This window comes from Ascaphus truei, chromosome 20 (genome assembly GCF_040206685.1).
Source record: "Ascaphus truei isolate aAscTru1 chromosome 20, aAscTru1.hap1, whole genome shotgun sequence".
Classification (NCBI taxonomy): Eukaryota; Metazoa; Chordata; class Amphibia; order Anura; family Ascaphidae; genus Ascaphus; species Ascaphus truei.
Window position 1 is genome coordinate 3,207,784 of NC_134502.1, and position 63,385 is coordinate 3,271,168.

At 47.1% G+C, this 63,385-nt stretch overlaps 1 protein-coding gene across 1 annotated transcript; it reads left to right on the top strand.

Annotated features, from left to right (window-relative positions):
- Positions 1-39,975: 39,975 nt before the first annotated feature.
- Positions 39,976-50,234, top strand: LOC142471350 (uncharacterized). Its single transcript, XM_075578168.1, has 4 exons — positions 39,976-40,074; positions 43,527-45,404; positions 46,696-46,787; positions 49,777-50,234. The coding sequence occupies exons 1-4, from the start codon at positions 40,005-40,007 to the stop codon at positions 49,828-49,830; spliced, it is 2,094 nt and encodes a 697-aa protein (XP_075434283.1). The 5' UTR covers positions 39,976-40,004; the 3' UTR covers positions 49,831-50,234.
- The last annotated feature ends 13,151 nt before the right edge of the window (positions 50,235-63,385 follow it).

Below are 63,385 nucleotides of genomic sequence, written 5' to 3' on the forward strand. Positions count from 1 at the left end.
GGCATAAACGTGGTGAAGTGCGTGGCATTCGGAAAAAATCCCGAAAAAATTCGGAGATGTTGGAGAATAAAAGGGGCCGCGGCTGTATGAGCCTGTCCCCTCCCCCCGCAGGGTGACACAGACGAAGGGAGCTATGAGTCTGTCCCTCCCCCCGCAGGGTGACACAGACGAAGGGAGCTATGAGTCTGTCCCTCCACCCGCAGGGTGACACAGTGACACAGACAGAAGGGAGCTATGAGTCTGTCCCTCCCCCCGCAGGGTGACACAGTGACACAGACAGAAGGGAGCTATGAGTCTGTCCCTCCTTCCGCAGGGTGACAGTGACACAGACAGAAGGGAGCTATGAGCCTGTCCCTCCTCCCGCAGGGTGACACAGTGACACAGACAGAAGGGAGCTATGAGTCTGTCCCTCCCCCGCAGGGTGACACAGTGACACAGACAGAAGGGAGCTATGAGTCTGTACCTCCCCCGCAGGGTGACACATTGACACAGACAGAAGGGAGCTATGAGTCTGTCCCTCCCCCCGCAGGGTGACACAGTGACACAGACAGAGGGGAGCTATGAGTCTGCCCCCCTCCCCCGCAGGGTGACACTGTGACACAGACAGAAGGGAGCTATGAGTCTGTACCTCCCCCGCAGGGTGACACATTGACACAGACAGAAGGGAGCTATGAGTCTGTCCCTCCCCCCGCAGGGTGACACAGTGACACAGACAGAGGGGAGCTATGAGTCTGCCCCCCTCCCCCCGCAGGGTGACACTGTGACACAGACAGAAGGGAGCTATGAGTCTGTCCCTCCCCCCGCAGGGTGACACGAGACAGAAGGGAGCTATGAGTCTGTCCCCTCCCCCCGCAGGGTGACACAGTGACACAGACAGAAGGGAGCTATGAGTCTGTCCCTCCCCCCGCAGGGTGACACAGTGACACAGACAGAAGGGAGCTATGAGTCTGTCCCTCCCCGCAGTGACACAGACAGAAGGGAGCTATGAGTCTGTCCCTCCCCCCCGCAGGGTGACATTGACACAGACAGAAGGGAGCTATGAGTCTGTCCCCTTCCCCCGCAGGGTGACACAGTGACACAGACAGAAGGGGGGTATGAGTCTGTCCCTCCCCCCGCAGGGTGACACAGACGAAGGGAGCTATGAGTCTGTCCCTCCCCCCGCAAGGGTGACACAGTGACACAGACAGAAGGGAGCTATGAGTCTGTCCCCTCCCCCCGCAGGGTGACACAGACAGAAGGGAGCTATGAGTCTGTCCCTCCTCCCGCAGGGTGACACAGTGACACAGACAGAAGGGAGCTATGAGTCTGTCCCTCCCCCCCGCAGGGTGACACAGTGACACAGACAGAAGGGAGCTATGTGTCTGTCCCTCCCCCGCAGGGTGACATCAGTGACACAGACAGAAGGGAGCAATGAGCCTGTCCCGCCCCCCGCAGGGTGACACAGACAGAAGGGAGCTATGAGTCTGTCCCCTCCTCCCCGCAGGGTGACACAGTGACACAGACAGAAGGGAGCTATGAGTCTGCCCCCCCCCCCCCGCAGGGTGACACAGTGACACAGACAGAAGGAAGCTATGAGTCTGCCCCTCCCCCCGCAGGGTGACACAGTGACACAGACAGAAGGGAGCTATGAGTCTGTCCCTCCCCCCCTCAGGGTGACACATTGACACAGACAGAAGGGAGCTATGAGCTGTCCCTCCCCCCGCAGGGTGACACATTGACACAGACAGAAGGAAGCTATGAGTCTGCCCCCTCACCCCGCAGAGTGACACAGGTGACACAGGACAGAAGGGAGCTATGAGTCTGTCCCTCCCCCCTGCAGGGTGACACATTGACACAGACAGAAGGGAGCTATGAGCCTGTCCCTCCCCCCGCAGGGTGACACACTGACACAGACAGAAGGGAGCTATGAGGTCTGTCCTACCCCTGCAGGGTGACACAGTGACACAGACAGAAGGGAAGCTATGAGTCTGCCCCTCCCCCGCAGGGTGACACAGTGACACAGACAGAGGGAGCTATGAGTCTGCCCCTCCCCCCGCAGGGTGACACAGTGACACAGACAGAAGGGAGCTATGAGTCTGTCACCTCCCCCTGCAGGGTGACACATTGACACAGACAGAAGGGAGCTATGAGTCTGTCCCTCCCCCCGCAGGGTGACACATTGACACAGACAGAAGGGAGCTATGAGTCTGTCCCTCCCCCCGCAGGGTGACACAGTGACACAGACAGAAGGGAGCTATGAGACTGTCCCTTCCCCCGCAGGGTGACACAGTAACACAGACAGAAGGGAGCTATGAGTCTGTCCCTCCCCCCGCAGGGTGACACAGTGACACAGACAGAATGGGAGCTATGAGTCTGTCCCTCCCCCCGCAGGGTGACACAGTGACACAGACAGAAGGGAGCTATGAGCCTGTACCTCCCCCCGCAGGGTGACACAGACAGAAGGGAGCTATGTGTCTGTACCTCCCCCCGCAGGGTGACACAGACAGAAAGGAGCTATGAGTCTGTCCCTTCCCGCAGGGTGACACAGTGACACAGACAGAAGGGAGCTATGAGTCTGTACCTCTCCCCGCAGGGTGACGCAGTGACACAGACAGAAGGGAGCTATGAGTCTGTCCCCTCCCCCCGCAGGGTGACACAGTGACACAGACAGAAGGGAGCTATGAGTCGGTCCCTCCCCCCGCAGGGTGACACAGTGACACAGACAGAAGGGAGCTATGAGTCTGTACCTCCCCCCGCAGGGTGACACAGTGACACCAGACAGAAGGGAGCTATGAGTCTGTCCCTCCCCCCGCAGGGTGACACAGTGACACAGACAGAAGGGAGCTATGAGTCTGTACCTCCCCCCGCAGGGTGACACAGTGACACAGACAGAAGGGAGCTATGAGTCTGTCCCTCCCCCCGCAGGGTGACACAGTGACACAGACAGAAGGGAGCTATGAGTCTGTCCCTCCCCCCGCAGGGTGACACAGTGACACAGACAGAAGGGAGCTATGAGTCTGTCCCTCCCCCGCAGGGTGACACAGAGACACAGACAGAAGGGAACTATGAGTCTGTCCCTCCCCCCGCAGGGTGACACAGTGGACACAGACAGAAGGGAGCTATGAGTCTGTCCCTCCCCCCGCAGGGGTGACACAGTGACCCAGACAGAAGGGAGCTATGAGTCTTGTCCCTCCCCCCGCAGGGTGATACAGTGACACAGACAGAAGGGAGCTATGAGTCTGTCCTTCCCCCCGCAGGGTGACACAGTGACACAGACAGAAGGGAGCTATGAGTCTGTCCCTCCCCCCGCAGGGTGACACAGTGACACAGACAAGAAGGGAACTATGAGTCTGTCCCTCCACCCGCAGGGTGACACAGTGACACAGACAGAAGGGAGCTATGAGTCTGTCCCTCCCCCCGCAGGGTGACACAGTGACACAGACAGAAGGGAGCTATGAGTCTGTCCCTCCCCCCGCAGGGTGACACAGTGACACAGACAGAAGGGAGCTATGAGTCTGTCCCCTCCCCCCGCAGGGTGACACAGTGACACAGACAGAAGGGAGCTATGAGTCTGTCCCTCCCCCCGCAGGGTGGACACAGTGACACAGACAGAAGGGAACTATGAGTCTGTCCCTCCACCCGCAGGGTGACACAGTGACACAGACAGAAGGGAGCTATGAGTCTGTCCCTCCCCCCGCAGGGTGACACAGTGACACAGACAGAAGAGAGCTATGAGTCTGTCCCTCCCCCGCAGGGTGACACAGAGACACAGACAGAAGGGAACTATGAGTCTGTCCCTCCCCCCCGCAGGGTGACACAGTGACACAGACAGAAGGGAGCTATGAGTCTGTCCCTCCCCCCGCAGGGTGACACAGTGACCCAGACAGAAGGGAGCTATGAGTCTGTCCCTCCCCCCGCAGGGTGATAGAGTGACACAGACAGAAGGGAACTATGAGTCTGTCCCTCCCCCCGCAGGGTGACACAGTGACACAGACAGAAGGGAGCTATGAGTCTGTCCCTCCCCCCGCAGGGTGGACACAGTGACCCAGACAGAAGGGAGCTATGAGTCTGTCCCTCCCCCCGCAGGGTGACACAGTGGACACAGACAGAAGGGAGCTATGAGTCTGTCCCTCCCCCCGCAGGGTGACACAGTGACACAGACAGAAGGGAGCTATGAGTCTGCCCCTCCCCCCCGCCCAGGGTGACACAGTGACACAGACAGAAGGGAGCTATGAGTCTGTCCCTCCCCCCGCAGGGTGACACAGTGACACAGACAGAAGGGAGCTATGAGACTGTCCCTCCCCCCGCAGGGTGACACAGTGACACAGACAGAAGGGAGCTATGAGACTGTCCCTCCCCCGCAGGGTGACACAGTGACACAGACAGAAGGGAGCTATGAGTCTGTCCCCTCCCCCCGCAGGGTGATACAGTGACACAGACAGAAGGGAGCTATGTGTCTGTCCCTCCCCCCGCAGGGTGATACAGTGACACAGACAGAAGGGAGCTATGAGTCTGTCCTCCCCCCGCAGGGTGATACAGTGACACAGACAGAAGGGAGCTATGTGTCTGTCCCTCCCCCCGCAGGGGTGACACAGTGACACAGACAGAAGGGAGCTATGAGACTGTCCCTCCCCCCGCAGGGGTGACACAGTGACACAGACAGAAGGGAGCTATGAGTCTGTCCCTCCCCCGCAGGGTGACACAGTGACACAGACAGACAGGGGAGCTATGAGTCTGTCCCTCCCCCGCAGGGTGACACAGTGACACAGACAGAAGGGAGCTATGAGTCTGTCCCTCCCCCCGCAGGGTGACACAGTGACACAGACAGAAGGGAGCTATGAGTCTGTACCTCCCCCCGCAGGGTGACACAGTGACACAGACAGAAGGGAGCTATGAGTCTGTCCCTCCCCCCGCAGGGTGACACAGTGACACAGACAGAAGGGAGCTATGAGTCTGTACCTCCCCCCGCAGGGTGACACAGTGACACAGACAGAAGGGAGCTATGAGTCTGTCCCTCCCCCCGCAGGGTGACACAGTGACACAGACAGAAGGGAGCTATGAGTCTGTCCCTCCCCCCGCAGGGTGACACAGTGACACAGACAGAAGGGAGCTATGAGTCTGTCCCTCCCCCGCAGGGTGACACAGAGACACAGACAGAAGGGAACTATGAGTCTGTCCCTCCCCCCGCAGGGTGACACAGTGACACAGACAGAAGGGAGCTATGAGTCTGTCCCTCCCCCCGCAGGGTGACACAGTGACCCAGACAGAAGGGAGCTATGAGTCTGTCCCTCCCCCCGCAGGGTGATACAGTGACACAGACAGAAGGGAGCTATGAGTCTGTCCTTCCCCCCGCAGGGTGACACAGTGACACAGACAGAAGGGAGCTATGAGTCTGTCCCTCCCCCCGCAGGGTGACACAGTGACACAGACAGAAGGGAACTATGAGTCTGTCCCTCCACCCGCAGGGTGACACAGTGACACAGACAGAAGGGAGCTATGAGTCTGTCCCTCCCCCCGCAGGGTGACACAGTGACACAGACAGAAGGGAGCTATGAGTCTGTCCCTCCCCCCGCAGGGTGACACAGTGACACAGACAGAAGGGAGCTATGAGTCTGTCCCTCCCCCCGCAGGGTGACACAGTGACACAGACAGAAGGGAGCTATGAGTCTGTCCCTCCCCCCGCAGGGTGACACAGTGACACAGACAGAAGGGAGCTATGAGTCTGTCCCTCCCCCGCAGGGTGACACAGTGACACAGACAGAAGGGAACTATGAGTCTGTCCCTCCACCCGCAGGGTGACACAGTGACACAGACAGAAGGGAGCTATGAGTCTGTCCCTCCCCCCGCAGGGTGACACAGTGACACAGACAGAAGAGAGCTATGAGTCTGTCCCTCCCCCGCAGGGTGACACAGAGACACAGACAGAAGGGAACTATGAGTCTGTCCCTCCCCCCGCAGGGTGACACAGTGACACAGACAGAAGGGAGCTATGAGTCTGTCCCTCCCCCCGCAGGGTGACACAGTGACCCAGACAGAAGGGAGCTATGAGTCTGTCCCTCCCCCCGCAGGGTGATACAGTGACACAGACAGAAGGGAACTATGAGTCTGTCCCTCCCCCCGCAGGGTGACACAGTGACACAGACAGAAGGGAGCTATGAGTCTGTCCCTCCCCCCGCAGGGTGACACAGTGACACAGACAGAAGGGAGCTATGAGTCTGTCCCTCCCCCCGCAGGGTGACACAGTGACACAGACAGAAGGGAGCTATGAGTCTGCCCCTCCCCCGCAGGGTGACACAGTGACACAGACAGAAGGGAGCTATGAGTCTGTCCCTCCCCCCGCAGGGTGATACAGTGACACAGACAGAAGGGAGCTATGTGTCTGTCCCTCCCCCCGCAGGGTGACACAGTGACACAGACAGAAGGGAGCTATGAGTCTGTCCCTCCCCCCGCAGAGCGACACAGTGACACAGACAGAAGGGAGCTATGAGTCTGTCCCTCCCCCGCAGGGTGACACAGTGACACAGACAGAAGGGAGCTATGAGTCTGTCCCTCCCCCCGCAGGGTGATACAGTGACACAGACAGAAGGGAGCTATGAGTCTGTCCCTCCCCCCGCAGGGTGACAGAGTAACACAGACAGAAGGGAGCTATGAGCCTGTCCCTCCCCCGCAGGGTGACACAGTGACACAGACAGAAGGGAGCTATGAGTGTGTCCCTCCCCCCGCAGGGTGACACAGTGACACAGACAGAAGGGAGCTATGAGTCTGTCCCTCCCCCCGCAGGGTGACACAGTGACACAGACAGAAGGGAGCTATGAGTCTGTCCCTCCCCCGCAGGGTGACACAGTGACACAGACAGAAGGGAACTATGAGTCTGTCCCTCCCCCGCAGGGTGACACAGTGACACAGACAGAAGGGAGCTATGAGATTGTCCCTCCCCCCGCAGGGTGACACAGTGACACAGACAGAAGGGAACTATGAGTCTGTCCCTCCCCCGCAGGGTGACACAGTGACACAGACAGAAGGGACCTATGAGTCTGTCACTTCTGTTACGGGAGGGACAAGCACCTAAAGGAACATGTCATGAGCTCCCTCTGGTGGTAATATCATATAACTACAACTGTCATTGAAAATGTTTCTAAATGGGCATGAGCGTATTTAGAAAGGGTTACCCCTGTCCTGTTTTAAGAACACATCAGAGGGATTTGAGGAGATGTGTTTATTGGGGAGGTCATCTTATAACAGGGGTTCACCCCATAAGAAGGGGCATGTTGGGGCTGTGAGGAGATGTTCTTATAAGGGGTGTGTGTTCTTTTTACATGGGGGTTCTCACAAATGTAGGGACATGTCGATTCTGTGAGGAGATGTTTTTATAAGGGGGTTGTTTTTATAACAGGGATTCCCCCATAGGAATAGACAGACGTCAGGACTGTAAGATGTTTTTATAAAAAGGGTGTTCTTGTAACAGGTTTTGTCCTCATACAAAGTGGTATATATGAGCTGTGTGTACAGCAAGGCCCCGCTTCTCAGCGCCCCACTTTTCAGCGATCCGCTGATACGGCGGCACCGAGAAGGGGGCCGCCATGTCTGCTCAGTGGTCGCGCTTGCGCAGAACGTAGGCTGCGTGCGCACGAGGGGGAAATTGCCGGGTTGTGCATGCGCACCAGGGGGAAATTGCCGGGTTGTGCATGTGCACCAGGGGGAAATTGTCGGGTTGTGCATGCGCACCAGGGAGAAATTGTCGGTTGTGCATGCGCACCAGGGAGAAATTGTCGGGTTGTGCATGCGCACCAGGGAGAAATTGTCGGGTTGTGCATGCGCACCAGGGAGAAATTGTCGGGTTGCGCATGCGCACCAGGGGGAAATTGTCGGATTGCGCATGCGCACCAGGGGGAAATTGTCGGATTGCGCATGCGCACAGCTGAAAATCGCCGGTTCTGCTTTCCGGCGATTTTCACTATACGGCGGGCCCTTAGAACGGAACCCGCCGTATGCCCGGGGCCCTGCTGTAGATGTTCTTATAAGAGGGTGTGCATATTAAAGGGTTTCTGCTATATAAAAAGGCATGACAGAGCAGTGAGGCGGTGTTCTTATAATGGAAGTGTTCTCATAACGGGTTCATCCACAGTGGCTTTGAGTAAATGTTCTTATAAGGGGAGGTGTTATAACAGAGGTTCTCCCATAGGAAGGGACACATCAGGGCTGTGAGGAGATGTTCTTATAAGGGTTAGTGCTCTTATAACAGGGGTTCTCCCATAGTAAGGGGCACGTCAGGGCTGTGAGAAGATGTTCTTATAAGGGGGGGTTCTAATAACAAGGGTTCCTACATACCTTCCGGACCATTAGAGAACTCACATTGCCAGAACCAATTACTCAACAGTATTGAGTATTACCGATACCAACACTGACAAATTATAGGTGGGAGGTGCAAGTTTTGGGGATTTCTCATCACACCAATAATACGGGGTGTGCACTAACGTACCAGACTCATCACCCTATAGGAAGCGGCATGCTGGGAATGCAGGAAAACATAGGGCCGTGATTATAGGATTCCTCTCAAGTTGGGAAAACGTGCCAGAGAAGAACGTCAAGAATGTCCTACGAGGTGCTGAAAGACTTTGGCACCTGCTCATACCGTACCATGCTTATGGTATTGCCACACCAAACAATCATTTATCTTGGCTACTTGGGATCAGAGAGGAAAGGAAAATCTACTCATGCCGTGCGTATGTTAATGCCCCACTAAACAATTAATATTTCTTGGAAATTGCTCAGGTATGACAGGAAAACCTGTTTCGCGTCTGAGCCGAGGAGAGGCGTGTCAGCTATTTTCAGCCTGAGAAGGTCTTTATAAGTTCATTTTCTCAACTGCTTGACAGAAGTCCGGAGAAGTCCAGTTCAAAATGGCTGCCCACCATGTAGCGTTCCTTATACTCTGTCTTCAAATCACAGGTAGGTTTGTTAGAAGGGGGAGGACTCAGGGGTTTCAGATCATTTGGGTAGATTCTGATATGAGGGAAACTTGGATTCTTTATAATAACTCTTAACCCATTAATTATGGGTGGGTGTTCCGCATTTATTTTAAGGTGGTCTTGTTCAAGTCTATGGGGTTATTGATGTTTGTAAGAGGATGATCCTATTAAAGTCTATGGGGCCACATGATGTATGTAAGAGGGTGACCCTATTAAAGTGTATGGGAAGTTGTGTGTGTAAGAGGGTGGTCCTATTACAGCCTATAGGGTAACTGATGTTCCTATTACTGTATATAGGGGATGTAAGTCAGTAACCCCATTGGCAGACTATGGTTTCAGTTAAAGTGTGTAAGAGGGTAATCTTTTTTAAAGTATATAGAGTAACCGATATGTGTAAGTTTGATCCTATTAATGTCAATGGGAGATACCAATCTTTGTAATAGGGTGATCCTATTAAAGTCTATGGGGGAAGCTAATATGTGTAATAGGGTGATCCTATTAAAGTCTATGGGGGAGGCTGATGTGTGTAATAGGGTGATCCTATTAAAGTCTATGGGGGAGGCTGATGTGTGTAAAAGTTTGATCCAATTAATGGCAATGGGAGATATCAATGTCTGTAATAGGGTGATCCTATTAAAGTCTATGGGGGGCAGACGATATATGTAAGAGGGTGATCCTATTAAAGTTTATGGGGGAAGCTGATATGTGCAATAGGGTGATTCTATTAAAGTCTATGGGGGAAGCTGATGTGTGTAAGAGGGTGATCCTATTACAGTCTAAGGGCGCAGCTGATGTGTGTAAGAGGGTGGTCCTATTACAATATATGGGGTGATTAATGTATGTAAGACGGTGATCCTATTCAAGTCTATAGGACAGTGATGTACATACAGTATGTAATAGAGTAACCCTGTTTAAAGTATATGGGGCTAGTTACTGTGTGTTACCGGGGGATCCTATTAATGTTAATGGGGGATCTCAATGTGTGTTATAGGCTAAACGTATTCAAGTCTATGGGGGTAACTAATGTGTGTAAGAGTGTGATCCTATTACAATATATGTGATAACTGCTGTGTGTAAGAGGGTGACCCTATTAAAGTCTATGGGAGCATCTGAGGTGTGTAAGAGGGTGATCCTATTAAAGTGTATGAGGACAGCTGATGTGTGTAAGAGGGTGATCCTATTAAAGCCTATGGGAGCAGCTGATGTGTGTAAGAGGGTGATCCTATTAAAGTCTATGGGAGCAGCTGAGGTGTGTAAGAGGGTGCTCCTATTACAGTACATGGGGTAATTGCTGTGTGTAAGAGGGTGATCCTATTAAAGTCTATTGGAACAGCTGATGTGTGTAAGAGGGTAATCCTATTAAAGTCTATGGGAGCAGCTGAGGTGTGTAAGAGGGTGATCCTATTACAGTACATGGGGTAATTGCTGTGTGTAAGAGGGTGATCCTATTAAAGTCTATGGGAGCAGCTGATGTGTGTAAGAGGGTTGTCCTATTACAGTATATGGGGTAACTGCTGTGTGTAAGAGGCTGATCATATTACAGTATATGGGGTAACTGCTGTGTGTAAGAGGGTGATTCAATTAAAAGTCTATGGGGCAATCTGATGTGTGTAAGAGGATAATCCTATTACAGTATATGGAGCAGGGGATCATATTAACACGTGTGGGGGAAGATGATGTGTGTAAGAGGGTAATCCTATTAAAGTCTATGGGAGCAGCTGATGTGTGTAAGAGGGTGATCCTATTACAGTATATGGGGTAACTGCTGTGTGTAAGAGGCTGATCATATTACAGTATATGGGGTAACTGCTGTGTGTAAGAGGGTGATTCTATTAAAAGTCTATGGGGAAATCTGATGTGTGTAAGAGGATAATCCTATTACAGTATATGGAGCAGGGGATCATATTAATACGTGTGGGGGAAGATGATGTGTGTAAGAGGGTAATCCTTTTAAAGTCTATGGGAGCAGCTGATGTGTGTAAGAGGGTGATCCTATTACAGTATATGGGGTAACTGCTGTGTGTAAGAGGGAAATCCTATTACAGTATATGGAGCAGGTGATCGTATTAATACGTGTGGGGGAAGATAATGTCTGTAGGAGGGTGATCCTATTAACGTATATGAGGGCGGCTGATGCGTGTACTGTAAAAGGGTAATCCTATTACAGTGTATGGGGCAGCTAATAAAGAGGAAGAGATGTGTCTAAATTGTGAGGAGATAGTGTCACAAGGGGATGTTCTAACATCCGGGGTTAATACTAAGGTTGATAAGGGGAACAATCACTAATCTCATTTATCTTTGTTCTTTTGTAGGATGCTTCTGTCAAGATCCAACACCCGGTAAGTAAAGACAACGAGAGAGAGACAGACAGACAGAGACACAGAGAGAGAGAGAGAGACTGAGAGAGAGATAGAGAGAGCTGTGGGGGAAAGTGTGAGTGCCTGAGAAAGACATTTGTGGGGGAAAGTGTGATAGGGAGAGAAGTAGTGGGAGAGGGAGAAAGAGATGCAGAGGGTGAGTAAGAAAGAAAATGAGAGAGAAGGAAGAGGAGAGGAAGAGGGGGATAGAAAAAGAGCAGAGAGAGAATAAGAGAGAGCAGATAAGAAAGAGAGGCAGTGAAAGAATAAGAGGGAGAGAAAGGAGGAAAGAAAAGAGAAAGGGAGAGAGGGGTAGAGTGAGAGTGCTTACGAGAGAGAAATAGAGAACCTGTTGCAGTTCATTAGTTGTCCCATAAGACATTATTTTACATTCCCACTTTATTCTTTTCCTTCTCATCGCCTGTACCAGGGTGGGGGATCGCTCTTCTGGTTCTCTTCTCCTTGGTCCTTGCAATTTTATTGATCGGCTGCTGTTGCATGGTAAGATGACATGTTAACCTTGGTCCCGAGGGATTACCATTTAATCTTTGTGGCTGAGGAACATACAGTATATATCAAAACTTACCTAGATCTCAAGTAGATGGTCTACATACAAGATCTCATGAAGATGGTCAACATACAAGATCTCATGTAGATGGTCTACATAGAAGATCTCATGTAGATGGTCTACATACAAGATCTCATGTAGATGGTCTTCATACAGTACAAGATCTCCTGTAGATGGTCTTCATACAGTACAAGATCTCATGTAGATGGTCTACATACTGTACCGACAGAGTTTATTTTAACATTTGCCCGTAATAGCCCGGGCTTTTTTCAGCTGGCGCTCGAAAAGCGCCAAAACGGAGCCGCGAGCGAGCCGCATCTTCCCCTCCCCGCATGTAAAATTAAAATACTTCCCCTCCCCTTCCCCGAATCCCTGCCTGCTCCCCCTGGCAGCTACTGCTTTGTGCAGCTTTGCGCAGCTTCCCCCTTACCCCTGCTTCCTCTGCAGGCCTTCAGGGATGCCGGGGAGCCCTGGCACGTGTGACCGGCGCCAGAGTGACGCGCGGCACGCGCCAGGGAAAACCCCAAACGAGCCGCCATCGAAACGAAAGTTTCCCCACACCGCGGTGGCGGCCACTTTAGAATAAAGCGTGCCGCCACTGTACAAGATTTCATGTAGATGGTCTACATACAAGATCTCATGTAGCTGGTCTACATACAAGATCTCATGTAGATGGCCTATATACAAGATCTCATGTAGATGGTCTACATACAAGATCTCATGTAGATGGTCTACATACAAGATCTCATGTAGATGGTCTACATACAAGATCTCATGTAGATGGTCTACATACAAGATCTCATGTAGCTGGTCTACATACAAGATCTCATGTAGATGGCCTACATAAAGATCTCATGTAGATGGTCTACATACAATATCTCATTTAGCTGGTCTACATACAAGATCTCATGTAGATGGCCTACATACAAGATCTCATGTAGATGGTCTACATACAAGATCTCATGTGATGGTCTACATACAAGATCTCATGTAGCTGGTCTACATACAACATCTCATGTAGATGGCCTACATACAAGATCTCATGTAGCTGGTCTACATACAAGATCTCATGTAGATGGCCTACATACAAGATCTCATGTAGATGGCCTACATACAAGATCTCATGTAGATGGACTTCAAATAATATCTCATGTGGATGGTCTTCCACTGGATTGTTCTATCCTCGTGGCCAAAAGTAAATTCACAGTTATCAATCTTTGTCCAGATCATCCTGGTTTTCCACGTTTCAAGATAACCCCAGGACTATTCATCTCTAGAAATATTAAAGTTCAACCTGGAATGAAACCTATATAAGACAAATGCAGAATTAGAGAGAATCAGAAATCGTTAAGAAACATGACCTGCATTGAAATGTCACGTGGATATAGAAAACCATAAAGTTATACAACCTGCCATGGATTCCAACCTTATTACATACAGAAATACCTAAATAGAGTAACAAATTGTTGCCTAGAAATCTCATTTGCGACACAGAAATCCAGAATTAGAACTAGACAACCTCATCTGGATCAAACCCTCCGGATGATGTTGGAAATCCAGAATCAGAGTTTTAACAGGATCTGGATTGATCTGTAAATTGTACACATACATGTGTAGGAGAAATGATGTTAGAACTCATGATGTGGCTTAAACCCTCACAAGGAGATCGGTTGGCATTTGGTTCTCGGCTATTATTATTCTTTCTGTTAACTGCACATCTCCTCCTTTTCTTACCAGGTTGCCTGTAAAGTGAAGGGAGGATCTCAGCAGCAAGATTTTGGCACATACCTGCAACATTTTGGGGGTCGGAGTCAAGAGTGACCCCAGGATGAGGACCTCTAATTCAAATCTCCATATACCTCAAGTTAACTCCCTCCCGCCCCCCCCCCCCTCCCTTCCTAGGAAGAGAAAGGGAGGGAGATCTTAAAAACTAATACTGACGCATGTTGACGTGGTCTTCATGCAGCTACAAAAGCGAAGCGCCCTGAGCCATGATACGAGTGGAATCCAAATCACAGGGGTATTGAAACTCTGTCTGGAGCTTCCGTTGTCTGTCTGTGTTTCCAATAAAGTTTTTTTGTTTTTATCTTACATCACATCCTGTTCTTGAGTGAGTGAACGCAGGTTCGAATCCACTAAAGAACATTTCTTTATGGGAAATGAGGAGAAATTGCCTTGCTGAGAGACACGCATGTTGTGACAGTGATACATATACAGCACAGATACGCACATTTTGTGACACACACTGATAAACGTACAAACACCAATTTACTAACACAAATCTCGGTACTCCCCGTTATACCGCGCTGTGGAAAAAGTTGACGCTTTACAAAAAAACAACGATAAAAATAATATTAAAGCAGAAAGCCACGGGGATAGGAGTTGATTAACTTAAAAGTGCTAAAATACGTGTGCATACAATGTGAAATGAATATGAGGTGACAACACCCTGGGTGCAGGGCTGTAATTAGTAATCAAGTGAGTGGCTCAGTGAGTAAAGACACTGACTGGCACTGAGTGTGAAGCAGGGGAACCTGGGAGAAGCAGCGGCTCAGTGAGTAAAGACACTGACTGGCACTGAGTGTGAAGCAGGGGAACCTGGGAGAAGGAGCGGCTCAGTGAGTAAAGACACTGACTGGCACTGAGTGTGAAGCAGGGGAACCTGGGAGAAGGAGCGGCTCAGTGAGTAAAGACACTGACTGGCACTGAGTGTGAAGCAGGGGAACCTGGGAGAAGGAGCGGCTCAGTGAGTAAAGACACTGACTGGCACTGAGTGTGAAGCAGGGGAACCTGGGAGAAGGAGCAGCTCAGTGAGTAAAGACACTGACTGACACTGAGTGCGGAGCAGGGGAACCTGGGAGAAGGAGTGGCTCAGTGAGTAAAGACACTGACTGGCACTGAGTGTGAAGCAGGGGAACCTGGGAGAAGGAGCAGCTCAGTGAGTAAAGACACTGACTGGCACTGAGTGTGAAGCAAGGGAACCTGGGAGAAGGAGCGGCTCAGTGAGTAAAGACACTGACTGGCACTGAGTGTGAAGCAGGGGAACCTGGGAGAAGGAGCGGCTCAGTAAGTAAAGACACTGACTGGCACTGAGTGTGAAGCCGGGGAACCTGGGAGAAGGAGCGGCTCAGTGAGTAAAGGCACTGACTGGCACTGAGTGTGAAGCAGGGGAACCTGGGAGAAGGAGCGGCTCAGTGAGTAAAGACACTGACTGGCACTGAGTGTGAAGCAGGGGAACCTGGGAGAAGGAGTGGCTCAGTGAGTAAAGACACTGACTGGCACTGAGTGTGAAGCAGGGGAACCTGGGAGAAGCAGCGGCTCAGTGAGTAAAGACACTGACTGGCACTGAGTGTGAAGCAGGGGAACCTGGGAGAAGGAGCGGCTCAGTGAGTAAAGACACTGACTGGCACTGAGTGTGAAGCAGGGGAACCTGGGAGAAGGAGCGGTTCAGTGAGTAAAGACACTGACTGGCACTGAGTGTGAAGCAGGGGAACCTGGGAGAAGGAGCAGCTCAGTGAGAAAAGACACTGACTATCACTGAGTGTGAAGCCGGGGAACCTGGGAGAAGGAGCGGCTCAGTGAGTAAAGGCACTGACTGGCACTGAGTGTGAAGCAGGGGAACCTGGGAGAAGGAGCGGCTCAGTGAGTAAAGACACTGACTGGCACTGAGTGTGAAGCAGGGGAACCTGGGAGAAGGAGTGACACAGTGAGTAAAGACACTGACTGGCACTGAGTGTGAAGCAGGGGAACCTGGGAGAAGCAGCGGCTCAGTGAGTAAAGACACTGACTGGCACTGAGTGTGAAGCAGGGGAACCTGGGAGAAGGAGCGGTTCAGTGAGTAAAGACACTGACTGGCACTGAGTGTGAAGCAGGGGAACCTGGGAGAAGGAGCGGCTCAGTGAGTAAAGACACTGACTGGCACGGAGATTGAAGCAGGGGAACCTGGGAGAAGGAGCGGCTCAGTGAGTAAAGACACTGACTGGCACTGAGTGTGAAGCAGGGGAGCCTGGGAGAAGGATCGGCTCAGTGAGTAAAGACACTGGCTGGCACTGAGTGTGAAGAAGGGGAGCCTGGGGGAAGGAGCGGCTCAGTGAGTAAAGTCACTGACTGGCACTGAGTGTGAAAAAGGGGAACCTGGGAGAAGGAGCGGCTCAGTGAGTAAAGACACTGACTGGCACTGAGATTGAAGCAGGGGAACCTGGGAGAAGGAGCGGCTCAGTGAGTAAAGGAACTGACTGGCACTGAGTGTGAAGCAGGGGAACCTGGGAGAAGGAGCGTCTCAGTGAGTAAAGACACAGACTGGCACTGAGTGTGAAGCAGGGGAACCTGGGAGAAGCAGCGGCTCAGTGAGTAAAGACACTGACTGGCACTGAGTGTGAAGCAGGGGAGCCTGGGAGAAGGAGTGGCTCAGTGAGTAAAGACACTGACTGGCACTGAGTGTGAAGCAGGGGAACCTGGGAGAAGGAGCGGCTCAGTGAGTAAAGACACTGACTGGCACTGAGTGTGAAGCAGGGGAACCTGGGAGAAGGAGCGGTTCAGTGAGTAAAGACACTGACTGGCACTGAGTGTGAAGCAGGGGAACCTGGGAGAAGGAGCGGCTCAGTGAGTAAAGACACTGACTTGCACGGAGATTGAAGCAGGGGAACCTGGGAGAAGGAGCGGCTCAGTGAGTAAAGACACTGACTGGCACTGAGTGTGAAGCAGGGGAGCCTGGGAGAAGGAGCGGCTCAGTGAGTAAAGACACTGGCTGGCACTGAGTGTGAAAAAGGGGAACCTGGGAGAAGGAGCGGCTCAGTGAGTAAAGACACTGACTGGCACTGAGATTGAAGCAGGGGAACCTGGGAGTAGGAGCGGCTCAGTGAGTAAAGGAACTGACTGGCACTGAGTGTGAAGCAGGGGAACCTGGGAGAAGGAGCGGCTCAGTGAGTAAAGACACTGACTGGCACTGAGTGTGAAGCAGGGGAGCCTGGGAGAAGGAGTGGCTCAGTGAGTAAAGACACTGACTGGCACTGAGTGTGAAGCAGGGGAACCTGGGAGAAGGAGCCTCAGTGAGTAAAGACACTGACTGGCACTGAGTGTGAAGCAGGGGAACCTGGGAGAAGGAGCGGCTCAGTGAGTAAAGACACTGACTGGCACTGAGTGTGAAGCAGGGGAGCCTGGGAGAAGGAGTGGCTCAGTGAGTAAAGACACTGACTGGCACTGAGTGTGAAGCAGGGGAACCTGGGAGAAGGAGCCTCAGTGAGTAAAGACACTGACTGGCACTGAGTGTGAAGCAGGGGAGCCTGGGAGAAGGAGCGGCTCAGTGAGTACAGACACTGACTGGCACTGAGTGTGAAGCAGGGGAACCTGGGAGAAGGAGCGGCTCAGCGAGTAAAGACACTGACTGGCACTGAGCGTGAAGCAGGGGAACCTGGGAGAAGGAGCGGCTCAGTGAGTAAAGACACTGACTGGCACTGAGCGTGAAGCAGGGGAACCTGGGAGAAGGAGCGGCTCAGTGAGTAAAGACACTGACTGGCACTGAGTGTGAAGCAGGGGAACCTGGGAGATGGAGCGGCTCAGTGAGTAAAGACACTGACTGGCACAGAGTGTGAAGCAGGGGATCCTGGGAGAAAGAGCGGCTCAGTGAGTAAAAACACTGACTGGCACGGAGATTGAAGCAGGGGATCCTGGGAGAAGGAGCGGCTCAGTGAGTAAAGACACTGACTGGCACTGAGTGTGAAAAAGGGGAACCTGGGAGAAGGAGCGGCTCAGTGAGTAAAGACACTGACTGGCACTGAGATTGAAGCAGGGGAACCTGGGAGAAGGAGCGGCTCAGTGAGTAAAGGAACTGACTGGCACTGAGTGTGAAGCAGGGGAACCTGGAAGAAGGAGCGTCTTAGTGAGTAAAGACACTGACTAGCACTGAGTGTGAAGCAGGGGAACCTGGGAGAAGCAGCGGCTCAGTGAGTAAAGACACTGACTGGCACTGAGTGTGAAGCAGGGGAGCCTGGGAGAAGGAGTGGCTCAGTGAGTAAAGACACTGACTGGCACTGAGTGTGAAGCAGGGGAACCTGGGAGAAGGAGCCTCAGTGAGTAAAGACACTGACTGGCACTGAGTGTGAAGCAGGGGAGCCTGGGAGAAGGAGCGGCTCAGTGAGTAAAGACACTGACTGGCACTGAGTGTGAAGCAGGGGAACCTGGGAGAAGGAGCGGCTCAGTGAGTAAAGACACTGACTGGCACTGAGTGTGAAGCAGGGGAACCTGGGAGAAGGAGCGGCTCAGTGAGTAAAGACACTGACTGGCACTGAGTGTGAAGCAGCGGAACCTGGTAGAAGGAGCGGCTCAGCGAGTAAAGACACTGACTGGCACTGAGTGTGAAGCAGGGGAACCTGGGAGAAGGAGCGGCTCAGTGAGTAAAGACACTGACTGGCACTGAGTGTGAAGCAGGGGAACCTGGGAGAAGGAGCGGCTCAGTGAGTAAAGACACTGACTGGCACGGAGATTGAAGCAGGGGAACCTGGGAGAAGGAGCGGCTCAGTGAGTAAAGACACTGACTGGCACTGAGTGTGAAGCAGGGGAGCCTGGGAGAAGGAGCGGCTCAGTGAGTAAAGACACTGGCTGGCACTGAGTGTGAAGAAGGGGAGCCTGGGGGAAGGAGCGGCTCAGTGAGTAAAGTCACTGACTGGCACTGAGTGTGAAAAAGGGGAACCTGGGAGAAGGAGCGGCTCAGTGAGTAAAGACACTGACTGGCACTGAGATTGAAGCAGGGGAACCTGGGAGAAGGAGCGGCTCAGTGAGTAAAGGAACTGACTGGCACTGAGTGTGAAGCCGGGGAACCTGGGAGAAGGAGCGTCTCAGTAAGTAAAGACACTGACTGGCACTGAGTGTGAAGCAGGGGAACCTGGGAGAAGCAGCGGCTCAGTGAGTAAAGACACTGACTGGCACTGAGTGTGAAGCAGGGGAGCCTGGGAGAAGGAGTGGCTCAGTGAGTAAAGACACTGACTGGCACTGAGTGTGAAGCAGGGGAACCTGGGAGAAGGAGCCTCAGTGAGTAAAGACACTGACTGACACTGAGTGCGGAGCAGGGGAACCTGGGAGAAGGAGTGGCTCAGTGAGTAAAGACACTGACTGGCACTGAGTGTGAAGCAGGGAAGCCTGGGAGAAGCAGCGGCTCAGTGAGTAAAGACACTGACTGGCACTGAGTGTGAAGCAGGGGAACCTGGGAGAAGGAGCGGCTCAGTGAGTAAAGACACTGACTGGCACTGAGTGTGAAGCAGGGGAACCTGGGAGAAGGAGCAGCTCAGTGAGTAAAGACACTGACTGACACTGAGTGCGGAGCAGGGGAACCTGGGAGAAGGAGTGGCTCAGTGAGTAAAGACACTGACTGGCACTGAGTGTGAAGCAGGGTAACCTGGGTGAAGGAGCAGCTCAGTGAGTAAAGACACTGACTAGCACTGAGTGTGAAGCAGGGGAACCTGGGAGAAGCAGCGGCTCAGTGAGTAAAGACACTGACTGGCACTGAGTGTGAAGCAGGGGAGCCTGGGAGAAGGAGTGGCTCAGTGAGTAAAGACACTGACTGGCACTGAGTGTGAAGCAGGGGAACCTGGGAGAAGGAGCCTCAGTGAGTAAAGACACTGACTGGCACTGAGTGTGAAGCAGGGGAGCCTGGGAGAAGGAGCGGCTCAGTGAGTAAAGACACTGACTGGCACTGAGTGTGAAGCAGGGGAACCTGGGAGAAGGAGCGGCTCAGTGAGTAAAGACACTGACTGGCACTGAGTGTGAAGCAGGGGAACCTGGGAGAAGGAGCGGCTCAGTGAGTAAAGACACTGACTGGCACTGAGTGTGAAGCAGCGGAACCTGGTAGAAGGAGCGGCTCAGCGAGTAAAGACACTGACTGGCACTGAGTGTGAAGCAGGGGAACCTGGGAGAAGGAGCGGCTCAGTGAGTAAAGACACTGACTGGCACTGAGTGTGAAGCAGGGGAACCTGGGAGAAGGAGCGTCTCAGTGAGTAAAGACACTGACTGGCACGGAGATTGAAGCAGGGGAACCTGGGAGAAGGAGCGGCTCAGTGAGTAAAGACACTGACTGGCACTGAGTGTGAAGCAGGGGAGCCTGGGAGAAGGAGCGGCTCAGTGAGTAAAGACACTGGCTGGCACTGAGTGTGAAGAAGGGGAGCCTGGGGGAAGGAGCGGCTCAGTGAGTAAAGTCACTGACTGGCACTGAGTGTGAAAAAGGGGAACCTGGGAGAAGGAGCGGCTCAGTGAGTAAAGACACTGACTGGCACTGAGATTGAAGCAGGGGAACCTGGGAGAAGGAGCGGCTCAGTGAGTAAAGGAACTGACTGGCACTGAGTGTGAAGCAGGGGAACCTGGGAGAAGGAGCGTCTCAGTGAGTAAAGACACTGACTGGCACTGAGTGTGAAGCAGGGGAACCTGGGAGAAGCAGCGGCTCAGTGAGTAAAGACACTGACTGGCACTGAGTGTGAAGCAGGGGAGCCTGGGAGAAGGAGTGGCTCAGTGAGTAAAGACACTGACTGGCACTGAGTGTGAAGCAGGGGAACCTGGCAGAAGGAGCCTCAGTGAGTAAAGACACTGACTGGCACTGAGTGTGAAGCAGGGGAGCCTGGGAGAAGGAGCGGCTCAGCGAGTAAAGACACTGACTGGCACTGAGCGTGAAGCAGGGGAACCTGGGAGAAGGAGCGGCTCAGTGAGTAAAGACACTGACTGGCACTGAGCGTGAAGCAGGGGAACCTGGGAGAAGGAGCGGCTCAGTGAGTAAAGACACTGACTGGCACTGAGTGTGAAGCAGGGGAACCTGGGAGATGGAGCGGCTCAGTGAGTAAAGACACTGACTGGCCCTGAGTGTGAAGCAGGGGAGCCTGGGAGAAGGAGCGGCTCAGTGAGTAAAGACACTGACTGGCACAGAGTGTGAAGCAGGGGATCCTGGGAGAAGGAGCGGCTCAGTGAGTAAAGACACTGACTGGCACTGAGTGTGAAGCAGGGGAACCTGGGAGAAGGAGCGGCTCAGTGAGTAAAGACACTGACTGGCACTGAGTGTGAAGCAGGGGAACCTGGGAGAAGGAACGGCTCAGTGAGCAAAGACACTGACTGGCACTGAGTGTGAAGCAGGGGAACCTGGGAGAAGGAGCGGCTCAGTGAGTAAAGACACTGACTGGCACTGAGTGTGAAGCAGGGGAACCTGGGAGAAGGAGCGGCTCAGTGAGTAAAGACACTGACTGGCACTGAGTGTGAAGCAGCGGAACCTGGTAGAAGGAGCGGCTCAGCGAGTAAAGACACTGACTGGCACTGAGTGTGAAGCAGGGGAACCTGGGAGAAGGAGCGGCTCAGTGAGTAAAGACACTGACTGGCACTGAGTGTGAAGCAGGGGAACCTGGGAGAAGGAGCGGCTCAGTGAGTAAAGACACTGAAAGACACTGAGTGTGAAGCAGGGGAACCTGGGAGAAGGAGCGGCTCAGTGAGTAAAGACACTGACTGGCACTGAGTGTAAAGCAGGGGATCCTGGGAGAAGGAGCGGCTCAGTGAGTAAAGACACTGACTGGCACTGAGTGTGAAGCAGGGGAACCTGGGAGAAGGAGCGGCTCAGTGAGTAAAGACACTGACTGGCACTGAGTGTGAAGCAGGGGAACGTGGGAGAAGGAGCGGCTCAGTGAGTAAAGTCACTGACTGGCACTGAGTGTGAAGCAGGGGAACCTGGGAGAAGGAGCAGCTCAGTGAGTAAAGACACTGACTGGCACTGAGTGTGAAGCAGGGGAGCATGGGAGAAGGAGCGGCTCAGTGAGTAAAGACACTGACTGGCACTGAGTGTGAAGCAGGGGAACCTGGGAGAAGGAGCGGCTCAGTGAGTAAAGACACTGACTGGCACTGAGTGTTCAATTCCCGGTGTCGGCTCCTTGTGACTTTATCTCCATGTGCCTCAGGCACCAAAATCATAGAGTGTAAGCTCCACAGGGCAGGGACCTGTGCCTGCAAAATGTCTCTGTAACGCACTGCGTACATCTAGCAGCGCTATACAAAAACATGCTGTTATTATTATTATTATTATTATTAAGTGAAGACAAAAATAGGATGGCAAATCACTTGAGCGCACATCACAAAGGAATAAAAAATAACATTGAATGAAAATCACTAAAACATAAGTCACAATAATTAAAAAGGTGATGCAGTGGAAAGTATTCCCACAAGATAGGGATGAATGATTGGGGAGATACATGACAATAATTGCTTCAGTGACCACTCCGTAGGTAGTATAGAATCACACCCAATTAATGATTGCATGCCAGAGATAGATAGTGCTGTAATCGGGAAGGCGAATATTAATGTGGGGAGGGAGCCGACAGAACGTGCCCCCACCTTAATAGGTAGGTGAAGTCGGTGGGTGAGTTTAATCAATCACATAGACATATATTAAAGTTTTACAAGCAGAGCCCAGTGCTACATCGAATGGCAAAAATTCACAGTGAAAAACCTCTATATCTCTTGAATAAAGGGGTCATTTAGTTTAACACTTTGGCCAAAGCATTATAAGCCTGTGAGCCCCATCAAGGCATAACCATAATTCACAGGGCCTAACACTGACTACAATTATTAATAACCTGTACAATACTAGGAAGAATGATCATAATTGATCTGTTATAATCAGCTGCACGGTTCTAAATCTGATTGAAATTCTTATTTACCTGGACAATACCAGGAAGGATGCTCTGTATTAGTCCTGTCGCAGCCAGCTGCATGGAAAGACCTGCGCATGTGGAAAGTGGGATGGGACGAGCTTTAAACCTGGGAGGGAGAGGCCAACCTCCAAATCAGCTGGGACCAGCTGGACAAAGTTAACAAACACGCAGATACCCAGTAAGCTCATTTAATCCCCAAAAGTTACCACAAAATGAATATATATACCATGCCATACTCAAAGGTAATCTTAAAACACCGAAAGAGAGACGGTTGCATGAATACAAATTTATGCAACTGTTCGGGACACTTAGCAGTGGCCTAAACAGAGATTGAAATTTTATGAGTCATTACTGACACTAGTGAACTCTCTTCCCATGAGCGCTATAGGCCATGTCTGTACATACTGTGCTATATGTATGCACACACAGCTGTCTCTCCCACATACTTATACTCCTTGTTGTTCTACCCCTATACACCAATAGGGACCACATAGTATCCACACACACTTTTAGTTATGCTACTAACTCTCACATTTCCACACCCACCCACACCATTTATATCCGCTCCCACTCCACACACACCTTTTGTAAAGCACTGTATATACTGTGGGCTCTCCATTCATGTTTATTCACACTGATACACATACACACTCTTTCATCACTTGCTTTCAGGAACCTTTTGACACCTCCAGCCATAAAACACATCCACACCGGGGGAAGGACCAGCACAGATAACATTCCAATAGACACTGTTGTAAAGTATACCTTTTGCTTGCTTCATTCATTGTAACATCGCCGGAAGAAGAGATCAGTGTATTTCGAAAGCTCGCACAAATAAAAGCATTTCGTTAGCCACAGAACGGTATCATCTATTTATTTTTTGATTATATATATATATATATATATATATATATATATATATATATATGTCAAAAAGGAGTGCTACTGGGCATGGCAATATATACTACAAACAAACACAGACAGAGCCCAGTGCTACATCCAATGGTAAAAATACACAGTGAAATACCTATATATCTCTTGAATAAAAGGGTCACTTTGCTTTACACTTAAAGTATATGTGATGATAAAGAGAACAAAACTGGGAAAATAAACAGGAAAAAAATGAAACTTCTTGTCCCTGCTCAGCTCAATGGAATGAACGTGCTGAAGGTAAATAAGGGAAATAAGCATTGCTGAGAACACGAAAGAGAAAGAGAATCCCTTTTGGATGCACCCAACCTGCACTAGTAATATGCATAAAATAAATACGTTATTACACTGGCGACACACTTTATTCGAGCTTGGCTAGTCCCACGAATTCGGGTATACCCGGGTGTATTGAGGTTTGTGACTGTTTTCTGCCCGAGTGCATTGAGTTATTTTCCGGCAGGGATTGAAGCATTTTATTCCCGCTGGCTGCAATACTGCACAGTACATATATATATACTGCATTACAATTCATGAATTTATGCCATCAGGTAGACACGCGAAGCATTGCAGCCTATTAAATCCTAATCATTATCATTTAACAGATCAGCCGCCCATCAGCCAGGCATGAACCCAGGCTGGGAAGGCAAATGCAACGGGGCTTGTCAGAGGTGAGGAGCGGCGCATTCCAGGTATCTGCCAGGTACATACCGGGTATTTGCTCGAATAAAGTGTGTCGGTGCAGTATATAAATCAAGAAAACATATAGCTAAAACTTAAATTGCTCCGGTATGCAGCATAGAACCTTCTATAGGTAAAGGAAAGACATCATGTTGGTAAATTCTCAATACAGCTCAACCCCTTAATAACACGATCCGCTACGACGCGGATCCGCTATAACGCGGTGTCAGTGTGGCTCCCACTTTTCGTATTTATGAATACTTTACATCACGATTATTGGCGTCTTAAATACTTTATTGTACAACGCATACAATTGTACATTATTCCCAACGTGATCCGCTTTTTACGCGATGCGATTCTTTGGACCCCAAGCACAGCGTTATAAGGGGGGGTTGAGCTGTACCAATCATCAAACTGGGTGTGTGTCCCTGGTATATGAGTACACTGTTTGATTAAGCCAGCAGATGGTGGATATTTAAGGGTTTGTAGTCGCAAATTCAACAAATCAATTACCTTGACGTCTAAAATATAATAGAGCACTAGACGGTTAAAGACATTATAAAGACATAGCTGTGAAGATATGTTCTAATAAGGGGGTTGTTCTTATAACAGTTGTTCCTCCCTTAGGAAGGGGCATGTTGGGGCTGTGTGGAGATTTTCTAATAAGGGTGGTGTGCTAATAGCAGGGGTTATCCCCCATAGGAAGGGACACATCTCCCCACATAGCTATTAGATTGTAAGCTCATAGGGACAGTGTCTTTTCTCCCAATGTTCCATTTACATGGCCATGCATATCCCATCTGTACGTTAATATTTCCTGTATTGTAATTGTATTGCAGTATTTGTAAACATTTTAAGCCGCTGGCAACGAGTGCATTGTTAGCGCTATCAAAATACAAAATACACATGTGAACCACCATAGAATTCTGTCATTAGGTCACTTCTGTCCCGGGAGGGACTTGCACCTAAAGGAATATGTCATGAGCTCCCTCTGGTGGTAATATCATATAACTGCAACGGTCATTGAAAATGTTTGTAAATGGGTATGAGTGTATTTAGAAAGTGTCCCCCTGTCCTGTTTTAAGAACACATCAGAGGGATTTGAGGAGATGTGTTTATTGGGGAGGTCATCTTATAACAGGGGTTCACCCCATAAGAAGGGGCATGTTGAGGCTGTGAAGAGATGTTCTTATAAGGGGTGTGTGTTCTTTTAACAAGGGGGTTCTCACAAATCTAGGGACACGTCGAGGCTGTGAGGAGATGTTCTTATAAGGGGGTTGTTATTATAACAGGGATTCCCCCCCATAGGAAGAGACAGACGTCAGGACTGTAAGATGTTTTTATAAAAAGGGTGTTCTTGTAACAGGTTTTGTTCCCATACAAAGTGGTACATATGAGCTGCGTGTACAGCAAGGCCCCGCTTCTCAGCGCCCCACTTTTCGGCGATCCACTGATACGGCGGCACCGAGAAGGGGGCCGCCATGTCTGCTCAGAGGTCGCGCATGCGCGGAACGGGCTGTTGCCACCGGCGCGCATGCACAGAACTTAGCTAACGTAGATAATGCTGGAATCGGGTAGGCGAATATTAATGTGGGGAGGGAGCCTACATAATGTGCTACGCTTATAACGCGGTGCCCGCGTGGCTCCCACTTTTCGTTTTCATGAATATTTTACAACACGATTATTGGCGTCTTAAATACTTTATTGTACAACGCATACAATGGTACATTATTCCCAACGTGATCCGCTTATAACGCGATGCGATTCGTTGGACCCCAAGCACAGCGTTATAAGGGGGGGGGGGGTTGAGCTGTATCAATCATCAATCTGTCCGTGTGTTCCCGGTATATGAGTACACTGTTTGATTAAGCCAGGTGGATATTAAAGGGTTTGTAGTCGCAAATTCAACAAATCAATTACCTTGATGTGTAATGTATAATAGAGGACTAGACGGGTACAGACGATATATTGTCAGTAGGTGTCACTATAGATAATATATGCGGTTAGTAAGTTAATAAAGTGAGAACTCGCGCTGCAGGTTCTGCCCGTACTGTGTGCAGAGAGATCTGGAAGATATGAATGCCTTTATATTATAAGGCTAATAATTCACATCCACACACAAAAAGACCCTCAGAGGCACGTACAAACTAGTGCTAATCATAATTCCACTAAGGAATAACATATGTGAGGAAGGCATGGCGCAGCAAGCGTGTGCCCTATAGGACAGCCCTAAGATAAACTTCGTCTAGTAGTGGCTACTACCGGGGGTCCCACATCTCAGTTACCTGTCTGAGGTAGCTGTGCAGAAAATAACCAACACTCCCCAAACAAACAAACACTCTGCAGCATCGCGAGTTCTCACTTTATTTGTAAACTCGGAGCTTACTAACCGCATATTGATCTACAGCGACATCTAGTGGCAATATAATGTGTAACTGTCTAGTTAATGATTCTACATACAGCAGGGTGCTGCAATGCTAGTGTGCAACTTAAAGCTGCAGTACTGATAGCATCGGTTGGACTTGATGGGCGTATGTCTTTCTTCAACCTCATCTACTATAGCAAGAGTACTATGTAACTATGTACTGATACTCATAGGAGCCTATAGTTAAGTCATTCAAAATATACCCAGCGTATACTGTAGATTGATAAGAAAATGCCACAAAGATATGACTCATAGATAGAGTAGGGAAACCAGTCCTGTTGATAATTGTCTAAATAGAATAATACAATGCCCTACACCCTTATTCCTAATAGATGTAGTGGGAAGACGCCTAAGTCATATTAGATATGCAGCACCCATTTGTATATATATATATATATATATATATATATATATATTGTAACATCGCCGGAAGAAGAGATCAGTGTATCTCGGAAGCTCGCACAAATAAAAGCATTTTGTTAGCCACAGAACGGTATCGTCTATTTATTTTTTGATTATTGAAGCTCGGCTAACACGGTACTGATACCTCTACATATATATATATACCGGTGCCTATGGGTTAGCTCAGGCAGCCTGTTTGTGCATCGGTTCCGAAAGTGAAAGCACATTACATTATATTAAAGTATATTTTAATACATGAAGGTATATTTTACTATACTTCCGAGTCTCTGGTTACAGGGGACAGAAGAGGAAAAATGTTGTAGTTTTATTTCTATCTGCCTTATTCACCACACACTTTCTCTCAGAGTCCCCCCTCAACCTCTATACTGGTTGTGGGTCACCTGGGCCACAGGAATATATGTTTTATCCCTTTGTCTCATTCTCCTTTCTGGGCTGTGCTGAAGCAGGGTACCCTAGTGGTGAGTCGCGCTTGCGTTTTCAAGGGGAGGTATTGCCAGGACAATGTGCTTTTATGCATCCGAAAATCAGGCATGAATCCCGGGTACATTTATAGGGGAACCGACAACTCCGGACCCCAACCTCCTAGGCACATTCTGACGACAATTCCTCCGCAAAACCCCCTGAAACTCATCCCCCAGCAATCCCTGCTTTACTGCGCGCCCGGAAACTCATCCCCCAGCAATCCCTGCTTTACCACGCGCCCAGAAACTCATCCCCCAGCAATCCCTGCTTTACTGCGCGCCCGGAAACTCATCCCCCAGCAATCCCTGCTTTACTGCGCGCCCGGAAACTCATCCCCCAGCAATCCCTGCTTTACTGCGCACCCGGAAACTCATCCCCCAGCAATCCCTGCTTTACTGCGCACCCGGAAACTCATCTCCCAGCAATCCCTGCTTTACTGCGCGCCCGGAAACTCATCCCCCAGCAATCCCTGCTTTACTGCGCGCCCGGAAACTCATCCCCCAGCAATCCCTGCTTTACTGCGCGCCCGGACACTCATCCTCCGGCAATCCCTGCTTCACTGCGCGCCCGGAAACTCATCCCCCAGCAATCCCTGCTTTACTGCGCACCCGGAAACTCATCTCCCAGCAATCCCTGCTTCACTGCGCGCTCGGAAACCCATCCCCCAGCAATCCCTGCTTTACTGCGCGCCCGGAAACTCATCTCCCAGCAATCCCTGCTTTCTGGCACGAGGAAGGGTAACACACAATAAATATTTGTGTAGCCAGGTCCCCCGTGGTATAGTTGCCCCCCCCCCCCTTCTGCCAGCGCCAGCAGCATGTACCTGGGAGTTGCGGCCAGTTGCCGGGAACGCGAGCGGAGCGGAGCGGTTGCTAGGCAAGCAGCGGGCCGGTTGCCGGGGACGCGATCGGGCCATTACTAAGGCCGCGGTCGCGTTGCGAGGGTACCGGCGGCTCGGGAAGCAGGGCGCCGCCATGTTCTGCGCTGTTGCGCATGCGCAGGAGGCTAGCTAGCGCGAGAGGCCCCCAAACAGCTCGCGCGTGCGCAAGGCGGGAAGGACAGCCCCCAGGGTGCACAGGGGCAGAGCCACATGACGCCAGGGAGCCAATAGGGCTGAAGGATTTGCCTGGGAAGATATGGATACAATTCGCGGGGTTTGCAGCCACGCAGGCAGTCAGGATCCGGACCAGCTAGGGGTAAGAGGTGGATGCAGGGGTCAGTGACCCTCTGCATTAGGCCAGCAGCCCCCAGGCCCCCAGTTAGGTCCTGAGTCACTTAATAGCTTGTGGAGTATAGGGACAGGCCCTAGATAGGGACACTGCCCCATTTATTGGTAGCCTAGTCAGGGACACAGTGCTAAAGCCGTGCGGCCCTGCGAGGTGGGTTCTGGGCTCAGAACACCATCAAAGACCCTGGGACTAAGGTGATATTATCCGCGCTGGAATTCACCCAACGCGGTGTGGAGGACAACGTCGGATCGGGCGGATCTCCAGTGATATCGCGGTGCCCGTGGCTGGAGCCCGGGCAGGTAACCTGCAACTCACGTGCACCAACCAGGCCTATCACCAGACATAGTGGCTGCGCAGTCACACATACACATGCACAGTGGTATTTGACTTTGGGGGTGCGAGACATTTGGGTGGGGGTTACTGGACACGGGGTGGGATCACTCTGTGGGAGGTTAGCGTCCGCCGTGACGCCAGAGGTGGTAGCGTCCGCCGTGACGCCTAGTGTGATTAGCGTCCGCCGTGACGCCAGAGGCGGTAGCGTCCGCCGTGACGCCAGAGGCGGTAGCGTCCGCCGTGACGCCTAGTGTGATTAGCGTCCGCCGTGACGCCAGAGGCGGTAGCGTCCGCCGTGACGCCTAGTGTGATTAGCGTCCGCCGTGACGCCAGAGGTGGTAGCGTCCGCCGTGACGCCCAGTGTGGTTAGCGTCCGCCGTGGCGCATAAAGGTTGTGTTGATGTATGCAGATACGGTTTGTTATGCAGTAAAGCCAGTCCTGTTTTACATTTGTTCGCTTTGTGTAGTTGTTTCCTGTGAGGGCCTCCTCCCACTCCGTTGGGATCCCTCCCAGGTGGAGGCGTTGCACCTAGAGATGTATAAGATGTATGTACCCCAGGCTCCCCGTGGCGGAAGCTCAGCCCTCCTGTGAGCCAACAGGTAATGCACCACACCTGCGTAACCTTGCATGTTCCTACACTTCCACAGTATTATCTGCAAGTGGGTGGGGGAAAACCCGTTACATTTGTATTACATAAAGTATAATGTAGAAAACAAGAGAGTGGGACTTCGCTCAAACCATAATATCCAAAAATAATATATAGAGAGAAGGCCTGGTGCACAGGGAAGAGAAATATAACGAAAGAAAGTGACAGAGGTCACTGAAGTCCCTTATTAGTTGCACTCACGGCAAAAACAAGTAGCATAACTATAAGATACAAATATCCTCAGTATGGACTCAAGGTCCCAGGTGAAAGGAAATAATAGCTAGAGGATATAATATCCACAGATAGACAGTTGTCTAAGACAAATAACCATAATCCCAAAAGGACCATGTATCCACCATAAATGATGTATTAAAGTTTTTTAATTTTTTGTATTTTAATAGTGGGTGCCATTGTTATACCTTAGGCCACTAGACATTTTCTGTGGATACATGGTCCTTTAGGGATTGTGGTTATTTGTCTTAGACAATTGTCTATCTGTGGATATTATATCCTCTAGCTATTATTTTATTTCACCTGGGACCTTGAGTCCATACTGAGGATATTTGTATCTTATAGTTATGCTACTTGTTTTTGCCGTGAGTGCAACTAATAGGGGACTTCAGTGACCTCTGTCTCTGTCACTTTCTTTCATTATTACATAAAGTAAAACAGAATGGTACATTGTTACTGGGCCTAAGAGCTGACTCTCTTGGACCCTTATACACGGATCAGGGGTAACCAAAACGGACTTGACCTTTATTTGAGAGCCTGGTTACCCCCTCCCGTCACATACAGCAAATCAAAATATTCCTTGTGAGCACATTCACATGTCTCAGACGGGTCGGCTACCCTGCTTTCCCCCATTGTCTCCTAGCATACGGTGCTTCCGCTGCAGCTAGGAATTCAGGGAAATGACATGCAAATGAGCACACAGTGCCACCTTTTGATTCAAATCTGCTGGCGCCCTCATGTGGTGCTATTAAAAACTGCATGTAAGCAAACTAGGCTTGGACATACTGTACATAGTACGTTGATGGGTACCTGCTTTGAGGTCACAATTGGAGTGATCTTCATACAGTATAAGGATACTGGAGAAGGTAAGGCGGAGCATCAGCCCGACGAGGAGAAGAACTGCACTGATTTGAATTATCCCGGTCTGTTCTTCTCCTCGTCGGGCTGATGCTCCGCCTTACCTTCTCCAGTATCCTGTTACCCGCTCCGGTAGGAGCACGCCGATGCTGCCAGACGTCCCCACGCAGCAAACAGTGAGTCTCTCCCTTCGGGGATCTATGTTGGCTACTCGTATAAGATCTACCTCGATTAAGAGGCTATTGGGTATGGCCAGGCCACTGTAACTTTATTATATTAAGCAACTGCGGGGGACATCAAGACCTGGCAGCTACAGTGATTGAGGATTTCTTTCTATGTGCTTTAAAGAATGTTACAATACCGGTATCTTCTGAGTTGCGCCACTAGGGGGCGTGGGGCTCCCTTCTCTTCCACTATTCATACAGTATAATAATAAATCATTAATGCCCAGGATAATTAGTGCTAATAATATACTCATAATGATTTATTCCATAAGATACATTGATTAAAACAAAGGATTGGCTTCGGGGCTATGTGTGATCGTCTCTTAGCTTAGATGGGCTCGATGAGGAAGAAGGACGACTCTTATGATAACCTAAGTCTGAGATACGTAGCAAGGAAGATTCACCAACAGATCCATGTGATGCAGATAGTCAATTACAGTAATAAACGGTGTGTAAGTGAAGCCTTCGTTGAGGCCATTTGGACCCCTCGTTTTTTATTTGAAGATCCACTCAAACTCGGTCCTTAGGAGTTTTCTGGCTGTGTTTCTGCCCATCATGGCGCCATTCAGATGGTCAATGCCAGTAAATGATAGGCATTTATAAGTGCTATTATGATAGTGATTGATATGTTTGGTAATCGGGGTATCTACAGTAGTTCATGTCCTACGGAGATCACATGTTCTGGGATTCTCCTACAGAGCTCCCTTGTGGTCATCCCTACGTATCTTTTCCCACAGTCACAGGTGATAAGATCGCCATGATCATAGGAGTCCTCTCAAGTTGGGGAAACCGTGCCAGAGAAGAACGTCAAGAATGTCCAATGACGTCCTGAAAGACTTTGCCACCTACTCATGCCATGCTTATGTTAATGCCCCACTAAACAATACATATTTCTTGGAAATTTGGTCGGGTATGACAGGAAAACCTGTTTTGCGTCTGAGCCGAGGAGAGGCGTCTCAGCTATTTTCAGCCTGAGAAGGTCTTTATAAGTTCATTTATAATACTATTACAAGTTTCCTTATACTCTGCCTTCAAATCACAGGTAGGTTTTGTTAGAAGGGGAGGACTAAGAGGTTTCAGATCATTAGGGTAGATCCTGATATGAGGGAAAGGGAGAGGTTTTATGTTAACTAAGAAACTTGGATTCTTTATAATAACTCTTAACCCGTTAATTATGGATGGAAGTTCTGAATTTATTTTAGGGTGGTCCTGTTCAAGTCTATGTGGTTACTGATGTTTGTAAGAGGATGATCCTATTAATGTCTGTGGGATACATGATGTATGTAAGAGGGTGACCCTATTAAAGTGTATGGGGGCAGTTATGTGTGTAAGTGTGTGGTCCTATTACAGTCTATAGGGTACTGTAACTGATGTATGTAACAGGGTGAGCCTATTACAGTATACAGTATAGGGGAAGTAAGTCAGTAACCCCACTGAAAGTCTATGGTTGCAGTTAAAGTGTGTAAGAGGGTAATCTTTTTAAAGTATGTAGAGTAACTGATGTGTGTAAATGTTTGATCCTGTTAATGTCAATGGGAGATTCTAATCTTTGTAATAGGGTGATCCTTTTAAAGTCTTTGGGGCAGCTGATGTTTTTAAGAGGGTTATCCAATGAAATGCTATAGGTACAGCTGATGTGCGTAAGAGCGTGAGCCTATTAAAGTCTATGGGGACATCTGACGTGTGTTAGAGGGGTATCCTATTACAGTATATGTGGCAGCTGATGTGTGTAAGAGGGTGATCCTATTAAAGTATATGAGGGCGGCTCCTGTGTGTAAGAGGGTGATCGGATTAATGTCTATGGTGGAAGCTGATGTGTGTAAGAGGGTGATCCTATTAAAGTATATGAGGGTGGCTGGTGTGTGTAAAAGGGTGGTCCTATTACAGTGTATGGAGCAGCTAATGAAGAGGTGTGTCTAAATTGTGAGGCAACAGTGTCACAAGGCACTATTATATATTAGATGATATTCTAGCATCGGGGGTTCATTGTATAGTACATAAGGATGAACAATCACTAATCTCATTTATCTTTGTTGTTTTATAGGATGCTTCTGTTGTCCACCCTCCAATTAGACAAAATGTAAGTAAAAAGGCCATTTAGCCACCACGTTTGAGAGGATACGAGGTGAAGCATCATCTCTCCCTTTTAGCTTCACACCTGGTATTTTTTCCACCAGTCTAACTAGTGAAGCTCGAGTAGCTACGCCGCCTACACTTCATATATATTTTAACCACTAGTTCTATTTATACAGCGATATATGTTTTATGTAACCCTCTCTTTGAATAGGGTTATTTCTATATATTTATTTATTTGGTGGTGTGCAACCCAGTGGATTTCTTTTTGAGAGCCCTTAGTTGTTCTCTGTTTTGTTTTGTTTAGCTTAGCCTATCCATAGTGGGAACCGGCCATTCCCGTATAATTATCACTATTATTACTTGGTCCATTAGTCAGAAGATGTCGTTGACCATCAGCCTCTGTGCGTCTTTTTGGGAGGGCGAGTAAGAAAGAAAAAGTGAGAGAAAGAAGGGGAGAGGAAGAGGGGGATAGAAAAGAGAGAGGGGTGAGAAAGAGAGGCAGTGAAAGAATAAGAGGGCGAGAGAAAGGAGGAAAGAAAAGAGAATGAGGGAGAGAGGGGTAGAGTGAGAGTGCTTAAGAGAGAGAAAGAGAGAACCTGTTGCAGTTCATTAATTGTCCCATAAGACAGAATTTTACATTCCTACTGTGTTCTTTTCCTCCTTAGTGACTCCACCAGGGTGGGGGATCGCTCTTCTGGTTCTTGTCTCCTTGGTCCTTGTCATTTTACTGATCTGCTGTTTGGCCATGGTAAGATGACATGTCATCCCTGGTCCCAAGAGATTACCATTTAATCTTTGTGGCTGAGGAACATATATATCAAAATTCACCGAGATTTCAAGTAGGCGGTCTTCATACAGTACAAGATCTCATTTAGATGGTCTACTGTACTGTACATACTGTACAAGATCTCCAGTAGATGGTCTTCAAAAGAGATCTCATGTAGATGGTCTTCAACTGGATTGTCCTATCCTAGAGGACAATAATCAATTATCAACCTTTATCCAGATCACGTGGTTTCCCATGTTTCAAGATAAACCCAGTACTATTGACCTCTAGAAATATTAAAGTTCAACCTGGACTGAAAGCTATTGGAGACACATAGAAATGCCAAATTAGAGAGAATCGGAAATTTTTAAGAAACATGACCTCAATGAAAACCTCAAGATGGCAAATCAAGAGTTAAAGTTTGAAACTATAATGTGGATTCAATCCTCGTTATGATAAATAAATTGATCATTATTGTTAGAAAACCTGGTCTGGATTACAAGATCACGAAGACACACATGCCAGAATTAGATGTATTAAAAATGATCGGGCCTGACTCCTCATAAAGCCACAGAAATCCAGAATTAAAGTTACAGGACCTGATCTGGATGAAGCCATCATAAAAACATGAGCATTCACATTTACAGTTATAAAACATGATCCGGATTAAAACCTCAGAAGAACACGGAAATCCAGAATTTGAGTTAGACAACATAATCTGGATTATAAATGTATGTGGCATAAAAAACCTCAGTTTGCTGAGCCAGGATTAGAATGATGAAATATAATTAGGGTTAAAGCCTTATTAATATGTTACAACCCAGAATATAGAATCACCTAAATAATTCCGAATCAGTTCTAAAAAAAAAAGTATCTGGAATGAAATATCATGTCGATATAGAAATCCATAAAGTTATACAACCTGCTCTGGATTCCAACCTTATTAAATACTGAAATACCCTGATAGAGTAACAAAACGTTGCCTTGAAATCTCATTTGAGACACAGAAATCCAGAATTAGAATTAGACGGACTGATCTGGATAAAACCACCCCGATGATGTGGAAAATCCAGAATCAGAGTTTTAAACATGATCTGGATTCATCTGTAATTATTACAGATAGAAACAAAGGGCAATTCCATAGGAGAAATTATGTTAGAAGACATTATATGGTTTAAAACCTTACAAGGAGATCGGTTGGCATTTGGTTCTCTGCTATAATTATTATTTCTGTTGACTGCACATCTCCTCCTTTTCTTATCAGATTGCCTGTAGAGGGAAGAGAAGATTTGGGTGCATACCTGCAACAGTTTGGACTTCGGAGTCAAGAGTGACCCCAGAATAAGGACCTCTAAGCCAAACCTCCATATACCGCAAGAAAAATCCCTCTCCCCCTTCCTAGGAAGAGAACAGGAGGGAGATCTTAAAAACGACTTCTGACCCCTATAGACGCGCTCTTGATGCAGCTACAACAGCAAAGCGACCCGTGCCATGACATGAGTGGAACTCAACTCACAGGGGTATTGAAACTCTCTCTGGAGTTTCCTTTGTCTGTCTGTCTTTCCAATAAAGTTTTTTGTTTTTATTCTTGAAACATCACATCCTGTTCTTGTGTGAGCGAGCGCAAGTTCGAATCCGCTAAAGAACATTTCTTTTTAGAAATGAGGAAATGGTCTTCCTGAGAGACACACATGTTGTGCCAGTGATACATATACTGAACAGACATGCCCATTTTTTGGCACATACTGATAAACATATGTAGCTTGGTCCCCACCCCCTGGTCCCCCTTGGCCCCTTAACTTCAGATGCGGCGGCGTTATAAACATGTAATGAACATTGTAATAAACATTACAATATGTAATAAGCACCAATACATAACCCACCCCCTGTACCCCCACATAAACAATTTTTATTTATTTTAACACAGGATTGATAACATAGACCTGCGGGTGTCCCCGGATGGAACCCACAGGTGTCCAAGGGGTCCTCAGGTGGTACCCGTGGGTGTCTGTGGGCCCTCAGGTGCTTCCCCTGAGTGTCCGTGGGCCTCCAGGTGGTCCCCGTGGATGTCCGGGGGCCCCACAATGGGTCCCTAGGTGGTGCCCGCAGCTGTCTGGGGGACCCTGGATCATCACCATGGGTGTCTGGGGCCCCTTGGGTGGTTCCCACAGGTGTCTGGGTGTCCTAGGGTGGTTGCCATGGGTGGGGTCCCCAGGGTGGTCCCCGTGGGGATATGGGGGTCCTCGGGTGATTCCTGTGGGTGTCCGGGGGTCCTCGGGTGGTGTCCGTGGGTCCCCGCTGGCCTGCTGTACCAACCCTGTTGTTAAAATAAAGAAATATGGCATATATTGCAATAAATTCACCTCCCCCCCCCCCACACCAAACACATACAGTACAGTAATATGCAAAAAAACCTATTATCCAGATATGGATAATAGCTCATTGGCCCATTATTGAATGAAACATTAGCCAAGCAGCGTAAATAAAGTAAATAAAACCGTTGTACTTACCCCTGACATCATGAAGGGCATCCTCGTCAGCCTACTGCAGGGCCAGGTCCTCCGATGCCAGCAACAATACATAAAAAAATACACTCTAATGGCCCCTAACCGCTTAATCACCATAGCGGTTAATAACCGCTATAGTAATTAAGGTGTTAACCCACATCCCCAGCTACCCACCCAGGAGGCCTAAGCACTCACTGGGACCCACTATACCCATCCTGTAACCCATTGAGTAGTATAGTGGTACATCATACAGTACCATATAATATGGGCATGATAAGCCACTATAGCACTCAATAGTAACCCTAATCCAAAAGCATGAAGGCCAAAATTCAACAACACAAGCACCTAAAAAACACTATTCAATCATTAATAACAGTAGCCAACCAATTAAATAAAAAGAAGCAGTAACCAACTAATCAATTAATTAATTTCAAACAGTAGCCAACCAATCAATTCATTATTAAATCCACTATCCAACACATCGCTTAAAAGCAAGGAGCCAATACGAGAAAACATTAATTAAAAACGCTAATCAATCGGAAAAAAAATACAACACACGCCAGCAAAATGACAAAGATACACATCCACAGAATAATCAGAAAAATAGAAAAAATAACACTCAATACTAAGCAAGCATTTGCCCCAAAAAATGCATTGGCTAATAATGTGTTTACCTGTACCCTAAATGTGTACAGATTAATACATTATCAGTCAATGTGCAATGTAAAACATAAAAATACAAATCAGAGGAAAATCAGAAAATCACAAGTCTCTATAACTCCTCCTATTGTTCATAATACCACTCCCTATAACTTCTATTGCCCCATATAACCTCACTTAAAACTCCTTCTATTGCTCCACTTAACACTTCCATATAACCTCTCCCTATAACTCCTCCTATTCCTCCATATAACCCCTCCCTGTAACTCCTCCTATGGCCCCATATAACCGCTCCCTATAACTCCTATTAGCCCACATAACCCTTCCCTACTACTCCTTCAACTGATCATTTTTGTAATGTAACTATTATTAAGTATACAATTTAATAAAAGTCCTATCTAATAGCAATCGTCATTGTTTGACGAATTAATTACGTGACAGTAACTGTTAATTTAAAAAAAAAAAAATCAAATATCGTATTTTGCTTTTATTTAACCCCAAATAATGCTTTAATTCAGTGACTGGAATGAACATTTTCACCCGGATAAAATAAATGATTAATTGTTATTAATTATTACTGTTAATAACTGTATTTTTATTTAATAATAAATTAAGTGACGTGTTTAATTAATATGATTACTAATAATCTTAATTGTTTGATTATTTATAACATTTAACAAGTATAGATACTAATTAACACCGTGGTGCACCCAAAAATTGCCCCGCCCCTGGGATTACGGGGAAATATGCAAATAGGATATGCAAATAAATAGTTCATCCATCTCTATGTAAGAGTGACCCTAGGACCATCTGCTCCTGCTAAATAGAAGGCAGTTGCTAAATTAAACTTATTTGTTAACTGCAATAATAAAAATATTTATTGAAAAATCCAGCAACCATTTTCCTGGCTAGCCGCTAGCCCCATACCCCCGGTGTTCCTGGCTCCCGTGTCTAGGTGAATCACAGGCTCTCTCTGAAGATACAGTAGCAAGTCCACAGCCCTTCCCCCTCACCATGTGGCAATTAACACAGGGAATCCTTATACCTGAGCTGGTGGCATTGAAATGCTAATTCACACCTGGCTGCCTTTTGTCCCGTATGCAGTTCAGCTAACAGCACGAACACAAAATGCATTGTAGTTTTAAAATTCTCTAAAACTAACATTTGGTCCCTAGAGCTTGCACTCTACTATTTGGACCTAAAATGTGGGGTCTGTGAACTGGGGCTTTAAAACCTGTTCTAGGACACCAGCTCCTACACCCAATACAGTAACAGTAACATTTGATCCCTAGAGCTGACACTCTAAAACTGGGATTTGCGAGCTGGGGTCCTAAAACCTGCGTTAGCATACAAGCCTTCTTGACCCAGCTCTAACACCTTGCTGGCAGGCAATACAGGTTAACCCTGTTTGCCCCCAAATATCCCCCTTTTTCCTCATGTTCCAGAAGTCTCTGCCCTGCAGCTATTTCTCATAAGGAGCCACCCATACAAGGCAACCCACGTATAAGCTTGCACAGGCAGCTGTGTGCCCATGAGGCAAAGGGAATACAGCACAGAATGCATTAACTGGCCCACTGGGCTTACACAGTTAACCCCGCACACCCGGTTCCTAGGTTATAACCCTATGGGGGACAGGATAAGGGGAACAGAATTACAGGGCAACACAGTAAGGTACAATATTAGACCCAAGAGCTGACACTCTCAGCCCTTGCCATACGGTTTCAGGGGCAGCCAGCCAGGCTCCACCATTGTTAATGAAGGCTGTCTACCCCCTACCATCACAATAACCCCTCCCTATAACACCTCCTATTAGTCCATATAACCGCTCTCAATAACTCCTCCTATTGCCCTATATAATCGGTCCCTATAACTGCTCCTATTACTCCATATAACAGCTCCCTATAACTCCTCCTATTACCCCATATAACCGCTCCCTATAACTTCTCCTATTGCCCCATATTTAACAGCTCCCTATAACTCCTCCTATTACCCCATATAACCGCTCCCTATAACTTCTCCTTTTGCCCCATATTTAACAGCTCCCTATAACTCCTCCTATTACCCCATATAACTTCTCAGTATAACTGTATTTATGTATGTATGTCTTTATTTATATAGCGCCATTAATGTACATAGCGCTTCACAGCAGTAATACACGTGACAATCATATAAATAACACGTAATACAAATAACACATAAAGGGGAGAAGTGCTTCAGACATAAAAGTAACATTTCGGAAGAGGAGTCCCTGCCCCGAGGAGCTTACAGTCTAATTGGTAGGTAGGAAGAACGTACAGAGACAGTAGGAGGGAGTTCTGGTAAGTGCGTCTGCAGGGGGCCAAGCTTTATGTATGCGGTGTAAAACTATCACTCATAGAGCTACTCATATGCTTCCTTAAGCAGGTGTAGTATGTGATACGAGGTTAAAGCTTTAGCAGTAGAGCAGCAGAGGAACGACGTACTGTAGCTTTGCAAAAGATGTGGAAGAATCCTGGTCTACAAAAAAAGCTCATATTATTCAAACGACTATGGATTTAAAGAGAAATGTATAAATATATACGAATGATACAGGAAAGTCGTTGAAGAAGAAAAAAATAATGTCAATGGGTTTTACCCTTGTAATAGGTGTAGCGGTCAAAACGTATGGGTTTTGCGAAGTTTTGATGTTTGTCACCGGCTCACACGTATCAATAATGAACCCATATTATCATTTAGTTAGCCAACTCATTATTTTCCATGAATACAAGTTGAAATCAGATAGTTAAGAAGGGGGGAGTCCGCCGAGTGTTATTAATTGGTCGGCAAACAGGCAAAGGTGAGAGTTTATCGGCAGTGTGTAGACGTATCGCCCAGCTGATAACAACTCTCATTAAGTACAAGTCTGACGACAGGTATCTGAGATACTTGAACACGCCCAGTCACCCTACAGTGCCTTGCGTCCTACTCCAACTTGCGTGTGCAGAATCTCCCCATGCTCTATCCAGAGGACGTTGCCAGCTACGAGCAGACGGGATGGGTGCTCGGAGAACAGAGATGGGCTTCTGGCTTGGACCACTTGCCCTGTTGGTTTTCTGCCTGATGGGTAAGTAAGAGCGAGCCTGGAAGGACAGATATGCGGATCAGTACCGGGCAACTTACTCTCTGCTAACGAGTGTTACTGAGCGGTCCAGTGATAATGTTGCTTTGCTTTCAAGCACATTACCTGGTTCTAATTATTAATATTAGAAGTAGTCGCAGTAATATTATCACTCATGATACTAATAATATTAAATAACAATAACAATAACAATTATTATTATCAGTAGTAGTAGTATTATTAATACAATGTATTACTAATATTATGCAACTAAACTCATAATATTAATTATTATTGTCATTATAATTATTGTTGTCATTATTATGAATACTACACTTTTTAATTACTATTGTAATTTTACTATAAATATTACTATCATACTAATATACACACACATTAATATATATATATATATATATATATATATATATATATATATATATATATATATAAATATATAAATAATGGGATTATTATTATATTATCACTAGAATTATTATTTTACCATGAAGAGTATTATTGTATTACTCTAGTATTAAATTCATATTATTACAGTACTTTAGATATTGTTGTAATTGTTATTGTTACTCCCCCTTACCATTTTCATTATCAGGATAATTATTTTTAGTTTAATTTAAAAAAAAGTGGGGGATGGGGGGGAAATAATTCCTTTGGACAGGGGGCCCTCTTGGTAGAACACTAATGTGTAACTGTAAAGTCACTAGTGTAAAAGTGTTCAAATCCAACCTTTCTTAATTTGCAACAAGTGACCTCAAATAAATTGGAGTTAAAATGAATAAAAGAAAGAGGTGTGTTGTTATCACTGCTGTACAGCATCTGAGTGTTTGTAGATTTGAGATTGTAAGCTCCACGGGGCAGGGACCTGTGCCTGCAAAATATCTCTGTAAAGCGCTACGTAAAACTAGCAGCGCTATACAAGAACATGCTGTTATTATTATTATTTTTATTATTATATGTAGCGAACATATACTAATACACAATAGTGATCATACAAAATGTGAATATAGTTAAATATTTAAACACCACCAATAGTGTATAAATATTGTATAATAATAAAAGCGCGAAAAAAATCCCTCCGTTGACCATTCCCAGGTCTATGCAAATCTTGATGTCTTCCAAGTGAGAGGAGCGCAGGAAGTTCGCAGCGTGGATATGAAAAGATAAGATGAAAGAAATACAATAGTGCGACCAATATGATGATAATATCTTATGAGTGAATGTGAATCAGTTCCACTCACAAGTTCCCCTTAACGATGTAGCATATCAGAGACTCATTCTCTCTCTGATTGGAGCAATGATGAAGAGGACCTCAGTGTATATCTCTGAGAGATAATGCAGCAGTCTTCCCGTTTTCGCAAGAAAGGTGTAAAAGTACTCGCGCGTATGTAGTGACTCTAGAATTTGTATTCAAAAACGACAAATAGGGGGAGAAATACACTCACATTTCACATACTGTATGAGGAACATGCATTGTACGAGTGGTGAGTCCGTGGAGACAAGAAGAAGAAAACCCTCCAGGGTATGCGAGATACCTTTGTAGATTCCCATATTCAGTTTTATAATCTTTTTAGATATATTTTATATAAACTCTAATTTCTAAGCTAGGTTGGGGTGGTCTGCAGGATTGCGTTACATGAATGTCTGTATACCATTGTCCTTTACGAGGATTGTAGTGGCTATAAAAGTGATGTGAGTGGGGGAATGGCCGAGTTTAAGGTTGATGGTTGGGCGGAATGCATGACAGGTTTAGGTATTGCTAAGCGGAGGTATAAAGGTATTGCGGAGCTCTTGCAGTTTTCTGTAGCACTGTTTCAGCCTTTCCTTGCTGTCCCAGCAATCTGTTATTAAGCTCATGGACCCCCTAGTATTTTTTTTCCAAGTTTAAAATACTGTACTAAGGTGGTTTCATAATCTTGCAGATGTCCCTATTGGTACATAGCTGTTGAGCATACCAGAGGTTGTTGCTCTGTAGAGTAGGGCTCTTAAGGATGAGGTCTTTAGGATGTCATTTTGCTGCCAAGAAGAAGATGTCGGTGTCAAGGTGTGCCAATTTCCGTGGCATTTGTGTGCTGACCATTGTGGTATCTTCCACATCGGCACAAGTAGAGGATGGTACTGTACCTTGGTAGCCCATTGAGTAGACACAACAACAAGAACAGAAGTAAGGTAGCAGGGTCACCTGCAATGGCTAACCAAGGTTTCAAAATAATGCAAGGACCACTCGGAGTCCCTTCTTCAGGCCTGTTACAGTAGAAGCTGAAGAACAGTCCCTTCTTCAGGCCTGTTACAATAAAATCTGAAACATTAAGATATATTTTTACAGGGTGCAGTCCTTCAATAAACTGAAAGCACGTATGTTGAATAGTGTCATGCTAGTGGTTATTGTCCCACCATAATGCAAGATGGTGGGGAGTATTTATTTTATTAGTAGTAGTATTATTAATATCATTACAACAAGAATCATCATTATTATTAATACTATTATAATATTATTACAATAATAATAATAATAATAATAATAATAATAATAATAACAAATATGAATGTTATTATCATAATATCAGAATCGGTTGTATTATTATTGTTATTGTTGTTAATATTAGTACAGTACTTCTAAAAAATTGTTTTGCCAAATATAATAATTAATATATTGCTATAAATAATAGTATTACTCTGATTAGATTAATAGACATCTTTTTATAATATGACTATTATTATTTATATTATTATAATTATTCTTTAAATAACTATAATTATTTACAGCAGTAATGATACAATAATATTATTAATAATACTATGTAATAATAATCATAATAAGTATTATAAGGAGTGTAATGTAACTGTCCGTCTTTCACTGTCCCTTCTGCTCTGTCACACTGTCACTGTCCACTGTCCACTGTCTCATGCCACTCTCTCATGCCACTGTCTCGTGTCACACTGTCTCGTGTAACACTGTCTCGTGTCACACTGTCGCATGTCACACTGTCTCGTGTCACACTGTCTCGTGTCACACTGTCTCGTGTCACACTGTCTCGTGTCACACTGTCGCATGTCACACTGTCTCGTGTCACACTGTCTCGTGTCACACTGTCTCGTGTCACACTGTCGCATGTCACACTGTCTCGTGTCACACTGTCGCATGTCACACTGTCTCATGTCACACTGTCTCATGTCACACTGTCCCTTTTCTCTGTCACTGTCTCACTGTCCCTTTTCTCTGTCACTATCTCACTGTCCCTTTTCTCTGTCACTATCTCACTGTCCCTTTTCTCTGTCACTATCTCACTGTCCCTTTTCTCTGTCACTATCTCACTGTCCCTTTTCTCTGTCACTGTCTCACTGTCCCTTTTTTCTGTTCCCCCCCAATGTGTGAGAGGAGGGATGACATTGTAGCTACCCGTTCTGAAATTACTAACCCGTTAACCTGTCTTTCTCAGCTCAGACTGGAATCAGTAATGTGACTTTGAAACCACAACCATCGGCGATTGAGAAGACTTTTTGGACCAGTAATGTGGCTATGAAACCACTACCATTAATGATTGAGAAAACTATTCGGACTACCAACAAAAAAGCTTTCTCCAATAAGGCTACAGGGTTGACCAGTATGAGAGTGGTATCTTCCAGTGCGGTGACCAGCAACCTAATAGCCGTGGCTATTAAAATTTTCGCAGTCAAAACCAATAACACAAAGATTGCGTCCTCTACAATGAGCAGTAGATCTTCTGTAGTTACCATTAAAATAGTGGCCGGCCAAACTGGAACCAGAAAGGAAGAAGATACTCCATGTAATACTGCTTCTTTCAGTGCTGGAATCAGTGGACAACCATTTTCAACCAGTAATAAAACGACTTTTTCCGTTACTGGCACCAGTAGCGAACCAGTATTAACTAGTAACACAGTGACTTCTTCCAAAACTGGGCCCGGTAGCCAATCGGTATTGAAAACGGGTAGGACCAGTGACTCCTGTATGGTAGGGGTCAAACGCCCAGAATTGGAGGTACGGTTTTCTATTAATACTGGGAATAACCACAGGAAAGTCTTCTCCAGTGTGACGAATGAAGCTACAGCATTCAACATAAACATTGGTTCTACAAACAGTATAACAAATACAACCAGTGCTAGGGTCATCAACACAACAGAAGTTACTATTAACATTGTTACTGTCCATACTGGGAACAGCAAGACTGAGATTATGTCCATAGAAGTGGAGAACAACGATACAGTGGTGGCCATCCAACTTTTAGCAGTTCAAACTGTTATCAGGACTAATGACAGTAGCCCAATTTCATCAACCAGTGCTACAGTCTCATCTTCCAGTTCTAAGACTACTAGCCAACCAGTATCAACCATCACCACAAATACCTCTTCAGGTTCTGGGACTAGTAGGCAACCAGTGTCAAACAGTAATACAGTGACATCTCCCAGTAATCGAACCAGTAGCTATCCAGCATTATCAAGTAACACAGTGACCTCTTCCAGGACTGAGACCAGTAGCCCACCAGTATCGACCGGTAATACAGAGACATATTCCAGGATTGGAACCAGCAGTCAATCATTATCAACCAGTAACACAGACACATATTCCGGTATTGGTAACAGTAGCCAACCAGTATTAACCAATAACACAGAGACATCCTCCAGTGTTGGGATCAGTAATCCAGTATCGACAAGTATCACAGTTAGATTTTTCAGTATTGTGACCAGTAGCCAACCTTCATCAACCAGTAACACAGTGGCATTTCCCAGGACTGTGACCCGTAGAAAACCAGTATCAACCAGTAACACCGGGACATTTTCCAGTACTGAAACCAGTAGTCAACCAGCATCAACCAGTAACATGGGGACATATTCCAGAATTGAGACCAGTAGTCAACCAGCACCAACTAGTAACATGGTCCCTTCTTCTACAACTGAGACATATTCCAGAATTGAGACCAGTAGTCATTCAGCAGCAACTAGTAACAACACAGTGGCCTCTTCTGGTACTGAGACCAGCAGTCACCCAGCATCAACCAGTAACACAGTGACATTTCCTGGGACTGAAACCATTAACCAACCAGTATCAACCAGTAACACTGAGACATCTTACAGTACTAAAACCAGTATTAAACCAGCATCAACAAGTAACATGGGGACATATTCCAGAATTGAGACCAGTAGACAACCATTATCAACCAGAAATACAATGTCCACTTTAAGTCCTGGGGTCAGTAACCAACCAGTATTAGCCATTAAAAAAGTGACATCTACTGGGCATGAGACCAGTAGCCAACCCGTATCAACCAATAACACAGTGAACTCTTCCATTACCAAAGGTAACTCTAGTTGAGAACAAGAGTACCGAGCTCAAATACTGTAATAAATAAATAAAAGAAATAAAATAGATAATACAAAAAAAAATAGGTGTGTACTGTTCTGTAATGGGTGCTGCTTCTGAATTGGATTCAATCCAAGTCCACTAAGGTGATGAAGGCAAAAAGATCAGGAGCGCACATGCATCCAGGTAGGTATATATTGAAAAAGAGGGGAGAAGAAAAAATACACAATAGTGGAACACAGTAAAACTAGAAAAAAAATCCCAGTGATAAATAGTAGTGATCCTACTCACATTTTATGCGAGTAATACACGGCTTTCGGTTATTGCGGGTAATCAACTCAGGTTGTAGATCGACAGCTGGATGGGCAGGAAACTCCCCCAAAAAGATAGAGGAGAGGACACGGAGGATAGTGCAGATTGCTTTATGAAAACATAGTATTAAAAACAGTAACACTCACCCTGGCTCATGAAGGTGTGAAAAGTCCAAAAGAACCTCTTCTCTCAGAAGAACCTTGTGTCGGCCATCCACATCAGGTCACTGAATCAAGGGAGTCCAAATGTCTTGGTAGATCCTCCATAGTACCTTACCTCTACTCGGCAATCTCTTCCCTGCTGGAGGTATCGTCCTACGCGTTTCGTCCATTAGAACTTTCCCCTTGAAGAAGTTCTAACAGATGAAACGCGTAGGTCATGACCCAGGGTGGTCCCACTACCTGCACTTTTAATCTGCTTGTGAGTGTTACTGTTTTTACTACTATGTTTTCATAAAGCAATCTGCACTATCCTCTGTGTCCTCGCCTCTATCTTTTTGGGGAGTTTCCTGACCTCCAGCAGACGATCTACAACGTGAGTTACTGTAGTTAATCGCAATAACCGAAAGACGTGTATTACTCGCATAAAATGTGAGTAGGATCACTACTATTTATCACTGGGATTTTTTTCATCACCCCTCTTTTTCCATATACCTACCTGGATGCGTAACTCTAGCTGAGACATGGGCAAATCAGAAGTACTAATGATGTATTTATATATAAAAGTAATGTATAGACAGACAGATAAATAATGGAAAGATTATACAGGAGATAGATAGATAGAGATAGATAAACTGTAGATGGATAGATAATAGATATATTGAGATAGATAATAGATATATTGAGATAGATAATAGATATATTGAGATAGATAGATAGATAGATAGATAGATAGATAGATAGATAGATAGATAGATAGATAGATAGATAGATAGATAGATAGATAGATAGTTTAATTGCTTTCTATCTCTCACATAGGACAATTGGTTATATTCCCTCTTTGGGCTATCATCCTTACACCTGTTGCCTCCATCCTGGCTACCAGCATCCTGATGTTGCTTTGCTTCTCAGTAAGTAATTTGTCTCTAACGTGCCCCTTTCTCCTTCGTGTACAGCCCCCACAAAGAGTAAATGCCCCTCATTTAGTTATGGTCATAGACCACATGCCATGTCCAAGGCGACTCCCAGTACTAGCAGAGCGTCTTCTACTGAAGGCTCTTTGCTTCCTGATTGTCCACCAATCAGGAGAAAGAACGGAGGTTGGAGCTGGGCACCATGAGGCATCTGATATACAATCCAGAAAACAAACTATAGAATATGGGAATCCACCCAACATTGAAGGCTACCAACTCACCCTAGAAATCTGTTACCTTAAAACCATCATAGGGATATACCAAACATATATCAACTCTCGAAATGTATCTCCCACCTTCAGAAGGCCTTCACAAGGCCTTGTTGAGATATAGTATGTGCCTCTAAAAATGTGTTATGGAGATCTAGAAACATGACAACTGAATCCAGAATTGTGATCATTCCTATTAGAAAAATGTGTCATCACAGTTCCCCTCCCACAACCTCCTGTGGAAAATGTATCCTGTGACTATAGAAATAAACCTCACTACTATAGAAATCCCCTTTTCTACATGTGAACTACAGTACAGTATGAAAATCCCATTTACTACTGTGTGCTGTCTTCATCACTGTGTTTTTGCTCCTGTTGTTGCTTGGTAACCCTTTGCTTCAGTCCCTCCCCTTCTCTGTTTCCCCTCTTTGTATTTCTGTACCAGAGCTGTTTTCTTGTCTGTTGCCATCTGCAACTACTCTGGGGTTTTGTTTGTGTCTCTTCCTGCTTCTGGGGAGGGCTTCCTGTTTTTCCCTCAATGGTCGGTGTGGCAAGCTACATACCTTCTCGGGCAGTCTGTTGCCTTGTCCTGACCCCCTGCTCTCCTAAGGATAGCATTGTTTGTTTCTTTACCCTACTCCTTATTGTTGTACATTCAGTGACCTTTTCACTTCATTCCTGTTTGTTCCTTTAAATAAAGTTAATCACAGATTCAAAGAATATCCTGCCTTTGTATGATAGAAGGGAATGAGTTTAGCTACCTGACAAAGTTTACCGAGTTTCTAGGACAGAACAACTACCCTTTGTTATAGAACATGTAACATCCATCTCCAGGAACCTGACAAGTCTAGAACTGTGACACCCAACTTTTGAAACCTCACACATTCTCTGCTACTCCAGTTAATAAATTGTATCGCCTAACCTGGGAACCTATATTCATCCAGGTCCATTAATGTTTAACCGACCTCAACAACATTTGCATCCCAAAACCCACGGATAAAAAAAGCTACACCCACCTCCAAAAATTAATCAGTCGACTCTAAAAAAAAAATGGGACCACCCAGCTCTACAAATTATCACGTTACTCACACAACTCTAGAAATAGATGCCCCTCTATGCCACTCTAGAGACAGCTTTCTCCCATTTCCTGAAGTCCCTTTCCCATTTCTAACTTCTCTGTTGCCAGCTCCAAAATGTTTTTACTTGAGTAATAATCCCCCTCAGAACAGGGCATTACTGGCCAATAATGCCCTGGCTGGAAGAGTTGAAGGCCCGAGGCGAAGCCGAGGTAACCCAGCCAGGGCATTATTGGCCAGTAATGCCCTGTTCTGAGGGGATTGTTACTTTTATAGGCTAAATGTAGACTTTTTTCATAACATAATAGACACTTTTGTAAAGATATATAACTCGGAACTACAGTGATGCACCTGTGTAGGAAAAAGAAGTAAAGTAGCAAATGAGAAGGGAGAGAGGTGAGGGGGAGGGGAGAAGAGAGAGAGGTGAAGGGGAGGGGAGAAGAGAGAGAGAGAGAGAGAGAGGTGAGGGGAGAAGAGAGAGAGATGAGGGGGGAAGAGAGAGAGGTGAGGGGGAGAAGAGAGAGAGATGAGGGGTGAGAAGATAGAGATGAGGGGTGGGAGGAGAGAGATGAGGGGTGAGAGGAGAGAGGGGAGAGGGAGGAGAGAGGCAAGGTTGGGGGAGAAGAGATAGGAGAGGGGAGATTGAGAGAGTTGGAGGAGGGAAAAAGAGAGAGAGGTGGGGGGAGGGAGGTGAGGGGGGAGCGAGGCGAGGTGGGCGCAAAGTGAGGGGGGAGCAAAGTGAGGGGGTGGGAGGAGAGAGAGATGAGGGGGAGAGAGAGGTGGGGGGAGAGAGAGTGGTGAGGGGGAGAGAGAGTGGTGAGGGGGTAAGGGGGGAAAGGGATGAGGGGGGAGAAGTGGGGGGGAGAGATGTGTGAAGGGGAGAATGGGAAGAAATGTTGGGGGACAGTGATTTTAACTACAAACTAAAAAAAAAACAGATAAAAATTAACTTAGCAGAAGCTATACAAGTTGTGGAAGAAAGAGAGAAAGAGAGAGGGAGAGGGGGAAGAGGGACATGCTGTGTGAGAAGAGAGGAACAGAGATGCAGCTGGAGCTTGGACCGGGAGAGGCATTTACTGTTAGCAGTTTTAAATTTCCCAGTTTTTTTATTTCAAATTCTCACCGCGCTCCCCCTGTATCTCTGAAAGGTGAGTTGGCAAGTTGCCAAAAATCCCGGACATTATTGAATGATTCTAACCAATCAGAGAGCAGGGATTTCAATAATGCCCAGAATTTTACTGCTTTAGCTTATAATAATTATTAAAGCCATATTGGTTTAGTATTTTTTCTCTAAAAAAAAGTTGTTGTTTTTGGCTTTTTTCCCAAAAAAATTTTTACAAAAATTATACATTTGGGCAAACTTTATGGAATTTTTAACTTTTCACAAAACATTTGCAGTTTCTTTTTTTTTTGTTTTGCCCTGTTTATTAAAAAATAAAAAAAGAAGAACTAAGGAATTGGGGTCTCTCGGGATGTGGTCTGAATGTTCCTTGAATTTAACTTGTATTCAGAAGTTTGCTCTGAAGTTCAAGTTGAATAAACCAGAGTTCGCAAGGTTTGGGGCTTAAGATCCACGAATGTGCCTATCTTCTCTAAGCATTTTCAGATGTTTGAAGATTTTTTTTTCTAAATTTCTTTTAGGTTGCGAAAATGTTGAAAGACTCGAGCTACGAGAGCAATGCCGTGCATCTTTGAGGGACCCTTGATATGTCCTGCCCACTTCCTCTGTCGCTACAACTGCTAGTGATGTCAACACAACTCACAGGAAGTAGACATACTGCATAAACATGCATCTTTGAGGGACTCTTTGATATGTACTGCCCATTTCCTGTATTGCTACAACTGCTGGTGATGTCAACACAACTCACAGGAAGTAGACATACTGTATAAACGTGCATCTTTGAGGGACTCTGGAATTGTTCTTCAGGCAAGAAGACCCAGTAACGTCTCTCCACATTAAGATTCAACATGACCCGTCATAGGTTTTTAGATCAATCCACAAATACACGTACCACAGGCCATGATTGCACCACAATGTACACAGGGAGATCAATGATTTTCAGTTGGATAACCTGCCCACTTCCTGTGTTGCTACCACTGTAAGTAATGTCGTCAAAACTCACAGGAAGTAGACATATAAACGTTGATTTTAATAAAACCACTTGTTGGTTCCATTATAAGTCCCTTGAACGTCAAGTAATTTCTTGCTCTATTGCTAGTCTTCCTAATTCGAGCACCCGGGCAAGAATGGTGGGCCTCCAAGCCTTATGCTATGTACAGTATACTGTATATATGTACAGGGCCATAGACAACTTTCCAAAGGCCCAGGATTACAGTTTCCACTGGGCCCACCCCCGTGTCAGGCGCCTTGCAAGACCCTCCTGTATCTCTCACACCCCAATCTCTCCCTCCCTCTCATCCCTCTCTAACTCCCCTATCCCATACCTCTGTCTTGTAATCCTAGATCTTTAGAATTATACACAGAGCAGCCACCTCTGGAATGGGTTCTTATATAATATATTTAATTTTATACAGCACCTTTCAGTCCTAAAACTTTATCATTATATACAGTGCGGCCACCTCTTGGGTGGGATGCTGAATAACATTTTATATACAGTGTGTGTATATATATATAAATATATATATATATATATATATATATATATATATATATATATATATATATATATATAGCAACTGTAAATATTACTGTATGTTCATTTGCATGTCTTAAGACAGGTCTGCAACCCTGTCTTTCCCCATTGTCACCCAGCATACAGCACTTCCACTGCAGCAAGGGATTCTGGGAAATGACATGCAAATGAGCACTCAGTGCCACCTTTTGTCTCAAGCTCGTATTACACAAGCCAATCCTCAAGCCAATGCATGCTGTTTTAAACACAGCTTTTAAACAGAGGCTGGGATGAGATGCAAAGCCATTAGACCTACTCACATACATGTTTCAACCTTGATGCGTATCATCAGTGTGAGGCTGGTCTTAATGGCTAGCAGGTTTGAGACTAGACTAGGTAATCACCACTGTCATTAAGGTTATGGTGGGTAAAAAAAGTGACAAAAACCCTCCACAGTAAAGCATAAAGCAACTGTAAATATTACTGTATGTTCATTTGCATGTCTTAGACAGGTCTGCAACCCTGTCTTTCCCCATTGTCACCCAGCATACAGCACTTCCACTGCAGCAAGGGATTCTGGGAAATGACATGCAAATGAGCACTCAGTGCCACCTTTTGTCTCAAGCTCGTATTACACAAGCCAATCCTCAAGCCAATGCATGCTGTTTTAAACACAGCTTTTAAACAGAGGCTGGGATGAGATGCAAAGCCATTAGACCTACTCACATACATATATATATATATATACAGAAAAGGACTGCTGTTTTGTTGTTGAAACGCGTAGGGCCAGGTGTGCTGTGGATTCCTTCAGCGTTGATTTATAAGTTCTGCCTGACATTCTCCTGCTTGCCATCTCCGTGCACAGCGTGACGTCATCTGTTCGTTCCGCCGCAAACATAGTCCCCGGTGGGAACCTAAAGTATCTGGAGGTGTGTTCCCGGGGAAAGAGTACTGTGAAGAGCCTGATGACGTGAGTTCCTGCTGGCAGAGATACACGAGGGCTGTACTAGATGCGGTGGTGTCACGGGGCAGAGTAGCAGAGCAGCAGCGATTCCAGATCCTTTGGAGCATGAGTATTACTCATACAATGGTTTTTTATCCTTTATGTTTGTGAGTTCATTTTATGAGCCTTTTATTGGGAATTAAACTATTTTTTTCACAGTAATGCACTAGGATTGGGCGCTTTTTTCTTTTTTATATATATATATATATATATATATATATATATATATATATAAACAGTGTTTGACAAACCTATACATTTGCTCGCCCCGGGCGAGTGGATTTAACCCCCGGGCGAGTAAATATTAGCCCAAGCAGCACACGTTTGGTACTAGGTGGCGAGTAGATTTTTTTGTGTGGCGAGTAGATTTTTTGGTGATTTGTCAACCACTATATATATATATATATATATATATATATATATATATATATATATATATATATATATATATATATATATTGTGAGCACATCTATCTATATCAAATAAAAAGAACACTTGTGAGTACCTTCACATGTCTTAGACAGATGTGCAACCCTGCCTTTCACCATTATCCCCTAACATACAGTGCTTCCACTGCAGCAAGGGATTCTGGGAAATGACATGCAAATGAGCACACAGTGTGTCACCTAATGCCTGAATTCCATTTTTAAAATCCATATCTCTTTCTCTGTTTCTTTTCCAATCTTTCTTACTCACACACAACTCCCTCTCTCTGACAACTTCTCTCTTCTCCCCTCCCTTTTTCCTCTTCCCTCTCATCTTTTTCTTCTCTCCTCTCTACTCTTTTTCTTCTCTCCTATCTCTTCACGTCTCATCTCTTTTCCCATCCTTTCATTTTCTTCTCTCCTCCTCTCCTTTTTACCCCATCTCATCTAACTCTTCTCTCCTCCACATTTTTCTCTTCCCCTTCTCTCCTCTTCTCTCCTCCCCTTCCTTCCTCTCCTTGTTTCTCTCCGTCTCTCCTCCCCTCCCTTCTATATTCTCCTCTCTCCCAGGTACCTGTCTCTCTCCAACTTTAACCACCACCCTCTTTCCTACCTTTCTTTCTATCTTCCTCCCGCTCGTCCTCTCTCTAATAGTATTTGATTCCATTTGTTATTTCTCTCCCTTTCAGTCTATCTTTACATCTCTCATTTCATTGTCACGCCATAACTTAGAATCTGAACGTTCGAAACTAAATATTTATTAACATGCGGACATCCTAGATGGCAAAGGTCCAGAACAAGTGTAAGATAAGATTAGAGGTTCAACAAAGGAAGGAGAGGGAGTATGATATGGAGGTATGATACCATTTATTGGATCAACAGGTAGTTGTTGAAATGTTACAAGCTTTCCAAACTGTCAGGGTCCTTCATCAGGTTGGATTGGGTTGAACCCAATTTTTTTAACCCTGGTTATTGCAGAATATATCTTATGGTGCCGGACATACCTGTTGAATAGGGAAATGTATTAGCAACAGGAGAAGAGACCTTGTAGCAATGACACTTTGTAGTTCATTGATAAGACCAACACGTGTGTCCAGCTCTGGAATAATCAAATCCCCCGTATTTTCTAAGCAGTCCTCTGCTGGAAGACACGCAAGGCCACAGACAGCTTTCCCGGGGCCTAGGACTGCAGTATACACTGTGACCACGGGGTGTCACCGTCACTGTGCCGTACCCATAGTGATATACCTCCTGTAATACACACAGTGACCGCAGGGTGTCACCGTCACTGTGCCGTACCCATAGGGATATACCTCCTGTAATACACACAGTGACCACAGGGTGTCACCGTCACCGTGCTGTACCCATAGGGATATACCTCCTGTAATACGCACAGTGACCGCAGGGTGTCACCGTCATGGTGCTTTACCCACAGGGAATATATTTAATCTCTTGCCAATTCCTAGTCCTTGAGTCAGTGACACTTCCTCAAATGGGACAATAGGACGTCTCATACAGTGGATTCATCTAAGTTAATATGGGATAAGATGGTGTCACACACAGGATTTTTGAAGGCCATAATATCTCTTCCCTTCACCCCTCTTTTTATAAATCCCATACATGAGATGTCCTCTTATCATATGAATGAGTTGTTGTTAATCACCGTATTAATTAATGTATATTCGCTTTTCCACCTAAGTAACAGCGGTTTCCCCATATTGATTTTCTTGAAATAATGTTTTTTTGACCTTTATAGGATAATTCTCCTAAATTCTATGGGGTAACGTGTCTGAGGGCAATCCTATTAAAGCGTATAGGGGCCACTGGTGTGTGTGTAAGAGGTTGATTCTAACAAACTCTATAGGGGAAAGTAATACATATGTGAGTGATCCTTTAAAAAAATGTAGGGTAACTGGTGTGATTATAATGGGGATCCGATAAAACGTTATAGGGGCAAATAATATGTAACCCATGGACCCCCACCAGGTCGCAGATTGGACCCCCTAAGGTGTACTAGGGCCTGGCTATGTGTCTGTGTGTGGTGCATACCTGCTTGCAACAGGAGGAAGAACAAGGCGCACAAAGTACATAGTGAAGCACAGTATAAAAAGTTAATTTTACAAAAAGGTAATAAGTTCTGCGTACATCAGAGTATATAAAATCAGACAATGGATAGGTGGGGTTACCACACAGGGGGACCGCTGTAGTCGTCACTCTTCACCCAATGTAGAGGGAAGGAACAGCAGACCAGCGATCATCAGACCAGGCAGGAGGGCCCTCTGGATCCGTGGAGTGCACTCACTCCGTTTCTGGACGATGAGATGGTCAGTCCACAATGTGAATTTACACACACGAGTCCCGAGACCGAATACAGCAGTCTCCGTTGGTGTCTCCGCTGCCTAACGCCGACAGCACGCCGCTGAGCCTCGTGGGACGCCCGCTGAAGACGTGACTAGCTTCACTTCCAGTGCAGAGCCCAAAGCAGTGTCCGCAATGGCGCACGGCGCCGCACAGCACACAGGGAGGCACAAAGTGTAACAAACGGGGACAAACTGTCACATGGGACAGGGAGGGATAAATCAAAGATGAAATAAATAATAAATGGTTTAAAAATGAGCTGAAACACACTCTTTAGGCCACTGTCCTCTTCACCCAGCTCACCTCCCCACCCTAACCCCCCCAGCTCAGCTCCCCACCCTAACCCCCCCCCCCACCCATAACCCCCCTCCCCAGCTCACCTCCCCGCCGGCTCCCCCCATCACCCGCACCACCAGGCTCCGCCGCTCCCTTCTGTCCCGCTCACCCCCTTTGGCCTCCTCCTTCACACGGCCCCTTCTCGGTGAGGGTCGGCCAGTATGGAGCAGCTGGGGCCCGCCTCTGGCCTCTGGTTCCTCTGCCCGGCTCAGCTCCCGCTGCATGGCCGCTGTTCCCGCCGCACTCTCGGCTCCTCCTCCTGCCTCTGCCGGTGTACGTTGCGGATGGCAGCGGAGGAGGGTGGGGGGTACAGCGGCCGAGAAAGCCGCCGCTGAGCAACGCACGGGACTGTGGGGGGGTGGGGCCTGCGCCCGAGAAAGCCGCCGCTGAGCGCAGTGCGGGGGGGCGGGGCCTGCGCCTGAGAAAGGCGCCGCACGGGACTGAGACCTCTGTGTGTGTGTGTCACTGTTTGTGTGTGTGACACTGTGTGTGTGTGTCTCACAGTTTGTGTGTGTGTGTGTCACTGTTTGTGTGTGTGACACTGTGTGTGTGTGTGTCACTGTTTGTGTGTGTGACACTGTGTGTGTCTCACTGTTTGTGTGTGTGTCACTGTTTGTGTGTTTTTAAGTGTGTGACACTCTGTGTGTGTGACACTGCGTGTGTGTGTGTCTGACAGTGTGTGTGTGTGTGTGTGTGTGTGTGTGTGTGTGTGTGTGTGTGTGTGTGTGTGTGTGTGTGTGTGTGTGTGTGTGTGTGTGTGTGTGTGTGTGTATGTGTGTGTGTGTGTGTGTGTGTGTGTGTGACACTGTATCCCCCCCCTCCTGTCCACTGTCCCCACCCCCCCTCCTGTCCACTGCCCCCCCCCCTCCTGTCCACTGTTCCTCCCTCCCTCTGGGGGGGGGGAACGGAGAAAGAGGGGAGCACAGAAATAGGGGGAGAGGAGGGAGCGGGAAATTTAACTCACGGGCAACGCCGGGTATATCAGCTAGTATAATTATATAGGGTGACCATTCGGTCCCGTTTTTTTTGTGTCGGCGGCGGAGCGCGCGGGGATGGGGGGGCAGTGGTGCGCGGCGGGGAGGAAGAGGATGCAGAGCAGCCCGGCAAGTATTTTTTCTTACTGCCAGGGGTTGGGCTTCTGCAGAAACGTGCCAGGCCGCAGGGGATTGGATGGAGAATGCCGGGGGCGGGGCTTTAGAATGCCGGGCCACAGCGGATTGGATGGAGTATGCCGGGGGCGGGGCTTTAGAATGCCGGGCCGTAGGGGATTGGATGGAGTATGCCGGGGGCGGGGCTTTAGAATGCCGGGCCGCAGGGGATTGGATGGAGTATGCCGGGGGCGGGGCTTTAGAATGCCGGGCCGCAGGGGATTGGATGGAGTATGCCGGGGGTGGGGCTTTAGAATGCCGGGCCGCAGGGGATTGGATGGAGTATGCCGGGGGGCGGGGCTTTGGCTCTCTCCAGCTTTCCCTCCCCCGGCCGGCACTCTGGCCCTCCCTCCCCCAGCACTCTGGCCCTCCCTCCCCCGGCACTCAGGCCCTCCCTCCCCCGGCACTCTGGCCCTCCCTCCCCCAGCACTCTGGCCCTCCCTCCCTCGGCATTCTGGCCCTCCCTCCCCCAGCACTCTGGCCCTCCCTCCCCCGGCACTCTGGCCCTCCCTCCCTCGGCACTCTGGCCCTCCCTCCCCCGGCACTCTGGCCCTCCCTCCCCCGGCACTCTGGCCCTCCCTCCCCCGGCACTCTGGCCCTCCCTCCCCCGGCCGGCACTCTGGCCCTCCCTCCCCCGGCACTCTGGCCCTCCCTCGCCCGGCACTCTGGCCCTCCCTCCGCCGGCACTCTGGCCCTCCCTCCGCCGGCACTCTGGCCCTCCCTCTGGCTCCTCGGAAACTCGGCTCTCTCCCTCACTCCCCCGGCTCTCTCCCTCACTCCCCCGGCTCTCTCCCTCACTCCCCCGGCTCTCTCCCTCACTCCCCCGCCCCCCCCCCCTCACTCCCCCGGCACCCCGGCTCTCTCCTTCAATCCCCCGGCACCCCCCCTCACTCCCCTGGCAAACCCCCTCCCTCCCCTGGCACCCGGCTCCCTCCCTGCCCGCTCACAGCCTGCCGCCTCCGCTGAACCAGCAGCCGCCGCTGCAGATAGGCATATGGGGGGGAGAGGGAGATGCTGCAGGGGGGGAGAGATGGAAGTGGGGGGGGAGAGTGTGACAGTGTGTGAGAGTGTGACAGAGTGTGACAGTGTGTATGTGAGAGTGTGACTGTGTGTGTGTGTGTGTGTGTGTGTGTGTGTGTGTGTGTGTGTGTGTGTGTGTGTGTGTGTGTGTGTGTGTGTGTGTGTGTGTGTGTGTGTGTGTGTGTGTGTGTGTGTGTGTGTGTGTGTGTGTGTGTGTGTGTGTGTGTGTGAGACAGTGTGTGTGCGAGAGTGTGACGGTGTGTGTGCGACTGTGTGTGGAAGAGTGAGTGTGGAAGAGTGAGTGTGGGAGAATGAGTGTGAGGGAGGGAGAGAGAGAGGGAGGGAGAGAGAGAGGGAGAGAGAGAGGGAGAGAGGGAGAGAGGGAGAGAGGGAGGGAGGGAGGGAGAGAGGGGGAGAGGAGAAAAGGGGGGTGAGAGAGGAGAGAGAAAGAAGGGGGGGAGGAGAGAGAGAGAGGGGGGGTGAGGGAGAGGAGAGAAGGGGGGTGAGGGAGAGGAGAGAAGGGGGGGTGAGAGAGAGGAGAGGAGGGAGAAAGAAGGGGGGGAGAGATCGATTGAGATGTAGGGGGGTGATGTGAGATGCAGGGGGGGGTGATGTGAGATGTAGGGGGGGTGATGTGAGATGCAGGGGGGGGGTGATGTTAGATGCAGGGGGGGGGTGATGTGAGATGCAGGGGGGGGGTGATGTGAGATGTAGGGGGGGGTGATGTGAGATGTAGGGGGGGGGATGTTTATACCAAAATCATTAGAAAATATATACACATTGTTTATTCAAAAGTATGAGTTAATTATTATTTATTACCCCCACTTCTTTACACGTCTATTTTGTGATTTACCCGTTGAACATGTCAACCAGATACGGGTTCCCCAAAATGTAACGAAATACTTAAAGGGTTCCTCCAAACAAAAAAGGTTGGGAATCACTGCTCTATACACACAAACACACACTGCAGCCCCCACCTCTATACACACAAACACACACTGCAGCCCCCACCTCTATACACACAAACACACACAGCAGCCCCCACCTCTATGCACACAAACACACACTGCAGCCCCCACCTCTATACACACAAACACCCACTGCAGGGCCTACCTCTGTATACACAAACACACACTGCAGCCAGGGTTGCCACCTTCTAGTGAAAGCTAACGCGGAGATTACATTTTTTTTATATCTATTTATTATATATTTATTTATCTTGCCTATGGCTGTATCCTCCCCTCCAAATTCCGTCAACATGGCTGCGCGACGTCACGTAATACACATTGCCATAACAACGAGCTGCTCCGTGACGTCATCAAGTTGACATGACAACGGGATGCATTATGGTGACGAGGCATCACGTGATGCCACATTGTCATGGCAACATGTCACCGCCTGACGTTAGTGTCTTGTTGTCATGGTAACGTGGGGGGGGCGAGTGACGTGATGTATAATGTTTTTAAAGTGTCCCGGTTTTTCATTTTGAAAATCTGGTCACCCTAATTATATGCAACAAATAATAAACCAGATATAAAGTAATCTATAATCATAAAAATGAATAAACTCCCAATCTTGATTAATGCCAGCGGGAGATAATGAATCCATACTGTAACCTATCATCCCCCCTAAACATGCTCAACAGACGAGAGATGTTGAAACTCTTGAATCTGAGCTCCGACTACAGCTCACGGGCGCGCGCAGGAGGGAGCTCGTGGGCGCGCGCAGGAGGGAGCACACGGGCGCGCGCAGGTGGGCGCTCACGGGCGCGCGCATTAGGGAGCACACGGGCGCGCGCAGGAGGGAGCACATGGGCACGCGCAGGCGGGCGCTCACGGGCGCGCGCATTAGGGAGCACACGAGCGCGCGCAGGAGGGAGCACACGGGCACGCGCAGGCGGGCGCTCACGGGCGCGCGCAGGAGGGAGCTCACGCAAGCCACACACATTGTCTCAATGTGTCTCATCGTGGCCAGCGTGTGTGCGCCCGCACCAGCTCAACGCCACCCTGGACGCAGCCTAAGCCTGCTGGTCAGAAAACGTATCGCACAGCAGATGTTAATGCCAATTATTGACTATGGAGACATAGTATACGGCTCAGCACCTCAAACCCACCTTAGCAAACTTGACACCCTCTACAATTCAATTTGTCGTTTTGTTCTCCAATGCAACTACAACACACATCACTGCGAAATGCTCAAAGAACTAGATTGGTCATCACTAGAGTCTAGGCGCAAAGTTCACCTATCCTGTCTTGCCTTTAAATTCTTCATGGGCAAGCTACCCAGCTACCTGAACAAGCTCCTCACTCCTACCACATGCAGCATTTATCACCTGAGATCTGACTCCAAAAGACTATTCATGGTCCCAAGGCTCAACAAAGTATCCGGCCGCTCCTCCTTCTCTTACTGTGCACCCCAAAACTGGAACAACCTACCAGAGACTCTCACATCCACCACCAGTTTAAGTTCTTTCAAATCTAAGGCTGTCTCACATTTTAATCTGGTCTGTAACTGTTTCATACGCCCATAACATATATTTTCTCTCACTGTGCATGCAAAAATAATATTAATTTTTTGTTCTTGTATAGCGCTGCTAGTTTTTACATAGCGCATTACAGAGATATTTTGCACAAGTCCCTGCCCCGTGGAGCTTATAATCTATGTTTTTGGTGCCTGAGGCACAGGGAGATAAAGTGCTCTATACACAGACACTGAGTATTACCAGACTGCACTGTACACTGACACTGAGTATTACCAGACTGCATCATACACTGACACTGAGTATAACCTCACCGCACTATACACTGACACTGAGTATTACCTGTCTGCCCTATAAAATGACACTGAGTATAACCAGACTGCACTATACACTGACACTGAGTATAACCAGGCTGCACTATACACTGACACTGAGTATAACCAGACTGCACTATACACTGACACTGAGTTTAACCAGACTGCACTATACACTGACACTGAGTATAACCAGACTGCACTATATACTGACACTGAGTATAACCTGACTGCACTATACACTGACACTGAGTATAACCAGACTGCACTATACACTGACACTGAGTATAACCAGACTGCACTATACACTGACACTGAGTATAACCAGACTGCACTATACACCGACAATGAGTATAACCTGACTGCACTATACACCGACAATGAGTATAACCTGACTGCACTATACACTGACACTGAGTATAACCTGACTGCACATATACACCGACAATGAGTATAACCTGACTGCAGGGGGGAAAGAGGAGAGTTTGTGTTAGAAAACTAAAATAAATCACTAATACAACATTAAAGGGAACACAATTACACAATTACACAATTACACAAATACTATTATAATATTTATTTTTAAGTAATTTGTTTGAATAAAAAAGTTATGTCTATGGGGGCAGCTGCTGTGTGTAAGAGGGGGATCCTATTAATGTCTATGGGGGCAGCTAATGTGTGTAAGAGGGTGATCCTATTAATGTCTATGGGGGCAGCTAATGTGTGTAAGAGGGCGATCCTATTAAAGTCTATGGGGGCAGCTGCTGTGTGTACACTGGGGATCCTATTAAAGTCTATGGGGCCAGCTGCTGTGTGTACGCTGGGGATCCTATTAATGTCTATGGGGCCAGCTGCTGTGTGTACGCTGGGGATCCTATTAATGTCTATGGGGGCAGGTGATGTGTGTACGCTGGGGATCCTATTAATGTCTATGGGGCCAGCTGCTGTGTGTACGCTGGGGATCCTATTAATGTCTATGGGGCCAGCTGCTGTGTGTACGCTGGGGATCCTATTAATGTCTATGGGGGCAGGTGATGTGTGTACGCTGGGATCCTATTAATGTCTATGGGGGCAGGTGATGTGTGTACGCTGGGGATCCTATTAATGTCTATGGGGCCAGCTGCTGTGTGTACGCTGGGGATCCTATTAATGTCTATGGGGGCAGGTGATGTGTGTACGCTGGGGATCCTATTAATGTCTATGGGGCCAGCTGCTGTGTGTACGCTGGGGATCCTATTAATGTCTATGGGGGCAGGTGATGTGTGTACGCTGGGGATCCTATTAATGTCTATGGGGGCAGGTGATGTGTGTACGCTGGGGATCCTATTAAAGTCTATGGGGGCAGGTGATGTGTGTACGCTGGGGATCCTATTAAAGTCTATGGGGCCGCGAATGTGTGTAAGAGGGCGATTCTATAATGTCTATGGGGGCAGCAGATGTGTGTAAGAGGGGGATCCTATTAAAGTCTATGGGGGCAGCAGATGTGTGTAAGAGGGCGATCCTATTAATGTCTATGGGGGCAGCTGATGTGTGTAAGAGGGCGATCCTATTAATGTCTATTGGGGCAGGTGATGTGTGTAAGAGGGTGATCCTATTAATGTCTATGGGGCAAACGCATGTGTGTAGGAGGGTGGTAATATTAAAGTCTATGGGGACAGCTGATGTGTGTAAGAGGAATGTTTTATTACAGTTGTAGTATTCTCCTCCATTAGTACCATGTTTAATTATTGTTTAATCCTATGAAAAATGTAAAAACACAAAATAACCCTATAAAATTCTAAATTGCTCATAAAGACAACTCAACCTACAGTCATAAATCCTACAGCTCCAAAATACCAGAAACCCCATTACAAGAACATACCGTACATGCATTTCAAAGGTAGTAAAATCTACGATAAACTTCTCTTCGCCGCTCTCTTTTCAGGAATCCCATATGTGAAATGCCCTATTATCATATAGGAGGGAGGTGTTCTTTATTTATTCATTTATCTTCGCTTTTCCGTTTTAAATTACATTTGCTTAAAAATAGCTTTCTTTTTTTTTAATAGGGTAATCGTCTTAAATGTTATGGGGTGCAATGTGTAAGACTTTGAGCCTATTAAAGTGTATAGGGACAGCTGATATGTGTAAGAGGGTGATCCTATTAAAGTGTATAGGACAAGCTGGTGCATGTAAGAAGGTGATCCTACTAATGTCTATGGGGAAATCTGATGTGTGTAAGAGGGTGATCCTATTAAAGTCTATGGTGGCAGGTAATGTCTGTAAGAGGGTGATCCTATTAAAGTATATAGTGGCAGGTGATGTGTGTAAGAGGGTGATCCTATTAATGTCTATGGGGCAGCAGATGTGTGTAAGAGGGGGATCCTATTAAAGTCTATGGGGGCAGGTAATGTCTGTAAGAGGGTGATCCTATTAAAGTATATGGTGGCAGGTGATGTGTGTAAGAGGGCGAGCCTATTAAAGTCTATGGGGGCAGCAGATGTGTGTAAGAGGGGGATCCTATTAAAGTCTATGGGGGCAGCTGATTTGTCTAGGAGGAAAATTCTATTAAAATCTAAGTCTTCCCAAACTCCTCCATTACTGCAATATGTAATTATTGTGTAAGCTTATAATAAAAAAGGTACAAACTTCAAAATAAACCCATAAAAGTCTGAATTGCTCACATATTCAGTGTTAAATCCTACAGATTTAGAAATGACCCTAAAAACCTCAAACCTCATAAAAAAAAATAAAACCCCATAAACTCAAAAACCCATAAAATGTCAATAATATATTGCCGTTCAGCCCATTATAATTTAGTACAATAATATAATGCAAGTATATACACACACACATATATCTGAATATCTGGGTAGATATATATATGTAAAGTTGCCTTGAGTGACGAAACGCGTCAGGACGTACGCAGGGTCACTCTGTCATCACTGGGGGGGCGGTGTATCGTGGCCGGATCGCGTCTCTGAGCTGCGCGAGGCTGATGGCACTGAATGCTTATCGGAGCTAGCTGCTTATGCTGGGACTTTTTATGCTGTGGCCCCAGGTTCTTCCCGGAGCTGTGTAAAGTTTGCCGGGGATATCACTCGCGGTTGCCGACGGCGCACCAACCCGATGTGGCCGTGACTATATGTGGTCACAAATGCCTGAAATTCTGCTTCCCTTGTGAGTGAGCCTGTTTCCTCCTCATCCCCTTTCCATTACATGTCATAGATTTAGTGCTATGGATGTGCGCTTTCTTTTCTTCTGTTATTAGATTCCGTTTTGGATTTGGTTCCTCCTTTATGAGAGCAGCCCCCCCTCCCCCCCATACCCAGCTTGGAATTTTACTCTATCAAGTGGATCATCAAAGGGATTGGTTCTATTAATTTTCATTATTATTTTATTATTTTTTTCTTCTTTATTTATTTGTGTTTTTATGCTGGTTTTGTGTGCTAGGTAATTTGTTGTGATCTATTTAGTTTTGTTAGTGTATATTTATTTGATATATGAACGAATCCCAGTTTTTTTTAAACATCAAGTGATTTTTATTACTAAAA

Excerpts from the sequence above, each read along its gene's own strand:
- LOC142471350 (XM_075578168.1), top strand. The coding sequence starts at position 40,005 with ATGGGTGCTCGGAGAACAGAGATGGGCTTCTGGCTTGGACCACTTGCC. Across the intron at positions 45,405-46,695 it reads GAACTCTTCCATTACCAAAG|GACAATTGGTTATATTCCCT; the intron begins GTAACTCTAGTT and ends TCTCTCACATAG. Across the intron at positions 46,788-49,776 it reads TGATGTTGCTTTGCTTCTCA|GTTGCGAAAATGTTGAAAGA; the intron begins GTAAGTAATTTG and ends AATTTCTTTTAG.